Here is a 72089-nt window from a genome sequence, read left to right as displayed (position 1 = left end):
ATTTCTGGAATACATTCGCCTATACTTCGTACGTCGAGAGAAGAGCTCTGACTGCTGGCAGCACAGTTGCCAGCATTCGACACGGACGGGCTGCGAGCCAGCAGCTGTCGCCCAGCACTGCGGCAACACTGGGGCGTTGCCACGGTAACGTAAACAAAAGCTCACGATCTGATCGGCCGTCGTGGATGAGCGAAGCACGTGCACCAGTGCCGCAGTCAGAGCTCTTCCCTCGCCGTACGCACTGTAGGTACGATAGTGAACTGATAAACATTACAAGATCACAGGTAAGAGGCAGATAATCCATTGCATATGTGAAACCGCCAGAATGTTGAACGCAAGTTTACAAACGTGCGTGCTGGATGTCAGTTTATGGGATGGAATTCCATGTCTGTTGCCTTTGATCGATCAATACAGGTAATTAATGCTGTATCTGGATGACGCTGCAGTTGTTGTCCGATGATGTCCCACATGTGCTCGATTGAAGGCAGAGCTGGTAATCAAGCATGCTACGTGTCAACACTCCACTGAGCATGATGGGTTACAACAGCGATATGTGGGCGACCAGTATCTTCTATGAAAAAACCCCGTGGAATGCTATTCGTGAATGGCGGGTACAACTGCTTGAAGCACAAGATTCACATACTAATTTTTAGACAGCTTGCATGGGATACGAAATCGCACTCCAGTCCAGGTGTAGGGCCAGTGTGTCTAGCATGCATACAGGTTGGTTGCAGGCCCTCAACTGTCCTCCTTGTAACCAATACAAGGCCACAATGACACCGAAGTAGAATCAATTTTCATAAGAAAATGCAACAGACCTCCACCCTGCCCTCGAATGAGCTCACGCTTGACGCCCTGTAAGTCGCAAATGGCAGTGGTTTGAGGTCAGTCGAAAGCACCGCTACAGGGCTTCTGGTTCAGAGCTGTCCTCGAATTAACCGATTTGTAACGGTTCGTCGTGTCACCGTGGTGCCAACTACTGTTCAAATTTCCACCTGCAGATGGAGTACAGTGGCCCTGAGCCGTACACCTCTCGGTAGTCCCACGGGGCCGCACAGAATTTTCATCGTGTGTCTCGCATCTTCTGTTACAACAAAATCATGCGCCCACCATATTTGGTGTTATTTGGTCTGTTAGACTGATTCTAGCTTCACATTCTCGAGATCTGGATTCCATTTCCAAAACAGGAACCAACACACCCTCTTCGTCTCTGGTAAAACAAAGCGAAGAATATTTGGTATCATCTTCTTCCAAATCAACATTAAACATGATTCTCCTTCTGTACCGATGGGAGCAGAGTCAGTTTAAGTTGTGTGATGACAGATGCAGAAGTTGTCGCAAGCAGAAACCCTCTCATCGTAGGATAACTTAAATAAAAAACTGTATTTTAGTTTGTGAAACAATCCTCATTTGAGGACACTCAGTACTTACTTTCTGTTTCCATTGTTACTGTGTACTAAATCTTTTCTGGAATGGATTTAGAATCTGTGTATTCACTTATGCGAGATATGGCCCCTTTTCGTAATTGTAGAGTTCCATAACGCCGTCGTTTCGCCAAGATTCAAAACCCCTTAAGGTCTCTATGAAACTTTCGTGTCTTGGTTTGAATATTGGCCTGAAGACAAAGGTCTTCATCATGTTATTTCAAGCTCTAACATGCACACGCCAAACTACTGGCGAAAAACGATTTTGATTTCCAGCATTTGTTCGCCTGTTGTTAGCAACAGCGCCAGGTTTCGGTTTCGACACTCAGTCAAACACAAAACTTTCAGTCATGTAATTTAAGGTTCAAACGTGGCATTCTTAGGAACTGGTGAAAAAGAAATCGGTGGTTAACTTCGCTTCGTGTGTAGTGAACAGTGAAGACATGTGCAGGAACCAGATCTCAGCCATCAAAGAACATTTCATCACGTTATTTGTAGTTCGAACAGGCGTACATCTCGCTGCTGGTGAAAGGAACCGATACGTAACGTCTGTTCCTAGTCAAAAAACAATAGTAGGAAGTGGTACGTTGTAGCCCAGGTAAGAAAAATAATTTAACTCGTTATTTCTTGTTCGAACGCATCGCTAGTAGTGACTCAATTCGGTACCTCGCAATTGATTACATGTCTGATATTACGTGACCCCTCAACTCACCCCCCCCCCCCCCCCCCACACACACAAGATTTTTGTTTTTGTTTTTGTGCCATGTTCGAAAGTTTAAAATAATACTACGAAATTTCCACAAGCTCCTTTATCAGTAATGGACGCCGTGTTCAGCAGTATTCAAATATTTATCAAAAATTAAGCAAAGAATCTGTCCCCCCCCTCCCTCCTTCCGTCACACACATACATTCACGACCTACACACATGTTTATATCAAGTACTGTAGCCTCGTCAGCTAATTTCGTTGATTTAAGCATTAGTCTATCATGCCAAACATTAAGTAGGTTAGTGGGTTTGGTATCAGTTTACCGAAGTCAGTTCAAGTGTCTCATAAAACATGACTTGTGTATTATTACTACAAAGTGTCGAATTAATGGTCATATTCCTATTAGAGACATGTAGACAGATTTTCAATTTTTTTTAATATTGGAAAATATTGGTCTCAATGCCATCCTCCTACTCTGACCAAGCTTTTTAGGAGGTTTGACCTGGGTATCAGACGAATGCATGAACTAGAAATACTTTCTCAAATTATCCCACTTGGGTATCATTCGCCCCACTGCCATGTGGGATATAGGTGAGAAGTGTAAACTAATGCTTCTGCCCTCCGAGCTCTGAAGACTGGGACATGAAGGAGGGACAATAGTCGCCAAAAGGCACAGATCCATATTCGCACTGTAGGATGGCAAGCAGTGTCACTTCAAATACAGGCTTTAACAGTCATGAGCGTTAGTTACCTTTGAGATCGGGCATTGTGAACTGATGTTAGTCAAGAGTGCCTTTAAGGGGAAAAAGACGCCATTATCCACACCTCATGAATGCTGGTAGCGGTGGTCACGAGAATATATAGTCGTAAGAAGACTGGTTTTTGGATGGCGAAGTAGCACTAGACAGAAGGAAGATCATTATGTTCGTGAATGGCTGTGGCGAATCGTACTGCATCCGCAGCATCAATGTGAGCAGAATTTGGCATCATGTTGAGAACAAACTGTTATATAGCTGTTACTTCACAGACAGCTCTGGATCAGACGATCTGCAGCGTGCATTGCACTGACACCAAAACACCGCTGTTTGCGGCATCGGTGGTCTCTCTCGAGAGCTTATTGGAGGGCAGGATGGAGTTCTATTGTCTTCTCTTATAAAACCAGGTTCTGCCTCGGCGCCAGTGTGTCGCTTACAAGGGGGCCAGCTGAGGGCTTACAGCCAACCTGTCTGCAAGCTAGACACACCAGACATAAGCATGAAGTTATGGTCTGGAATGAAATTTCTTATCCCACGCACCGTGACTGCAAATTTGTACGTCAATCTGGTGATTCGACCTGTTGTGTTGCCATTCATGAATACCATTCTAGGGGGTGTTTTCCAAAAGGATACCGCTCACCCACCTATCGCCGTTGTAACCCAATATGCTCTATAAAGTGTCGACTTATTGCCTTGGCCTACTCGATCCCCAGATCTCTCCCCACTGTAGAACATATGGGACATCATCGCACAACAGCTGCAGCGTCATCCACATAAACCGTTAACTGTCCCTGCATTGACCGACCAAGTGCAACAGGCCTGAAACTCCATCCCATAAACTGACTTCCGTCACCCGTACAACACGATGGACGCACGTTTACATTCTTGCATTCAACATTCTAGCGGTTATGCCAGTATTCCACATTTGCAATGGGTTATTACGCGCTTACATTATCCTGTGATCCTGCAACGCTAATCAATTAAACATGTTACCTAGGCAAATGTATTCCCTAAATTGCATTACACTACTTTAATTATCTTTTGGTGTTGCGATTTTTTCTATCATTGTATGAGATTAGTTGTACATTTTGCATGGAACGATCTTCCTGAAATCAGATCATAAATTTCATAACCCTGTATTATATCTTAAGTGAAAAATCTTTCAGAGTAATTAATGAAAATGAAACAAAGTTGTTAATTTGGAATGATTATTCTATACAACCTGAGGATATAAGTCGATGACGACATGCTTGCCAAGCAGATGGCATAACGTTGCCACTTCTACATCGTAACAGAGGCAGGAGGAATACATTTCCACAACCCCACACCCAACGCGTCTCTTGAGCTGGCTCATAATTTGGGAATTCCTATCTCTGACTGAATTACAGTGTCAAGGCAAACGTCAGTATTTTTGTTTCTTCGCCCTGACAATTACCTCTTGCTGCAGTTTTTCTTTGTTTCCTTTACTGCTTGCTCATTGCAGAGATTAAGTAACATAACAACATCGGCGATAGACTTCTACACTCTCTCACTTCCTTCTCAACCACTGCTTCCCTTCATATCCCTCGATTCTTATAACAGCTGGGTGTTGCACTGGCTAGGCGCCAAGCTACCTAAAGAGTAGACTAACGAGTTTTATTCCCGTTCTCTATCTGTCATTTGGGTATAAAACATTCTTACGAATAATATCCAGACAAACATAATAAATAAGGTGAAGGGAGAATTAGTTGTGTGACCTAATCCTTAAGTAATTATAAGCCGCAGCGTGGTTTGAGGCACCATGTCACGGATTGCGCGGCCCCTCCCGCCAGAAGTTCGAATCCTCCCTCAGGCATCGGTGTGTGTGTTGTTCTTAGCACAAGTTAGTTGATGTAGTGTGCAAGTCGAGGAATCGATGACCCCAGCAGTTTGGTCCCTTAGGAATTCACACACATTACAACACTTTTTAACTGTTGTATCTGTATTTATTTTCCTGTCTTAAGAGTATGTTTCTGAGCTCTATGCGACTTAACTTCTGAGGTCATCAGTCGCGTAGAACGTAGAACTAATAAAACCTAACTAACCTAAGGACAGCACACACATCCATACCCGAGGGAGGATCCGAATCTGCGACCGTAGCGGTTGCTCGGCTCCAGACTGTAGCGTCTGGAACCGCACGGCCACTCCTTCCTGCTCTTAAGAGTACTGCAGTTACTAGGTTACAGCACAATAACACAATAGCCTTCCATTTTTCAGTAAATTAATTCAGTAATTTCGAAGTAAATTTTTTGTATTTATGTACTTTATTAATTGTTCTGTATTTACATATTTAAAATATGTAATATAATTATTAAGATATTAAATTTAATTGATGAAAGGAGAAAATATAAAAATGCAACAAATTAAGCAACCGAAAGGGAACACAAACATCTAAAAAACGAGGTTGACAGGAAGTGCAAAATGGATAAGGACGAAAGCCTGGAGGAGACATGTATGGATTCAGAAGCTTATTTCACTAGGAGACAGGAAGATACTGCCTACAGGAAAATCAAAGGGGCCTCTGGAGAAAACAGAAGCGCCTGTATGAACATCAAAACCTCATACCGAAAACCAGCCCCAAGCAAAGAAGAGAAAGCTGAAAGATGCAAGGAGTACGTAGATGGCCTACACACGGGAGATGAACTTGAAGGCAATATTATAAAAATGGAAGAGGTCTTACTTGAAGATGGGAGTTATGATACTGCGAGAAGAATTTGTCAGAGTACTGGAAGACCTTTGTCCAAACAAGGCACCAGGACTAGACGACATCCTGTCACAACTATTGACAGCCTCGGGACAACCAGCCATGACACAACTCTTCTATCTTGTTTGAAAGATGTATGGGAAAGGCGAAATACCCTAAAACTTAAAAAAAACATTCAATTAGTATGATTGAGAAGGAAGCAGGTGCTGACAGGTATGGTTAATCGTTAATATGTCATGGTTGCAAAATACTAGAACGATTTCTTTGCAGAAGAATGGAAAAACTGGTAGAAGCCGACCTCGGTGAATATCAGTGTGGATTCTGGAGAAATGTAGGAACACGAGAGGGAATACCGACACTGCGACTTGTAGGACTTTCAGGAAGCTTCTGACAATGTTGACTGGGATACTCTCTTTGAAATTCTGGAATTAGTAGCGGTAAAATACATAGTGAAAGGTTGTTTACAGCTTGTTTGGAAACCAAACGGCTGTTTTAAGAGTCGAGGGGTATGAAAGTAAGCAGTGGTTGAGAAGTAAGTGGGACAGTGTTGCAGTCTGTCGCCGATATAATTTAATCTATGCAATGAGCAAGCAATAAAGGAAACAAAAGAAAAAACTGCAGTAAGAGTTGAAGGTCAGGGGGAAGAAACAAAGACATTGAGGTTTGCAATTCCGTCAGAGATAGCAAAGGACCTCTAGGAGCAGTTGAGCGGAATGGGCATTGTCTTTAAAGGAGAATATAAGATGAACATCAAAAGAAGCAAAGCAAGAATAATGGAATGTAATCGAATTGAATCAGATTACGCTACGTGAATTAGATCAGGAAGCAAGACAAAGCAGTAGATGAGATTTGCTATTTGTGCAGCAAAATGACTGATGATGACCGAAATAAAGAGGATGTAAAATATAGGCGCCATGGCAAGAAAAGCTTTTCTGAAGAAGAGAAATTTGTTAATATCGAGTATAGATAAAATTACAGGAAGTCCTTTCTCAAAGCATCTGTATGGAACGTAGCCAAGTATAGAAGTGAAACATGGACAATAAACGGTTTACACACTAGGCGAATAGAAGCTTTTGAAATGTGGTGCTACAGAATAACGCAGAATATTATGTGGGCCTCTGACGTAACTAATGAGGACGTACTGAACAGAACTGGAGAGACAAGAAATTTGTGGTACAACTTGACCAGAGGAAGGAATCGTTTCATTGCACACATTGACACATTGCGAGACGTCAAGAGATCACCAATTTAGTACTGGAGGGAAGTGTGAGGGGGTAAAAATTGTAGGGGGAGACCAAGAGATGAATACAATAAGCAGAATCAGAAGGATTTAAATTGCACTACTTATAAGAAGTTTGTACAGGGCAGAGCGGCACAGAGAGCTGCATCAAACCAGTCTTCAGCCTAAAGGCCACAAAAACAACAACAATAAAATGATGAAAAATTATTGAAAATTATATGTGAGAAGCCTTTTAGTAGGAATGCTGGCCCAGTTTGGAAGTTGGTAATATATAGAACTCAAAGAAAGTAAAGTGCAAATGCTTTTTCGAATAAAGCTTCTTTTATAATTTTGTGTTTGTGTTTGCGACTACAACATACGTTCAAAAAAATTCCAGAACATTCGTAATTTCATACCAGTGGCGTATTGGAGCGAAGAGCAGTTGGCATCGCTGCACACGGAAGTTTCACTATTGTTCGTCTGTTGGGTCGCACAGTTTGCGAATTTCGAGATGTCAGACTTAGAAGAGCAACGAGCCTGCGTTAAATTTTGCGTGAAACTCTAGGAATGACACACCAAATGATACAGGAAGCCTACGGCGACTAGTGTTGAAATCGTACTCGGTGTAACGAAGGGTTCACACGGCTTCAAAATGACCGGACGGAAATGAAAGATGCTCTCCCCCTTCTGTACCTTTTGTACACGGCGGACATGCCGCCGCCGTCACCCCCCGTCCACCTTCTCGAGTTTGCCTTCCTTGCCCTTGCCCCCACCCTGCAGCGCTCCCAACACCTTCTCCAATCCCATCTTGACCGGTTCACTGCTTGGTGCAACCAGTTGTTGCTCAAGGTCAATCCCTCCAAAACCCAGGAGATCATTGCAGGCAAAACCACCCCTTCCTTCCGCCTCCTTGATTTCTATCTCACCATCTATGGCCGTCCTATCGCCCTCACTCCCACCCTTAAGTACCTTGGCGTCACCCTCGACCGTCGCCTCTCCTGGACTCCCCATCTCCGGACAATCCAAGCCAAGGGACGCTCCCGACTCCGTCTCCTCAAGCTCCTTTCCGGCCGTATCGTATGTGGGGTCTGGACCCCTCCACCATCTTCCACACCTATAAATCCCTCATCCGCCCTATCCTTTGTTATGCCCATCCGGCCTGGATCTCCGCCCCCCCCCTACCTTTTATAAATCCCTACAAATCCTTGAACACCATGCTCTTCGCCTCGCCTATCGCATCCGTCTCCCCTCCCCCACGCAGATCCTGTATGATCTCATCCACTTCCCCCATCTCCTCCTTTTCCTTGAGAGGATACGGATCCAGTACACCTCCCGCAAACTCGATCCTCCTCATCCGCTTGTCTCACCCATCCTCTCCCTCCCCCGCCCGCTGCCGCGCCTGTATTCTCACGTCCCACCCGGTCTCCATCTCTCCACCCTCCTTACCCTCTCCCAAGGTGGCTTCCGCCAGCTGCCCCTCCCTGATGATGTCCTCCTCCCCTCCATATATCCCTCCTACCAACTTTGATCCTCTCTCCCTGTGTCTGCTTCCTTGGGCACCCCCCCTCCCTCCTCCCTCCTTCCTCCCTTTCTCCCCACTCTTCCCCTGGGCCTCCCCTCCTCTGTCCCTCTACTCCTCCCCCCATCTCCTCCGCAATTGGCATCTTTGTTCTCCCCTCTCCACCCCCCCTTACCCTTCTTCCCCTCTTGGCAGGTCCTCGGACTCGCACACGCTACGTGGACTTTCGCGCGCCGGGGATCATCGCCTTCAGAGTCTCGTGTGTGTGACGTCGTTTTGTGGTTTTACTGTGCGCCGTCACGCTTCTATGTTCACTTGTGCCGTCGGATTCATCAGTGTTATGTGCGCTGTGTCAACGTGTTTTCAGTGTCGTTATCGTCGAGTGTGAACGGCTCCGTGTTTTTTGTGTATCTGTGACCACTATTTTTTGCCCGTCACTCTGTTCTTTCTATTTCTCCATTCTGTGTACTGTTATTGTTACCACTATGGCTGAAGAGCGGCGTAGCATGCCGCTGACACCCTGCCTGATTGTTCAGGTATTAAAATAACAATAAAGGGAAAAAAAAATGAAAGATGATCCTCGTTAAGGACGCTATTCGACGTCTACCGACGACGCTCATTTCTGGAACGTCTATCAAATTGTGGGTGCCAATCGAAGACTGAATGTCAGAGAGTTTGGAGAAGAATGTAACATTTCAGTTGAAATGGTTGAAATGGCTCTGAGCACTATGCGGCTTAACTTCTGAGGTCATCAGTCGCCTAGAACTTAGAACTAGTTAAACCTAACTAACCTAAGGACATCACACACATCCATGCCCGAGGCAGGATTCGAACCTGCGACCGTAGCGGTCTCTCGGTTCGAGACCGTAGCGCCTAGAACCGCACGGCCACTCCGGCTGGCTAACATTTCAGTTGCATCATGTCATGAAATCCAGACACAGCATCTTGGAATGCACCGTGTTGCCGCCAAGTTCGTCCCACAGCTCGTGAGTCAAGTCTAGAAAGACCTTCGCCTTGCAATCTGTGACGAGCTTTTGGATCGCGCGAATGAGAACAAAATATGATTAGATGTGGTTCTACGTTTATGAAGTTGAGACCAAGGTGAACTTCGCAACGGGTCATGAAGAGTTCTCCAAGCTCAAAAAAGCTCATCAGGTCTTGTCTAAAGTCAAAGTCATGCTAATAGTTGTCTTTCGCTCTGAAAAATTAGTTCATCATGAATTCGTTCCACAGGGAGTAATTGTTAATCGATGGTGCTATCGGGAATTGCTGCGACACCTGCGAGAAGATGTGAGAACGAAGCAGTGTGAAATGTGGCGAGACAATGCAAGGCTCTTGCATCACGATAAAGCACCCGCACATTCATCCCTGTTAGTGCGTGACTATCGCACAAAATACGAAATGACTGTGCTGCCTCATCCTTCGTACTCTGGAGACCTGGCCCCTGTGAACGTTTACTACCAAAGTTGAAAACCCAGCGAAAGGACAAAGATTTGCAGCGGCAGACGAGGTAAATGAAAATTCGAAGACGACGCTTCGTGCGATCGAGCAGGAAGCTTCCCAAGACCGCTCCCAGAAATGCGAACGGCGCTGGGAGTGACGTATCAACTGTGGAGGAGAGTATTTCGAACGAGACTATGCACAGTAAGTAAAAGCTAAGCGTAGGAAAATTTTGAGTACAAAGTTTCGGAATTTTTGAATAGACTTGGTATTTCACGTTCTCTTGACTTTCCCAACGTTGGCATTGTAAAGGTGTTAGTTGTTAGAGAAGTTGTTGAGGTAACATTTAATACGCAACAGTGATTAGGAGACTTTGCTTCACAAAACTTGACGACAGTATTACAGCGAGTACTGTGATTTAGCACATCTCCTGTGACACGTCGCTAGTAAGTAACGATTACCATGTTTTGTTAATTGCAAGTAATGCATTATAATTAACTCAGTGTTTCATTATATGTGGCTTTTGCATGTGAACTTGCGTGTGTGCATTTTTATTCCGTTACTGTCACCACACACACTTGCAATTCGTACGTAATCTCCGTTTCAATTCATTCTCTAACAGTTATTAGCTTTTGCTCTCTTATAAGACGGCGACAATAATCCAAATGTCATACATTTATTTATTCAAAATTTTTACTATAGTAAATAATTGTGTCTGTATTTGACCTCCCAATACATACCTTTTCTATCCTTATTGTAGTAGGGACTTCTGCCAGAGAATGTATCAGGATGACGAAATGTAGCGGGAAGACACCGAATGTAGTGGGTGATGCCAGGAGGTGCCACATTAAAACTCGACGAGAACTTTCCAAATGATTTATTGTTTCGAACTATAGTGTCTCCGTTCACCTCGGTCTGCATCGCAGGGCCCAGCAATGCTGAGGAGGCACCCCAGCGGCCTGTGCAAAGCAACGCCGTGTTGTGCCGGCCTCAGCCAGCCCGCTGAGTTCCGATGATGTCAGGGTGGTGGCACCAGCAGCGAACTCAGCGGCAACTGTCCTCGTTGTCTCTGTGCTGCTCCGCCAGGGGACTGATGACCATAGCTGTTAAGTCCCATAGTGCTCAGAGCCATTTGCTCCGCCAGGAGCTGTAGGCCAGCCCCGCTACTGCTTACTCCTCGCTGGCGTACCTGAGATCGCGGCGGCAACGACCGCCCACCCGCGATCCGGCAACCGAATCTGCGGCCCTCGCCTTGGGATGTCTCCGGCTGGCTGCGGACCCCACGTCGGCCTCAGAGGGTCGAACCAATGACCCGCCGTGGACTGGGACTCTGGCGCCCCGTCTGTTGCTGCGTGTAGCCCCGTGGTGTGATACGCCCTGCTGTCCAGGAGAGCTGCCACACTTGAATGACTCTCGTTAGAAAACGGCACCTGTTTATACTCGGCTGTGCATCCGTGTTTTGCTAACGTGCCGCCCTGAGTCACGTACTTACCCCACCTATGTTGCGCCAGTGGGCCCCTTCTGCCTGTAGCATGCGCCATGCAGACAACTGCGTTTATGCTTTTCAGCGGTTCAACGGCCCTGTGGCCTCCATTCTACTTCGCAACCGTTGGTGTGCATAACTCACTGCAATCTGGCCCGCACCTGGCTGTAACTTGTGCTGAGAATATTGCAAAAAAATAACTTTCCCTGTCTTAAACGGTGGTGCTGCCACATTATTGTACATGGGAGATAGCCGTGTGACAACTTTCGGTTATCACCGTGAGTGCATTCGTTCGGTTGGCATTAGCATTATTCTTTGGAATCGATGCATTTCCTATAAACTCAGGAACATTAGGTAACATGTCTCATTAAATTATTCACATAGCGAAGAGTGTAGGGACGTTATACGTGACGACCGTCTGTCGACAGGACATGGTGTTAGTAATGTCTCGGGGTTTATGTTGCATTAACTACAGCAAAAACATAACCACAGCTTCTGTTACTGACAAGGGAACCTCCCCTTCGCACCCCCCTCAGATTTAGTTATAACTTGGCACAGTGGATAGGCGTTGATAAACCGAACACAGATCAATTGAGAAAACAGGAAGAAGTTGTGTGGAACTGTGAAAAAATAAGCAAAACATACAAACTGAGTAGTCTATGGGTCACATATGCAACATCACGGAGTTCGTGGGTTCAGGGGCACCGTGGTCTTGTGGTAGCGTGAGCGGCTGCAGATGAAGAGGTCAGAGGTCCTTGGTTCGAGTCTTCCCTCAAGTGAAAATCTTACTTTCTTTATTTTTGCATAGTTATTATCTGTCCGTTCGTTCATTGACGTCTCTGTTCACTGTAATAAGTTTAGTGTCTGTGTTTTGCGACCGCATCGCAAAACCGTGCGATTAGTAGACGAAAGGACGTGCCTCTCCAATGGGAACGGAAAACATTTGATCGCAAGGTCATAGGTCAACCGATTCCTCCACAGGAAAACACTTCTGATATATTCTATACGACACTGGTGACGGCATGTGCGTCACATGACAGGAATATGTTGTCGACCGACCTAACTTGTACACTTGGCGAATGGGTAAAAAGACTCTACTAGCTTGCCCGATTTAGGTTTTCTTGTGGATGTGATAATTACTCCCAAAAAAGTGATGAAAACATAAGAGTTTGTCACATAAACTGCAAATAAAAAATTAAAATTTTCACTCGATCGAAGATTTGAACCAAGGACCTTTCATTTCGCAGCTGCTCACGTTACCACGAGACCACGGAGCTCCTCCTGTCCCATCGTCCTTGATGTTACATATCTTCCCATGAACTACTCAGTCTGTATATTTTGCTTATTTTTTCTCAGTTCCACACAACTTCTTCCTGTTTTCTCAATTGATCTGTGTTCAGTTTTTCAAGGCCTATCCACTGTGCCAACTTAGAACTAAATCTGAGGGGGGTGCGATGGGGAGGTTCCCTTGTGAGTAGCAGCAGTTATTTTGAGTTGTCCACCACTGGGGAGCAGTGTGTACTGTATTAAGAATTGTAAGAAGAAAGAATAGTGCCTGTCAAAAATGTGTAAATAAGATATATTTGTGATAATTATCTAATGTTTTTGTGATATTGTAACGTAAATCAGTTTGGAAACAACAATATATAACATTGTGCACAATCCATTTGTAGTACAAGAAAGAGATTTAGATAGAAATCTTGAGTATGTAAAAATGTATTAATAAGTTGTTTATATATATTTGGCAAGACAGAAGAGAACAATAAGCGTAAACTAAAGTGGATGGTTAGGAAAAACCAAACTGTGATGTTTGGGTACAGCATTCGTAGTGTATTGCTTGACACAGTCATGCCGTTTAAACATATGGGTACAACGTTGCAAAGCGATATGAAATGGAAGAAACATGTGAGGTCCGTGGGGAGAATTTAACGAATGAGAGTGGTTCATCTGTAAAGGAGACCATATTATTATAGGATGTTGGTGCGCCTTATTCTTGAATGCTGGTCCAGTGTTTGTGATCCGTACCAGGTCGGATAGAAGCAGGACATCAAAGCAGTTCAGAGGTCGGCCGCTAGACTTGTTACCGGTAGGTTCGAACAGCACGTAAGCGTTACGGAGGTGCTTGGAAACTCAAATGGGAATCTCTGGAGGGAAGGCGACGTTCTTTTCGAGGAACACTGTTGAGAATATTTAGAGAACCGGCATCTGAAGCTGACTGCCAAAGGATTCTAGTGCCGCTAACATAATTGCGCGTAAGGAGAATGAAGGTAAGACTCAGCAAATTAGGGCTCATTCGGCGGCATATAGACAGTCGTTTTTATCCTGCTCTCTTTGGGAGTGGAACAGGGAAGGAACTGCCTACTAGTGGTACAGGATACTCTTTGCCAAGCTCTGTACCGAGTATCTATTTAGATGTAAAGATATAGCTTCGTGACTGGTTTTTGCCTATGTTTCTAATTCCTTAGAAGGTTTCAGGACACGGCTAACTAGGCAACGTGTGGTGAGCTTATGTCTGGACTGCATGCGAGGTGTGATTGGAAATGGTTAAAAATGGGTTTGTAGTTGTACAATTATGGTACTTACATGCTACTGTGATGTAGCTCCTTCAAAATAGTCCTCTTATGACTGAACACGCCGAATCCAATGGTGTTTCCACTTTTGGAAACATCCCTGAAAATTTTTCTCCAGAGGTGTGTTGAGGACACACTCCGTATTTACTAGAATGTCTTCAGTCGAGTCAAATCTCTTCCCTTTCAGTGTAAATTTCAGTTTAGGAAACAGTAGAAATCCGCAGGGCCAAATCAGAGCAATATGGCGGATGTAAACACAGGAATTTGGAATTTGGTCAAAAATTCAACGAGGGGGAATTCATGATGAGCCACAGCATTGTCATGGTGTAGCACCCAACTCCTGTCTCTCCACAGTGCAGGCCTTCTCTTCCGCACCTTTTTGCGCAAATGCTCAAGGACAAAAAAAAAAAAATGGCTCTGAGCACTAAGGGACTCAACTGCTGAGGTCATTAGTCCCCTAGAACTTAGAACTAGTTACACCTAACTAACCTAAGGACATCACAAACATCCATGCCCGAGGCAGGATTCGAACCTGCGACCGTAGCGGTCTTGCGGTTCCAGACTGCAGCGCCTTTAATCACACGGCCACTTCGGCCGGCTGCTCAAGGACCCATTTGTACTATTCCTCGTTAACTGTCTGTCCTCCAGGGGTAAATTCATGTTGCTCAAAACCGGCTAAATCGAAAAAAATCACTAACATTGTCTTAACCTTCGACCAACTTTGCTGTGTTTTTTCGGTCGTGGTGAACCTGGAGTCTTCCACTGCAAAGACTGCACTTTAGTTTCAGGATCATATCCATATACCCACAATTCATCACCTGTAATTACCCTAATTAACAAATCTGGGTCATTTTTAGTCCGATTAATTTGTTCACAACATCTTCATTCGTTTCTGAAGTGGAAAGACATCAGGATCGTGATTCATCTTCAAATGACTTACAGCCATTTTTATATCTGTTGAACCAGACAAAAACATTTGACTGGCTCATACAGTTGTCTCCAAAAGCTGTTTTAAATAGTTCGTAAGTCTCAGATGCTAATTTCCTGGTTTTAAAACAAAATTTCACACAAACTCATTGCTCTGTTCTTACGTACATTTTCATACAGACAAAATCCGGCAACAAGCCGCACTCAACAAGCTACTTCAACGAACTGAATGAAGGAAACGCAGTTTCCTGTCAGAAGGAGTTCGAGGACAAGCCAATGATTCACTTCCTACCCTCTGTCTGCCAAACCAGTAACCAGTAGCTGATCTATTCTTAAAACTTACTAATCACACCTAGTATTATGAAATAATGTGCAGTAAGACATTATTGGTCAACTTGAATGCAATTATGGCGATGAGTAATTACCATCAAAAGACGACGTTTTGATAGGGCTGTTTGAAAGCGTGTGTGTGGAGCGCAGCGCATTTACAATGTACAGTTTTAGACATAAAAACTGACCGCCGCCCGGCCGTCGCAGGCTAAGGTCCGAGTCGTTCACTTAAGGTGGTCAACAAAAACCGATCGCCCCTGACAACGCTAACTCCGGCCATCTGCTGAATCTGGCAACACTGTAAGATGCGAAAGTGTCTGGAGGAAGTGGTTTCCACTTCCGAGATGTTCTTGGGTTGTGTGAGCCCATGGTCTAGTGGTAATCGTCGTGTGTTCGCGTCGAACCGTATTTTTTTACCACATTTAGCAAATCTCACTATTGCTCAAGGTAATAGATATTTCGCTTCTATTTGTGGCCATAAAAGAAAAGGATTTGATGATGGGCTCGAATCCCGAAGAGGCGAAATATTTTCATCTGGTCATTTCATGCTCAAAGATCTCGCTACTAGTAAATATTTTCGAATCTAGCGAGTAGTTGTTTTTCATTAACAATCGAATTAGGTGGTGGCTTCTAATGTCCATCAAATTCCAAACTTTACCTCACACCATTTCAGGTTTCAACACGAGCACACATGCTTACATGTGAATGAAACCATGTTCAGCATTTTAATTGTATATTGAAGAGGGGTAATAGTTGTTGAATTGGAGTCTTGGTCCAATAAAAAAAATTTCCTTGTGTAGTTTCACGTTCAACGTTGCAAACTGATACTGATCAAAATTAGCTATTTCACGTTTCTTCTCGCCCAGTCAGCAATACGGATGGTGCTGTGTTTGATTCTCGTTGAGACACAAAAGTTTTGGCTAGTGAGTGTTGGTTATAGGTTCCGGTATTGAATACAAATTGCTGAGAACAAAACCGTTAATAATGTAATTTGAAGTTCAAGCATGTGGACCACTAGCTGTTAATGAATATCTTAGATATTTAATGCCGTTTTGTGCTACGTAAGAAGGATTTCAGGTGACTCTCAGTCTACACATAGCTTCATAGGCCATCGTGAGTGCAGCAAAATTTCTAATTCAAATTCAAATGGCTCTGAGCACTATGGAACTTAACATCTGAGGTCATCAGTCCCCTAGAATTTAGAACTACTTAAACCTAACTAACCTAAAGACATCACACACATCCATGCCCGAGGCAGGATTCGAACCTGCGACCGTAGCGGTAGCGCGGTTCCAGACTGTAGCGCCTAGAACCGCTCGGCCACCCCGGCCGCAAAATTTCTAGTGACACGGTGTTACTGCTGAGCTTTCCACATAGAGCTTTATTCCGTTAATTTCAATCTTTTCTAACTCATTATTTCATTAACCAGTTTATACAAAACCATTCTCTAGGCGAACTATATTTGGTTAGAATATCTCTTAGACAGCGAGAATATTTCGAATGATAATGGATAAAATCATATAACATCTGTTGTACGCAAAATAAATAATTTTCACTTATTAATGCTGAATAAGACACTGGATTAGTTGTCTGAGATACTAATGACAATGATAACATTTCGGAAATATCACTGACTGCAGTACATCTGTGTTATCTCTAATAGCGTGTCTCCTGATATTCTATATATCGTCGTGTCGGTACAAGCCGGGTAAGCTGTCGGTCGACAATGTAATCCTGCGTATATCTCAAGACGGCGAAACTGGGCAACGTGACGAAGAAGCATAAGATCTTCTAAGAATACAGTCCGCATCTTAACGTTAATCGGCCACGAATAGTACATTCAAGTTAGGCCGTAACTATGCGCTAATAACGAGGCTTAGAAGACATAAAAACATATAAAGCATAAAGTAAAGAATAAACAAAAGCAAAACATATGTATCGAATATAGCGTCTCTGGTGTTTGGCGCGAAATGTTTGACAGCGCAGTGTTTGTAAACGCATGCACCAGACGCGTGTGACACAACACTCCCGCAACGGCATATAAAATAAATAAAATAAATTAAAATATTAATAGTTAATTATGTATGATAGTGATTGGATGTAATTAATATTTGCTTATCTGGAACGTGGATGTTTAATTATTCGGTATCAGACGCTTGACAATGGCTTTTTCGTAAATGTAATGTTTTTCGTAGTTGACCTTGAAATAAGACTCAAGTAATCGGACTTCGTATTTAAATCGTATCCAAAGACTGCTGCGGTAGGTGCGGACTCAAATCTAAATCTCAATATTAGAATAATTTGCCAGCCATGTCAATACGTCGTACAGAGGTGACTGTCTACTAAACATAAAAAGTTTACACAGTTAGTTAAATCAGATATATTCAACGAATAAGCCTACAGTTAAATAATTCTGCTTACTTTCATAAATATAAATTCTTTACAGAATCGAGTGCCTAGAAAGATTGCAACTCGCAGTGTTCTTATATAACATCAAATATGGCGGTGTGCCAGTCAATGAAATATACGTGCTTCCCGCACCACTTGTCCAAGACCTCTCCTTCTTAAAGAAACATAAGAGTATCGTAATTGTGTTTTTGTTTTATCAGCGACACAGCGCTGCAGTTCTGTGCCATAGGCTTTATTTATTTGTCACAGACTAATTATTTAATTAAGATTTCGCGTTTCCGAGGAAACTCACGCACGGCATGCAACTGTGCCTTTATTTTGCCCCCTGAATTGCGAGGCGAAAGGACACACCTGCAGGCGAGCAATTCACCTAAAGGCACAAGAAAATCTAAGTTATCTACAACTATTTACATGACTTACATTATACTGTATATTATATACAAAATTTGAATAACGCGCGTGCGCCGTAAAAGTTCTTATGTTGGCAAAATAGAGTGCGCGCATGCGCGGAAGCGTCTGTGTGACTCCGGCACTGCCGTTATATCGTAAATTTAGTTCACGCGGCACAGTATTGCAGTTCATATTGTTCGTGTGCGCGCGCATTTCTTAGTCGTTCCACAAAGAAAAAATTACACCAAGATTACATATGAAGACAACATTCTATGACAGGTAACTTAGCTTTAAAATTACAATATTTTTTATAATACAATACAACTTTAGATTGTTGAATGTTCTTAGTTACATAGTATTGCATTGAAATGCTTCAAAGAAAAATGTCTTTTTGTTTCAGGTGCGTTGACCTATACACATCGTGTCGTTATTACAGTTTATATTCATCTGCTGCACAATAATTTTTCACAGGTTAGTGTCGTCGTGGTAAAGTTTTTTTTTTATCACAGGAACATCGCTGTATAACAACGTGATTGATACATAACCATGTCCATTTCCTATTTCCATTATAGTCGTTGTGATGCAGTTCGTTGTGACAAAAAGCAATGTTTATTACAGATCAGACGTGACCCGTCGAGTAATTGGTCCATATGCAGTTCGTTTTCGATATTCCGTGGAAGCTTGGTTGCAGAACCTCGGACGGCACATAGCTGGCGTCGATCCTTGGACAGTCCAGGTAAGTGTGTCCGTCACATTTCGAGAACATTCCATTCCCTGAAGTTCCAACCAAAATTCTTCCACTCGTCGTGTTGTTTTCTGGACAGGCACGTTGTGACCATTTAATCCAGTTAACATCTTGAAGCTAGATACTGTAGTAATGTCACTAGACGATGCACCAATTACGCACTTCACATTTTCAGTTTTTTTTGCTAAATATAGCTCACCTAAATGTTCGTAGTTACTTATCAAAGAAATCGTTCATCGCGTTTACAAAAGTTTGATGCATGATGAATGTCATTAACAGTTTCTTTCACATAGGTTTCTGCGTAGTTGCAGACTTAGTAATGTACGTTAATGTCCGTGAACAGTCGTTCAGTATGCAATTTTTTTTTTTAAGTTTTTCACGTTTTGGCACTCGTTATGGTTCAAATTTTCACATAGTAACAGTTACATTATACATCCTTTTTTTTTTTAAAAAAAACATAAGTAATCATCCATATACACGTCACATATTTTTTTAGCATAAACATAATACAGTTACACATAAACATGTTTACATCATCATTACATAGCTATAAACTATTACATTATGTCACATTTGATTACATGAATTGCAGATATTTACATTCTCTTTAACGGTTTTGCTGGGATTTTATCGATGTTTTTTGTGATGTCATCTGAAATTAAGATAGGTTAGACACAACATTCATTACATCAGTAGGCAAGACCAGGCGTTTTCACTACTCAATAAATATTCAAAATAATAAGAGACGGAAAACTGTTCGATTCCACGCGTTTTGTGCGTGTGTGTATAGTGTCCGCGTGGCCTTGGCTACTGGTAGATGGTTTTCTTGCTGAGAGATGTGCGTCTAATCTATTTCTCGAAGTAAAAGATCGCTTCACAGATGACGTCTGTCGGTTCGTCAGGTGTCATACCAAGTCAGTGGTACCTACAGTCACAAATGTTCCGTGAAAAATTAATATATCATTCACTGCTACGTAATCATAAATTTTTCTTTAATATTCAGTCTTCTCGGTGGTGCCGCGGCGTTGAAAGAAAAGTTCTTCTGTCTTCAACTGCGTCACTGGAACCGCTGAAATGAAAGTTTCTATACTACTTATTATCTGTGTTGTAGCAAACAGAGTTTTGCGAGTTGCTTAGCAATGTTTTCATGGGTATGACTTTGACATTATTTAGCATGAAATGCTCTAAGATCTCGGTGTGCGTATAGCCCAATAATTTTGTTAGTTCTAGGATGTTGTAACAGATACGCACCAGGATGCGGTATGTTAACAATTATATAAGGTCCTTCATATAGCAGACGCCACTTAGCATTGCGTCGTTTGAGTGCTACAGATTTATGATGAGTACGAAGTAGTACAAGCATTCCTACCTTGAATTTTTGTTTTCTTTTTATTATGTTTATGTGATGTTTGTTTCGTATCTGTGCGTGATGTGTCAGTGTAGTCAATACTTCTTTTATTTTCTGTTCAGGTGTGATTTCCTTGTCTGACAACTTAGGTAATGGTTCTATCCATTGATCGTTCTGTTTGCAATTGAACATGATCTCGTTAGGTGTGTAATTTGTATTGTAAATATTTAAGTTATTGTGTACGTCTTCGAAAAGACTTAGGTAGGACACCCAATTAGTATGTTTTTATGAAATATAGGTCCTCATGAATCGGTTTAGTCTTTGGAAAAGTCTCTCAGTCGCGTTACATTGTGGACTAAACCTTGAAATAAATATACTTTTAATGTTATTGTCCTTCAAGAAATTTCTCCATTTGTACCCAGAGTAGTATGCTGCATTATCTGACAGAATTGCTTTAGGTTTTCCCACGTGCGTCAGGTAATCACTTGAGAATCTTCGTATTATAGCATTTGCAGTGGCGGATTTTAAAGCATAAAGTTTTACATGTTTAGAAACTATATCTTAAAAAGCTAAGATATATTTGACGCCTCCAGAGCTTGCTGGATGCGGTCCACTGATGTCAGTACACAGAATTTCCAGGGGTTTACTCGGTAAAATAGAATGTAAATCTGTTTTTGTGGATAAATTCTGAGGTTTTGATTTTTGACATATGACACATGTTTTCAGTTCCCTGTAAATTTTTCTTCTCATATTGCTAAAATAACAGTATGTTCTGAGCTTTGCCAAACACTTTTTCGTCCCATAATGACCCCAAACTAAGTGTGTGTGCCAAATCAAATTACGTTCAGACTCTTTGGGAATGCATACACACCAGTTAGTAGCATTTGGATGTCGGCGATAAAATAACACATCATTGTGTAACTTGTAATACCTAGTCAAAGGATGATTGTGTTTTTCTACCAGTAATGTTATTATCTTATAACAGTGAGGATCAGATTTTTGTAATTTAGCCATGTTTCTGCACATATCAATATAACATTGGTGATACTGCTTGTCTTGCATTAAGAGAATCCTGTAGTCATTTATATTTTCTAAGTCACTGTTGGTGGTCATTCATACCTTGTGGAAGTCTAGACAAAGCGTCGGCGCTGGTGTTGTCCTTACCTTTTATGTATTTAATTTCAAAAGAGTAGTTCTGAAGAGTAACTGCCCATCGTGATAGTCTAGGATGTACAAGTTTACAAGTTAACAAAAATGTCAGGGCCTGGTGATCGGTATAAATTACTGTATGTTTTCCAAATAAATAATAATTGAATTTCTTGAATGCCCAGACTATGGAAAGTGTTTCTAACTCAGTAGTGGAGTATGTACGCTCACATTCAATTAGAGTACGACTTGCAAACCCAATAATTCTTATCTGTTCCTTTTCTTTATTCTTTACAACTTGAAATAAGCAACAACCGAAGCCAGTACGTGAAGCGTCACAAGTCATACAAAAATCTAAATTGAAATCTGGATGGCTCAATATATTTGCATTCACTAAAGCATGTTTAATTGTATTAAAGTCATTGTGGCACTGTTCCGACCAGATCCAAACTTGATTCTTTCTGAGTAGATTTAGCAGATGTTTTCTGTTCAAAAGTGGTTGTGGTAAAAAACGTCTGAAAAATGAACATAGCCCAAGGAATGATTTTAACTGCTTTTTAGTTCGAGGGCTAGGAAAGTTTCTGATAGCATCTAATTTACTGGGATCAGGACGTATGCCCTGTGAATTAATGATATGTCCTAAATATTTTATCTCACTGCAACCAAATTTTGATTTTCTAAGATAGGCTGTGACTCCAGCTTGTGCAAATTTTTCTAAAATTCTTTGAAGTGTGTCAACGTGTTCATTCCAAGACTGTGTAGCTATCAGTATATCATCTACATAGTGTGTGACTGTCTCAACTAAATCATCGCCAAGCACGGTTTCCAGGGCTGTAATGAATACCCCAGAACTGACATTCAATCCGAAGGGTAGAACACAAAACTGATAGGTTCGCCCCCCGAACATAAATGCAGTATATTTCCGAGAATCAGGAGTGATACCTACTTGCCAAAATGAATTAGCGAGATCTATTGTGGAAAAATATTTTGCATCTAGAAATTTCTGTAATAGCTCTTCTAAATTTTCGGGTTTTGTGTGAACCGGTAAAGTTATTTCATTAATTGCTCGTGCGTCTAACACTAGCCTAATGCTACCATTTGATTTTTTGACAACAAGTAGAGGACTACAGTAAGGTGAAGTGGATGGTTCAATGACCTTCCAGTCTAACATTTGTTTTAATTCTTGCCACACAGCAGGTCGTTGAAATAACGGTACGTTATATGTCTTGTGGTAGAAGATCTTGTGAGGCTTAACTTCAATCTTGTACACATACGTGTTGATAACACCTAATCGTTTGGTAAAAACTTGTAAATATTTGGATAACACTTCCTGTAGTTTTATACGTTCATGTACACTGAGAGCTGTAGCTTCATTTATCTTAAGATCAAGCAATGTTTTCAAGTCCATTAGCTCTGTGTCAGATGAGTGTGTGTGCATGTCTTGAATGTCACTGTCAAGTACTAACTGAACCTTGTACCCTGTACAGTGTTTGTCATGCTTTAGAGTTCTCCTGTCCAAATCAATAATAATTACACTGCCTTTATCATTTAAAATACATTTGCCTTTGGAGAAGTCTATAATGCAGTCCTTCTCGCTCATAATATCTATTCCTAATATGCAATTTGTCACAAGGTTTTGTACAACCAGGAATGGCCATTGTACGGTTCCATTACCTATTTTAATGTTTACGAAAACTTGCTTCGTAACCCTACATGACTTATTACCTAGAGCAGTAGTTATTTTACAGTTTTGGGCGGGAAACTCAGGCACAGGCTCCAATTCACACATCTTTTTATAGAAATTAAAAGACAAAACGCTCACAGCTGCACCTGTATCTAAGATAATAGTAGTTGGAATCCCACCTACACCAGTAGTAGATGCTAAAACAATTTCATTTGTGTTTGAACGACATTGTGTACTGTCTTGCAAAAGTTCATCTGATATATTGTCATTGTGGTTGTATCTTATAAATAAAACAGGTAGTTTTTGTTTAGAATTATTAGGCATATCAATATTTTGTTGTTCAATTGTGGTGTCAAATAACTGACTAACATTGAAGTCGCCCCCCAAGAATTCTTCAGCCACGACCCGGGGCATAGAAGTGACTGTTTCTAGTTTGTTGGGTTAGCATTTGTAGTAGGTACTGACACAGATTGAGGTTGTGTATCAGGTGTCATTTCTATTATATTCACATTCGGATATTGCTTGTTGTGATCTCCAAACTTTTGCGGTTGTTGTTGCTGTTGCGCATTATAACTTACCTGTCGGTCGTAAGGTATGCTCCAATTTTGTCCTGGTGGCTGCTGTGGTAAAGCAATGTTTGAATGAAAGTATTGATCGCTACGAGTCCAGCCTTGATGCTGTCTTGGCTCGTAGTTATTATTATTTCTATTTCTGTTTGTGTTTTTGTTGTTACATTTGTATCCGTTGTTACCGTTGTTGTTATTACCGCGGTGCCTTTTGTATGGATTGCCGCATGGAGTGTTATTACTGTTGTAACTGTTGTTTGTATTGGAATACGCGTGTTGATTTTGATTTCCGTATTGAGACGGCATGTGAGTTTGCTGTTTTTGCTGTACCGCGTATCCAACTGTGGGCGCGCCAGAATTGAGTTGGCAAGCCTGCATGTTTTGCATACCACTAGTATAAACATTGTGGCTGCTGTTTTGCCGCGCGAAGCGCTGATCTTCTAGTAACATGTCAACCGAATCTAAAGCTGTTAAAAAATAATCTGGATCGTCATCCGGAATATGTAAGAGTTTTTCTTTAATGTTGAAACGCAATTTGGCCTTCAACGCACGGAGTATATCACGTGTTGCGACTGGTTCGTCCAAAAAATGTCCCATGTTCAAGTATTTTTCAAAATATCTGCGTAAGTTACCATTTTTACTGTTGAAAGTTTCAGGTTCTAAAATTTGCCTTCTGAGTCGCTCCTGGACGGATTGCGACCAGAATTTGTTCAGAAAGGCACGCTCAAACTCACTGTACGTGGTACATACATCAGCTTGATTGTATGTCCAGACAGCTGCATCGCGTTGGATGTAACCGACAATATATGAAATCTTTTTCCGGTCACTCCAAGTGCGTGGAAATGCGTTACTAAAAGATTTAAGAAAAATCACCGGATGAGTGGTTCGTTTTTCTGGGATAAAAGCCTGAAATTGCCTGTGTTTTATTAAGCTTTCTTCTTCCTTTGCATTATGATATGGATTTGTTCCACTGTAATTACTGCAATGTTCAGCTGGCGAGTAATTACGGTAATGTTGCTGTGGTTTACCATGATAATAGCTTGTGTTTGTGGTTGCACGTCGTGGTATGTGTTGTAGTCGTGGTGTGTTTTGTTCTTGTGTGTTTGTCGTGTGCGGTATGTGTGCGTCATACTCGAATGTATATTGGTATCTGAACTGTACATTTTGACTGATATTTTCATTACATTCAGACTGTGGTTGATCGGTGAATTGTCTCATGGGTGCAGTGACGGATTGTACTGCGTCACTAATCAGCTGTTTGTTATTAGTGATGTATTCCGCTACGGAGTCGTGATCATGAAATTCTTTATTAATATCTTGAAAATGAGCTGTGGCATCAGATTGTAAGATGTCAGTCAGGTGTTGTTCAACATCGTCAAATTTATTCTGCGCGTCTGTAATTCGTTTTTCAAGGTTGTCGTGTACTGAAGGATATGTTTGAATTTGTTCAGTAAGAGCTTCACACGTGACATTAAGGTTATTTAATTGTGTCTGTAAAAGTGCTACGTCATTTGTAGTCTTTTCTTGTATCGTATTAAGCTTGGAAAATTTCGTACTGAGTTCAGTCATCTGTTTGGTCAGTGTGGCGTCTATAAGTTCCACACGTTTACACAAAGTGTCACTACCTGTCTTGATTGCTATGAGATCAGATTTAATTTCGTCATTTTGTGTCTTTAACTGTTCATTTTGTGTCTTTCAGGTTGCCATGTTTTCCGCGTTCTGCATCCTTAAGGTTGCCATGTTTTCCGCGTTCTGCATCCTTAAGGTTGCCATATTTTCTGCGTTTTGTTTCATTAGCATTTGTAACATGTTGGCAATGTTTACTGTTTGCAAGGTCTCTGCCCCCGCCGCGTCATTAGACGTGACGTCATGTATTAACATGGGCTCTGACTGAGACTTTGAAATTTTTGTGGTGGACGGCCTATTGTCAAAATTTCCGTTAACACTTGCGTCAATATTTGATGAATCGCCACTACCGGTTGCTGTCGTAAAGTCATTTTCTAACATTTGTCTCTCGTCCGAGTCGGATTGCGTCTGACTAGTATGTCTTTGCTGTTCCATCTTTGCGTATTGTTTTCTAGTTATGACCATGCCACACGTGATATATGTTTCAAGAAAATAATGTTTGACACTGGTTTTAAAATAAAATGCAGTTGAGCTTGAATCGCTCGTAGCAACAATGGCTGTTTGTTAATTTAAAAATGTAAACTGAATATGGGATTATTGTTAATGGCTGCTGCCCATGTTACAACGTATCGTACAGAAGTCGGCCATATTGTACACTCGTGTATTGGTATTTTTGCAGAAGTTATTGTTTAAGGAAAAGTACTGAGAATGAAATTTATCACTGAAAACTGCTACACGCGAAAGAAATACTACAGAATCTACTGAAGAGCTAATACACTGAATTATGCGTCTGGTCAAGCCTGCCAATGCACAAATGTGTCGTCTTACCTTATTTTGCTGGAAGCTTCATTGCGTCTTCCCGCAAAATTTTAGAATTGGAAAATATCTTCAGATTTTTGTTATTTCTCATATATTCAAGTCCAGGTACAGAAAGTTGATTTTTCACATGAAACAAAGAGAACAGTGTAACAAATGACAAAATAACAAGTCCGACACGCAGTCGCCAATATAAAATAAATAAATTAAAATAAAATATTAATTGATAATTATGTATCATAGTGATTGGATGTAATTAATATTTGCTTATCTGGAACGTGGATGTTTAATTATTCGGTATCAGACGCTTGACAATGGCTTTTTCGTAAATGTAATGTTTTTCGTAGTTGACCGTGAAATAAGACTCAAATAATCGGACTTCGTATTTAAATCGTATCCAAAGACTGCTGCGGTAGGTGCGGACATCGTATCCAAAGACTGCTGCGGTAGGTGCGGACTCAAATCTAAATCTCAATATTAGAATAATTTGCCAGCCATGTCAATACGTCGTACAGAGGTGACTGTCTACTAAACATAAAAAGTTTACACAGTTAGTTAAATCAGATATATTCAACGAATAAGCCTACAGTTAAATAATTCTACTTACTTTCATAAATATAAATTCTTTACAGATCCGCGTGCCTAGAAAGATTGCAACTCGCAGTGTTCTTATATAACATCAAATATGGCGGTGTGCCAGTCAATGAAATATACGTGCTTCCCGCACCACATGTCCAAGACCTCTCCTTCCTAAAGAAACATAAGAGTATCGTAATTGTGTTTTTGTTTTATCAGCGACACAGCGCTGCAGTTCTGTGCCATAGGCTTTATTTATTTGTCACAGATTAATTATTTAATTAAGATTTCGCGTTTCCGAGGAAACTCACGCACGGCATGCAAATGTGCCTTTATAGGTAGACGATCGCTACGTCATTCTTCTCAGTGGAAGCAGAGCACTATCCCAAAAGACTGGTCAGAAAATAAACGAGTCGGCCGAATCTCGTGGTGCGTTCAGCTGGCGGGTTCTCTGGTGCTGGAGTCAGCGCTGGCGATGGTGGTTTTGGTAATGGGGCGACTGTTAGACGAGACTGGAGTCTTGGAACTTCTTAAGGGAGTGCTTCTTGAAACACGCATGCCAATCGACCCTGCTCATGGAAAGCGCGGTCGATTTCACGTTACTGAAAAGTCGAATGTTTTGCCTTCCGTTGCGAGTACGCCATGTGGACCTACGTACGGAGGCTGCAGACACCGTTTGATGCCCACTGTGCATAGCGTGACATGGGTGTAGGTACTGAGGTCCTGATGGAAAATGGTAGAGTCTGTTCTGTGTTCGCAACACTGGTGGAACCTGATCCGGGTTACGTGTTCTTTGAGTCGACGGGCAAAGTGGGACTGATATTGATCCACTGGCTGCTGAGTGCACGAGTCAACAAAAAAATGGCTCAAATGGCTCTCAGCACTATGGGACTTAACATCTGATGTCATCAGCCCCTTAGACTTAGAACAATTAAACCTAACTAACCTAAGGACATCGCACACATCCTTTCCCGAGGCAGGATTCGAACCTGCGACCGCAGCAGCACCGCGGTTCCGGACTGAAGCGCCTAGAGCCGCTCGGCCCTAGCGGCCGGTTGCTCGAGTCAACAAATTCAGCTGATAAACGCAACATTTCGCTGTACACTAGCTCAGCTTATGAAGCATGTAAGTCAGTTTATAAATGTTTCTGAGGGCCAATAGCACTATGGGAAATGCCTTAGTCCAAGCGGTGCCATGGCACACCAGTGCTGCTTTTGCTGTACAGTGCCATCTCTCAGTCATCCTGTTGCTGAACGGGCGGTAGCTCGTCGTCTTGTGGTGGATCGTGCCACAAAACTTAACTTGTGCAAACACATAGGATTCAAACTGCTACCGACAGTCCTTCGTGATGTTCAGTGGACAGAAGAATTGCAGAACCCAGAGCAACAGGAAAGCGAAAGCTAACGTTTCCACTGAAATATTGTCCACAACCGCCACTTCTGGCCAGTGGGAGAAACGGTCTATCTTTGTGAGTAGATAGCGTCGGCCACTGCCTGGTGGTAATTGCCTGACGACAACTGTGTGGACCTGAGCGAAGCGAGAGGTCGTGTTCGCAAAAGCTCCCTGCAGATGCGTGCACATATTGGTGAATGTATCTGCGCCGACATTTAACGCAACTTCCCTCCCATTCACGGCAGCGTTTTTGCATCCCTGGTCAAACATAACGATTTGTCATCAGAACGGTCGTCAATCATACACCGTGGTGACTCAGTTCGTGCAGAGTCGGGACTGCGTCTCTTGTGAAGGCGGCGGTTTGAAAGGCAGAAGTTTTGAGGAGGAAATTCGCAATACAGTTTAACGTTGGTTCCGGGAATCTCAGACAGCTCAAGGTCTATTGCTGATGATGCTACTGTTAGTGATTTTCTGGTCTGTTTGCCGTGGAAGCTTAGTGTAATCGTTCGCGTTGGAGATGCTGCCAACCTGAGAGAGATAATCGGCCACCACATTGTGAATACCAGAGATGTGTTGAACGTCAGTGCTAGGGTGGGAGATGAACATGAGTGGTTGTCGTGCTTTGCCGAAGGGTTCATGATGTTCTGATGAAAGGTGTGTGTAACTGGTACGTGATCAAAATATATGATAAAGTCTCTGGCTTCCAGCTGGGACTTGAAGTATTTAAGAGCCTCGTGAACAGCTAGAAGTTCCTGGTCGTACATACTCCATTCCCATTGTGAGGTTGACAGCTTGCGTGGTTGCCACGTGTCATTGCACCATTGCTGCCCATCGCCGACTGACAAGCGTCAACTAGCAGTGCCAAGCGCACACTAGGCTCGGCGGTGCACCTGCTGTGCAGTCTCCGTTACGCTCTTTTCGGCTGCTTCAAATGCCAAGGTCATACTGTCAACCCACAATATGGGTGACTTGTCCTTACTCTTTAGCCAAAGAGCGCTGTAGTTAATGCCCTTTCTACCTCAGCCACATGGACAGTTGGCAGCGGAAGATATTTAATGTGCCTAAAATTGGCGTAATTCCTTGGCGGTGCTCCGGTTGTGCGATCTGCAAAGTTTCCGCCTTCTTCGATAACGGTGGTGATGCCTCTGGTGACATTCTGTGACCCAGGAAATCCACTTTTGTAGGACTGAAGATACATTTAGCTGCGTTGAGGTCCACACCACGTCATTCCAGCCTTTTGAACACTTCTACTAAATGTTCAGAATGCTGCCCTGGCAAGTCCAAAAGCTTAGAATGTCAAGATAGGCGAAGCAAAAACACAAAACCTTTGCCAGGTCTGTGTGGTTTATAGAGACCAAACGTCCTAAAAATGGTTCAAATGACTCTGAGCACCATGGGACTTAACATCTCAGATCATCAGTCCCCTAGAACTTAGAACTACTTAAACCGAGGCAGGATTCGAACCTGCGACCGTATCCTAAAAATGCTCCGACAATCCAAAAGGGGTATCATACCTGTCTTCAGGCTATTCCGTTCCACAACGGGTATTTGTGTGCATGCTTTAGCACACTGTAATACACTGAACATATTGGCTCCACTCAATGCATAAACGCAATCGTGCAACAATAGCACGGGGTATCTGTTTGATATTGCTCTGGTACTAAGACCTCTGTAGTGGCCATACGGACGTCAAGTACCACATTTCTTTGGAACTAGCTGTACCGGCGAGGACTGGGGACTGTTGGTTCGGCGTATGGCTCCCTTACAGATCATACCCTCAAATTCTGACTTAGCGATCACCAGCCAGTGTGGAGTCAAAGTTCGAGGTCTGCAAGATGTGTGTGTGTGTGTGCGTGTGTGTGTGGGAAGGGGTGGGGGGAGAGGTGCATGTGTTATCTTCATACAATGATCAGTGTCGTGGATTACCTCCCGAAGCGCGTCAGATCGTTATGTCAGGGCTGTATATCTGCGCAACCAGTCGAAACCCACACGCTGTCAGGTCAATTGTATTATCTGACAGGCGCATATTCTTCATTTACAGCAGTAGGATATAATAGCCGAGAAAGTCTACTCTAATAATGGGTTCGGCAATATCCTTGGTGGTAGCTTGACGTAAGCCCACGTCTAACTGTAGCCACAGGGTGCCATACATCATTATGGCAGAGTTGTTCACAGCGGTTGGATATAAGTGCTCGTCTTCTATGAAAAATTTTCTGTGAATAAATTCCCAAATTTGATCTGGTGTCTGTTGAATATTTCCAGCTGGACCACTGATAACTAACACATTAGTGTGGATAGACTGACCAGCAATCAGAGGAGGCACCTACTTCCGTCTGCCGCTGAAATTTGGGTAATTGCAGGGGTTTGTGCATCTGCATGCTTGCTCGCCGAACGTTTAGTGATACCAAAAGATACGCTGCTCAGGCGCTATTGTGAACGAGGCCCTTCATTATCTTCTATGTGAACGTCAGCGCTATCGATTGCATCCTCTCTCGTTGCTTGAGTCACGACGAGATAGCAGCTCGCCGACCTTCTGCGTCAATATATTTACCATAGCCGCCAAGGCGTTGTAACGTGCGTGAAGCAGTATTTTGTGGTAAGTTCATATGGGACCAACCTGCTGAGGTCATCGGTCCCTAGAATTACACACTATTAATCTAACTTAAATTAACTTACGCTGAGGACAACACACGCACCAATGACCGAGGGAGGACTCGATCTTGCGACGGAGGGAGCCGCGCGAACCGTGGCAAGGCGCTTTCAGACCGCGCGGCGCGAAGCCATATTGCGCATTGGTTGGTGAAAGTGCTGACAGGAGCCGGTGTCATCGCGTCCTGGATTTTATCTGACAAATCTGCTACCTCATCCTTTGATGTGTCAGTCTGTGATGCTATGATTGCTTTCACGGTCGGTCATGAACTACTACTCCTTATCGTGCACAGTAAGTTGTCCGGTACGGTTTCCACGTGCTCCAAGTACTTGAAGGCTTTTCGACTCCAGTGTCTTCCTGGGTAAGAACCTGTCGGATTCCCTCTTCCTGCGATGCTGACACTCGATGGATCAATTCAGCTATAAGCCGGTCATAGGAGTCTGAGATAATTACATCATGTATCTCCGCGGCGTACTGTTGATCTATTTGACCTACCATCGCAAACTTAGTAGCGTCCGCCGAAATTCCGGAACAGAAAAAATTTGCCTCCACCTGTGCAGAGCACAAAGCCCGATAGTACGGGCAGTCGCGATACGGCGAAATTACTTATAGCCTGTGCGTCAGTCGTTTGTCAGTCTCCCTCGTGGCACTCATTAATTCCGTGATATTAAGCAGGTTATCGCTTCGGGGTCATAATTTTGTTGAAACACGTTTAGTAGGCAATCATTCGATGGTATAACGTGTTTATATCTCAATACAGCGACAGGAAACTCGTGAAACCTGTTATAAACTTTACAGAATGCGCTCAAAGGGTGACGGCGAAGAAATATAACAGCTTCTGAGGCTGCAACATGCAACGTAACGTTAATCCGCCAGGAACCGTATATTCAAGTTATCCTGTAGTAAATCAAAGAATAAACAAAGCCATAACACATATATAAAACACAGCGGCTCCGCTGTCTGGCACAAAATGTTTGGCACTGGCGCTAGTAAAGCTGTGAGGAGGGGTCGTGAGTCGTGCTTGGGTACCTCTGTTTGTATAGAACTTGCCCGCGAAACGCAAAGATGTCGAGTCCGAATCTCGGTGCGGCACACAGTTTTAATCTGCCAGGAACTTTCATATCAGCGCACACTCCGCTGCAGAGTGAAAATTTCATTCTGGAAACATCCCCCAGGCTGTGGAAAAGCCAGGTCTCCGCAATATCCTTTCTTTCAGCAGTCCTAGTTTTGCAAGTTTCGCAGAAAAGCTTCTGTGAAGTTTAGAAGGTAGGAGACAAGGTACTGGCAGAAGTAAAGCTGTGAGGATGGGTCGTGAGTTGTGCTTGGTTAGCTCCGTTGGTAGAGCACTTGCCCTCGAAAGGCAAGGGTTCCAAGTTCGGGTCTCGGTTTAGCACACAGTTTTAAAGTGCCAGAAAGTTTTAGAAGTTTACATTCTTTACCATTTACAAAGCCCATCAAATAACAATCCGGTTCTGCTTTGGTGCCTACCGTACTCTGACTTGCCGGGAATGTTTCCTGACGGGACTAAACTCCTATTTGTAGTTAACGTTTTCTGTTCATTATTTCCTTCACTTAGCTAGTTGTTCCAACACTCGTTTGCCTTATGAACAAAACGCCCACTTCCTTAACAATTTGTTTGACTGCACTGCGTCTTCAAATGCCCCTTCATCCCTCAATGCTAACAATTCCTTTCAGGAGCAAAAAGTCTCATATCAGCGCCTACCCCTGTGGCATTGTCAATCTTCGCCAGATTCGTGGCAGTATGCAGTGCTGCAGCCAAATCCTCTGGATTTTCCATTCGAACTCTTCGTGAAAAGTCCGGAGCAATTCCTCGATAAAACACACCGAGTGATCTGTTCTCTAACTCCCGGAATATGATGCGATCCGCCTACTTCATGTCAGCTCTCATGAGTGCGCATTTGTTTTACGGACTCCGTCTGAAAAAGTCTCTAAAGTCTCATTTGGCCTCTGCGTTAACCCACTCAATTTTTCCCTAAAAAGCGTGGCACTATTTTTCTTATGGCATCTCTGACGCAAACCTTCCATTAACTGCTGAACTGAACTTGACTTGTTCAGGCTATCATGATACATAACGTATGTCTTGGCTTTACCCGTAAGGCGTAAATTGGCGATTCGCCGAGTAATTTCGTGTGACCAATTACACATTCTGGCTGTAGCCATTACATCATTAGTGAATACCGACACGTCCTATGTTGTTTTGCCGGAGAAGGGGGTGTGATGACGTTAGGTATTGAAGAGTCTCCTGAAAAGTGGGGCATTGCTACAGAGAACACAAATTCACTTGAACCCCGCTGTTAATTTCACGCGACTCGCAAAGTCTGTGATCGAATTACTGATGGCATAACTTCTGCTGATCATTTCCCTCTAACAATTCTGACGCATCATCCGTGTAAGTGGCTATACTATCACTTGTAGTAAGTGACCTTGTTCCTAGTATATTTGCGCAGTTTACACAGTCTTAAATGTATACCAAAAATATCTGCATCAACATACAACGGACAGGAAAAATGCAACTTCCACTGTACGAAACGAGACTCAGTTACTGCTTTTGGCTGATCATCGTCCAGCAAAACTTACTACAATCCTGTGCATCACTACCATAATGTCTACGAGTAGAAAAAGTTACCGGTACAAACTTTGTACGTGGCTCACTATGACCCGTTAAATTAAAAAAATAGCACGTCCTACGGGTAACAAATTCGTTTCTTTATAATTGCCTCTGAAGTCCGATAAATCAACAGGCTCCGTTGGTTCGACAAAATACACTTTTGACGTAGCACGTCCATCAAGACGCCTAAATTCTGCCATACCACAAAGAAAGAAAAATGGCTTTTTGTTCTCACCGCGTTGCGATTACTGCTGCGAAGTATGAGTGCTGTAGAGGCAGACCCCTATGTCCGAATTCCAAGCGCTGGCGCCGAACACCCCCGATGCCAAATCCCGTGACGGCGCCGGAGTGCATATGTCTGACAGCAGTTCACAGGAAGGCCGAGCGGAGATTCCTCCGCGTGAAGTCAGAGTAGCAGTTGGGGTACCTGTGAAGCGTCTCTGACGCCGGTAAAACATTGTCAAAGTTCAGTTATTTATTGAACACGTTTACAGTCGTCCTATTCCAAACCAGCCTTGTAGCTGATGCCTCTTTTAGTTGCGTGTGGGATTCCCGCTGACGGCTGTCGAGTCATTTCTCGCAGACCTAGGCGTAGCATAGATGAGAGCAAATCGGTCAACTGCACGTTACAACGAGTGATCAAGAAGATTATCATATTGCGACAGAGGGAAACTTCACAGTTCTGTTTACGGAAGTGCAGAGGAAAGAAGAATGCAATCAGGAAGGATTGGATGGTGACAGATGATGTAGATGGACTGGAGACGTGCGAAGCCACAAGTCTAAGGAGAGACAACAAATTTCTCATATCAAGATGTTTAAGTAGTAAAGGGATTTGTAAGAAGACAGTACACAAAGTCTTTCGCCCGCTGGACGCAAGTGTGTATTTGCGAAGGAGAGACAGTCTGATCCACATAATGACGAGCTGTAAGATTGAATTTAGCACCTCCGTGCATGGGATAACTCTAACCGTCCTCCACTTGAGGAGACTGTGCAGGAGATGCCAAACGAAGAACCAGCGGAAAAATAACACACTGGATGAAACTACAAAAAAATGCAAATGGCTCTGAGCACTATGGGACTCAACTGCTGTGGTCATAAGTCCCCTAGAACTTAGAACTACTTAAACCTAATTAACCTAAGGACATGACACACATCCATACCCGAGGCAGGATTCGAATCTGCGACCGTGGCGGTCGTGCGGTTCCAGACTGTAGCGCCTTTAACCGCTCGGCCACTCCGGCCGGCGATGAAACTACACATAATTATTATGAGCATGATGCTCAAATTTTATTGATGATGATGTTTATTAGGCTAGTCGCTAAGTAGCGCTGAACACGATGTTTTGGAGAGCGGGCCTCTAATTTTTGTGATTATGCTGAGTCAGTTGTGAGGTTGCACTGAGCAAGTGGCGATTTTTATTATGAGCCAGTTATAGAGTCTAGGGTATTAGGTAGAGTACTAGTACGATACACAAATTTTTTCGTGAGGCTACATAACTCTTGTGAGAGTAGGATACACTAAGTTTTGTGTATTTTACTTCGCTGCTAACAGGCTGGATGTATTACCTACCGGAGGAAACTCATACCAAAAACTGAGGTCATCAGTCGCCTAGAACTTAGAACTAATTAAACCTAACTAACCTAAGGACATCACACACAACCATGCGCGAGGCAGGACTCGAACCTGCGACCGGAGCGGTCGCTCGGCTCCAGACTGTAGCGCCCAGAACCACACGGCCACTCCGGCCGGAAAAAAAATATTAAAATAAAAAAATTAAACTAACTTACGCTAAGACAAACACACACACCCATACCCGAGGGAGGACTCGAACCTCCAGCGGGAGAGCGGGAGAGGCTGCCCAGTCCGTGACATGGCTCCCCAAACCGCGCTGCCATTCCGCGCGGCTGTTACGAAAGATGATATTCTTATTTACAATTGGAAGAGAGAACTACGGTAATTAAAAAAAAATTAATACATGAACCATTAGAGAGATTAAACTCCACGATATGGAAGTAGTTGTTAGGTCAAAGCAAAGTAAGGAGGTAAGAATGATGCAATATAAAAAAAAAATCTGTAAGATAAAGGAAGTAGGTTGTGAGATATTTTTACTGTTCAACGTAAACAATATGCGTGGGATGTTGCAGAAAAAATCTGTTGTTCTAAAGTGACAGAGCAGCGGTAAAAGTTAAATGGAATTATAGGAAGAGGAGTAGCACCTTGATAGCAAACAAATATTGAAATTGAGCAATGAAGCGATAGTGAACAAGAAGATCGACAGGTTGGTGCCGGCATTGTGAGTGGAGTAGCCACACCAGATGCACTGGCGCAGTAGGCGGCATCGACCTAGCAAGTGAAAGCGAGGTGTTTGTACCAGCACCAAGGGACATATAAACCGTATTACTGTAGTGCAAGAGTGATAAAGCGTATGTAAACTAACACATTAGTCATCTAAACTCGACAAATATAATCAGCACGTCACAGTAATAAGAAATGATACGAGTTTAATGAATGAGGAATCAGTATTAAATAAGAGATTTGCACCAACTTCTTTGTGGCTGCTTTGCATTTAAATAAAGTAAAATGTATCTGTAGGAAAATATATATACTGCGATGTACTTTATTACCTGTTTCCAACGTGTTTCTGTAACACTGTTCAAGATTGAACTAGAGTTGAGAAGAGTCACGAGAATGAGAGACAGCTAGGACGAGGTAATCATTAAGGGGACTGAGGCAGACCAGAGATAGTGACTGCGGACGTAGCTGGAGTGAATTTGGCGTAATGCCAAAGTCACGTGTCGCACAACACCTTTTTAAACTCAAATGACCAAATATGACAGGCCGGGGACAAACATAATGTGAGCACTGTCTACATGGCCACACGACCATTTGTCGGTAGCAGAAAGCCGACTCTGCAGGGAGCCGTCTTGGAATCTTGCCATCGTTATAACACGTGCAGTTATTTAGCAGCTCCCCAACACTGACAACAACCGTGCTAGACCTGTTTCGGCAGATCTGATGTACGGGATGACGACATTTACCTGGGGCCTGCCCGTGTAACTCGATGAACTCATTTTCGCCTGTACCATCCTCTGAGTTACGACAACTGTAATCAACGAACCAAAGCACAATGGAGAAGAGCCCAATTTACACACGGCAAAGGAATACTTGAACTAGGGGTGAACACTATCTTATGTCGAAATAACGCTGTTTCCTAACTGGGAATGGACAACCTGTTGCATCTCACGATCATGCAATAAATAATATTGGAAGTCTTGAGCAAGTGGAAGGACAATATAAACTGCTTACGTTTTCATGAACATTGTGACATCACTGAAGGACTGAACAATCATTAGATAGCATAAACTTGTACATACCTACAACAAGCATGAACAGTAGTGACAATATAACTCATATGAACCATACTAAAGACAGATAGGTTTCAGCCATAAACAATGTGAATACCTTGCTAAGAGAAGTACACTGACGTGTGACGAAAATAAGTAAGAGAAACTTTGTGCAGAGATGAATTTCCCAAGTTCGTCCGGTAATTACGTGCAATTCTGAATGGCCAGTGAACATTCCCAGTGAAAGTTAAATTCTATACTTAACTTCGTAGCGCACTAGTGGAAACTATCTCACGTACTGAACAGATAAAAAAAAGCTCGAATCTGTGGTAATTTCGTGAGTGAGTTTTTCGTACTGGAACTGACCAGTACATGATAAGATGCGTGTTTTATAATTTTGTTTAACAAGGACTCGTCTGTTGGCCTTAACAGTGAACAGTTTACTGCCAGACCGATTACACATTAGCAGTAAACAGAGGAGTGAATACTTAATCACTGAATAGCAGTCGTAAAGTTTTTTATTGCTCGCTAACATTATGTAATTTTAAACTCCGTGTGAAGGATGTAAATCTTATTTGGTATTTTGTAATTTATTATTACATAGGTTTTATGTGCCGTCATTTACGTAAATGTTCGAGATTATTGCTACGCTCGATGAAAATGATTTTTGATTATGTGTACGTATATCGATTTATATTACTTGTGCTTTGATATACATGATGAATTTTTTATCTTGAGGCAACAAAATACCACAAAAAATACAGTCGGATTAGAAAACAGATAATTACGTGTTCAGATTTTTTAAAATGCTATCTGGTGATAACAATGTTGGGCGCCCCTCCTCCACCATAAAATAACATAACTGATGTGCAGAACGGTATTTTCTTTAGAAAAATGTATGGGATTAAAGAAAGGAAAGGAAACCAGACTGTTCGGTAATTGTGAAAAAAGATAATTTCAGATGTGTTCTCTCATCTCTCATCAACATGGTGCTCTTTTGAGGTGTGATTTCTTACCACTCACCAACGGAGTGCTTTTTTGTAAGAACTATTATTACACAATAAGTGCTCAAGTATGCCGCCGCTAGCTGGAACGCATTTATTTTTCCCCGCATGAAATGATTTGACACAACTCAGAAGTGTTCCCGATGTAATCTGCTGATATGCACTGATAATATCGTAAATCGTGTTATCGTGCATTGTTGAAACTTCATTATAAACATCGCTCATGAAGTATCTTTACAAACAAAAGTCCGGTGATCTTGTAGGGCCAGCCGGTGTGGCCGAGCGGTTCTAGGCGCTTCAGTCTGGAACCGCGTGACAGCCACGGTCGCAGGTTCGAATCCTGCCTCATGTGTGATGTCCTTAGGTTTAGGTTTAAGTAGTTCTAAGTCTAGGGGACTGATGATCTCAGGTGTTAAGTCCCATAGTGCTCAGAGCCATTTGAACCATTTTGATCTTGCAGGGCTAGGCACTGCCCTACCTCCCGATCAATGCATAAACGCGATCTAATACTTTCCATACTACTATGGAATGATGTGCTGGTCACTTTGTTTGTAGCTAGAACAACGGAGAGTGTGTAAGCAGTACTGCACGATCGTCCTCCAAGAATGTTCGATATTTACCACTATTTAAGCATCCATCGATAAAGAATGGAGTAATAAGTTTGTCACCAATTATTCCACACCAAATATTCACGTACGACGACCGCTGATGTTCAACATGGAGTAACTTACGTAAGTTTTCCACATTCCAACAATGTGTGTTGGGTTCGAGTAATCATACTAAGGTAAATGAAGGTCAGCACCTCAGAGTACAGTACTCTAGCAAAGAGTTTGCGTCCTTTCTGCGTTTGCTGAAGTGACCAGTGGCAAAACGTTATTCGGTTCTGGAAATCATTCTCATGAAGTTCCCGAAGGAAGGAAATATGAAAAAGATGTTACTGTCAACGTTTCAAAAATGGGCAAACGGTATTGTGACTAAGTTCCGATGCACTACTTAATTGCCGAGTACTAGCTGATATCGCAGTTTCATTATTCTCTCCAGCAACTATTCTTCGACTTTTCCTTTTTCCTGGTTATACAACGTAGAAGTGTGGAATAACTCATCAAAGAGAAGCGCTTGATCGAACTTCGTTCCAAAAACGTTTAGCATAAAGGATTATGGCATTATCCACATTCCTGCCACACTCTCCATAAGTCTAGACCATTTAAATTCTTTCTATCGCAATACCCTGCATTTTACCTAACAACACAGTCATGGTCCAAATGGCTCTGAGCGCTATGGGACTTAACATCTATAGTCATCAGTCCCCTAGAACTTAGAACTACTTAAACCTAAGTAACCTAGGGACATCACACAGATCCACGCCCGAGGCAGGATTCGAACCTGCGACCGTAGCGGTCCCGCGGTTCAAGACTGAAGCCGCTAGAACCGCACGGCCACACCGGCCGGCCAACGCAGTAATGTTATGAATAAAACGTAACTGAGAAATGAGAGACGATGTGCACGCAATGTGATGAAACCAAATCATGAAGGAAGCTTCAAATTAGCCACATGGAGAAAACAGCAAAACGCAGAGTCGTTTGTCACACACCGTCTCTTTTTATGTTGTTGGTTCAACGCTTTTTTATCGAGATAGTGCCGTTTGTAACTCAATGGTGCTACCTGTCGATTACATTGCCACCTATTACGCAACGGCAAAACTGTTAGACACAAAAGCTACGTATTTTTTCCCGCGCAATCCGATTCTACAAAAAAAAATGGATGTCCTTGCTTGTGAATTCAAAGTTTCCCGCTCGCTATACATCCGCGGAGTGGGCGCAAGGGATGTCAACACTGGTATCGGCGGAACGCATTTTTAAAAATACTGAACACGTATTTTTCCGTTGTTTAACGTGATACGCAGTTATTCAAATGTTTCGCTGTCTCAAATAAAAGAACTCTGTCTATATTAGTTGTATTTGGGCATGTATCAACATTATCGAAGAGTATGAATGATGGTAGTCAACGGCTTAAAGTGAAGGTGAATGTGACTCAATAACTATTGTTCAGTAGGCAGTGAGCAGTGTCGGCATGTATCCATTTCTCTTCCGAGAGACTTCCTTCGCTTGGTTTCGCCTCTGGTGGTTTGGTGTCGCGGCCACCGCACAGTGGCCGGAGGGCCGAATTTTCGAGGCGTGCGAGTCTCGTTTGGACAGCACTGGGTGAAAATTGGGGTTCTGAGGAAAAGCGGTCGGGACGACGGTTGGTCGACTGCGCGGGAAGCGACCGAAGGCTTTAATCCGCGAGAGGCTGGTGGCTTTTGGGTTTCCATCGAAATGGTGTTGCCGACGCTGCATATTGTGTTGTCATCCGTCGAAACAACCTCTTGGTTTATTTGTTTATCTTTCGAGTCCAGGACCTAAAATAATTACAAAAACTAATAAGTATTGTTTCGCATAACAAATTCGCAAAATTAAATATGTACAGTAGCACTTATGACTCAGATCCAATAATATATACAAACAAGCAGCAGATAAACAAGCAGCAAGATGATTATATTTTTTGACGGGCCCAGTATTCGACGGCTATCACAGCAGTTTCGCGGGCTGCAGCAAGACCACAGATAGTGCATGCAGCCGGTGGGTTCCTGCAGACTAGCAGACGTTGCTCGTCCTGTACGTCACCACACTGACAAGTCTCCTCCTCATTACTGAAGCCCCACTCCCTGAGGTTGGCTTTGCGCCTTGACACCACAACTCGCAGTCTGTTCAAAGCCTTCCAGGTCACGTGTGACAGGTGCGAACCTTCGGCTATTTCCTCCTTTACCGTTATGTGATTGTCTTCAGCTAGGGGGTCTCGCCAAAGCTCCATTCTGTGAGTTTTCTGTAGGAAGCTTCTTGTTGACCTCAGTCTTGGCTATTGAGGGTCATGTCCGAACAAAGGATGTCTACGGTCGATTTCTTGTTTTTTCGTCTCCACTTCTGTTGCAGCTTGCCTTCGAACCTAATGGTAACATGCTGTCAGTTGGCGATTCACTTGCTACCGTTTCCCCTTGCCTGTGATTTCATCGGGATCGACCGTTGGTTGGTCAGTCGGTCGGTCGTCTCAGCTGATGTGTATTAGATATATTTCTTGGGGTTAAGTTATTTGAATATTGGCCAATTTTTTTAAGAAAAGCAGAAAAAAATTTGCAGAAGATTCAAGTGGTAAATTATTCTTGTGTTTCATGTGGTTACTGTTTAAGTCGATCTATCACTAATATCAGGTCGTCAGTTTTGCAGGCTGGGCTGCTTAGCCACATTGCACGCTGATCCAGCTCCTGGTTGTCCGACCGGCCAAAAAAAATATTGTTGCGGTGTGCCTCACCAGCCGGCAGACTTGACGACGGGAGAGGAAGCGGACGTGGTTCTGTGTAGAGGCCGGTACTGGCGCCTCAGTGAGACCACCAGACCGCGCCGAGTTGCGGCTGCGGGTCGTCTGACAAGTTCTTATGCTTACTGCGACGCGCTGACCTGGCGATCTTCTTAATATTCTGTTCCTCGTTAAATTTGCCTTTGCCTGTCTTCCCATCCCGGAATAAAGCCTAAAAATTGCGCAAATAGGATGGTTTCAAGCCTTCAGATAGTTCCTAAACTTCACAAAGTTAAAATCTATCGCAAGTTTAATTCATCACGCACATTTGCAATTATTGCCAGTTTACCAAACGCTTAAGCCACTACAGTCCTGCTTGCTGTTACTGTTTTTACATTTATAATAAAATTATAAACATCCGACCAGTTGCAATGGATAAAGAAATTCTTTTTTTATGTTTTAGTAGAAGCATCTTTAATTTTAAAATTGGAAAACAGCAAGGAATTGGCCAACAATATTCAAACTGTAAGATGTGCACCTGACACTAGACTGGTTCCTTTGACATCGGCAGTCTTTATACAAATGTCCCTGTCGATGTAACCACAGCCCTTGTAAAAAGGAATCTACTAATACATAAAAAACTAAGTGAAATTCAGATTAGTTTGCTTAAAGTCGTTTTGAAATACAATTACTGCACGTTCAATGGGAAAATGTATATACAACCAGATGGTTTAGCAATGGGTAGTTCCCTCGCTGGTATTTTGGCAGATGTTTTCATCAACGCTCAGGAAATAACGTTCTTCAATTCAAGTTCAGAATTACGCCACAAAATCCGTTATTGTGGACATTATGTTGACGACATTATCATTGCTTTTGACGGTACTGATCATGAGTTAGAGCTTCTCTTCAATACTTCCAATGGTTTACATGAAAAAATTTCCTTCACAAAAGACCTTCAGAATGAAAAAAGTGAACTTAACATTCTTGATTTAACAATTTCTATACAGAATAGTTCCTTCAATTTCAACATTTTCCCTAAGGAAACGTATTCAGATATTGTCATCCCTGCTGTCTCAACTCAGCCAAAAGCTCATAAACTGGCGTTTTTTCATTCTGCCATTCACCGTATGGTAACTACTCCTTCATCACCTGCCGATCAACAAAAAGAACTGAATGTCATCAAAGCGATAGCGGTTAATAATGGGTACAATGAGAATATGATTGATTACATGTTCAGTAAGAAAACTTCCCAAAACGGTTCGACTTTGAGCAACAACCTCCCCACTGATAGCAAAGAAGCTAAACAATTAATTTTTTTCCTTTCTTGGGCAATATATCATATAGGATAAAACGTCTTCTAATGAAAAAATATAACTGTAACGTCTCCTTCTCTACAGATAACAGTTTAAATAGAAATCTTGTAAATTCAGTAGAGATCGCCGGCGATTGGTTTTCCAATTCAGGGGTTTACAAACTAACCTGTAACAACTGCCCTTCATATTACATTGGCCAAACAGGCAGAGCTGTGAAAACAAGATACAAAGAAACCTATTAGGTAAAAAAGGAGCGAATATTCACAATTCTACTTTTGCTGAACACCTCCTGATAGCCAGTCATACGCCAAAACATTTAGAAGACATTGTTATCCTACACAGAGAAGACAAAGGGCGTAGATTAGATCTGTGGGAAGAGTTACAAATTTTCAATCATCTTGAGCTCAAGGACGGTAATATACTGAACGACCAGTTGAACCTTGCTTGTAGACAATTTTTCGAAGGCTGTTTACATATAACTAACATTAATGCTGGTAACCTTAGTGGTTTATTTCCTCAGGAAGCCGGGTTCCCGGGTTCGATTCCCGGCGGGGTCAGGGATTTTCTCTGCCTCGTGATGGCTGGGTGTTGTGTGCTGTCCTTAGGTTAGTTAGGTTTAAGTAGTTCTAAGTTCTAGGGGACTTATGACCACAGCAGTTGAGTCCCATAGTGCTCAGAGCCATTTGAACCATCCTCAGGAAGCTATGATGCACCTTCAGTGTTTTAAGCTCACTACCCCTTATGTAATGGTGGTTTTGTCACGATGTATGTTTGCTACTACATCGGCCCTTAGGTGATTTTGCTGTGGGCTTCGCTAATGTAGTAATGTAATTTTTTATGTATTGGCTGTATATGCCACTGGCGTAAGTTTCTCGGCGTAAGCGCCACCTGCCTTTTTAGATGTATAACTACATTATTTGTACCTATGCTCCCATACCGTTATAACGGGAGTGTCAATTTCCTTCCCTTTTTATTGTTACTCTACCTAAGGACGTTATTAGTACTGATAATTTACACGTTGCCTTTGTGCGCCAATTGGCACATGTTTCTCGGCACGAGCGCCCCCTGCCCTGTTTTCAGAGCCACTACGCTCGCCGATTACACTCAGTCGGTTGTGAGCTCTGCAAGATCCATGGGCTATTTTATATTAACGTGACAAACCCTAATTCTAGGGCTATATTTTATTTTTGACACATGGATCTATGCCGACAATTGTAAAAACGGCGATGGTACGTTAGTCCTTACGAATGTAAAATTTTAAGTACCAGTCGTCGTTATCATACTTCTGTAATGCAAGAGTTCTCTAATTTGTCTTAAAAAAATTATTCTTGGCTTGTAAGTTTCATACTTTTCTAATGTAAGCTATGATTTTCATTGTCCTTAGGTTACCTTCTGACGAAGACAAATTTATATTTGTCGAAACCTAGGTAAAGAATTTCTTTATCCATTGCAACTGGTCGGCTGTTTATAGTTTTATTACGTGAAACCGTTGGTGTTGTGCAGCTATGATTAAAATATTGTTTTTACATTTGTTGTATTCCGTGGCCTAGTTGTTTCGAAGCGGGGCGGTTTCTCTATTAAATTGTTTTGGAAGAATTGTAAAATATCTTGATCTATTTCTGTTTTTTAAATTTTTAAAGGGAATATTTCTAAGCCTTTTAGGGCTTTCTATTGATCTTGAACTTTTTGCAAGACTTAAAAATAGCTGTCTTTTGAAGTTTGAAAGGATTTTAAAGTCTCTAATATTCTGGGGAAGATTGTTCCAAACTAGAGAGTGGGTATTCCTGCTCTGTTACTCAGATAGTGTAGTAAGGGTTGTAGATGAATGGGAAGGACTGCTATGACAGATTTTGACAATACAGTAAATGTGGGACATGGTAATCGACAGACTTGTCGGCAAGCAGCCATGATAATTAATCATGAGCATGAATAATATAATCAAAACAGCACAGATCACAGATGTGTTGCACTCAAGAATTCCTCAGCAGTTAAAAAAAATGGTTCAAATGGCTCTGAGCACTATGGGACTTAACATCTATGGTCATCAGTCCCCTAGAACTTAGAACTACTTAAACCTAACTAACCTAAGGACATCACACAACACCCAGTCATCACGAGGCAGAGAAAATCCCTGATCCTGCCGGGAATCGAACCCGGGAACCCGGGCGCGGGAAGCGAGAACGCTACCGCACGACCATGAGCTGCGGACTCCCTCAGCAGTTCCGGTCGACGTGAGTTCTCATATGAAAGTCGTTGGAGAATTAGATCAGCATAGGCAAGGGTGGGATCCGTTCGTTACTCTACGAGTTTCTTTTTAAACTCGAGAGCAAATTCTTTTTTCATAGTTCTGTGCTGAATGAGGTGATGCTGGCTCCTTGTTTAGGATTAAGAAATTCTCTGAACTGAAGAGTAACAAGTCTTTTGTTAACTACTAAGATTGTTTTCGTTTTAGACCGGTTAATTTTCAAAGCTATTTTCTGCACCAAATCTGACAAACCATTTAAGTGTTTACGTTCTGTATGGCTGTGCAAAGGTTTATTGATGTGAGGCATAGGCCCAACTGACGGGTCGTCAGCAGATAGATGATATCAGCAGTGTGAAACAATAGTCGACATACCATTAATACATACAGCAATGAGAAAAGTAATGGGACTAATACCGATCATTGGGAGACAAGTGATTCTACATTCTTCGGTTGTTATCTCTTTATTCTGATCATTACACACTTCCGGTTGTATGTAAGATATGAGGGGAACCATCGTAGCCGGCCGCTGGTGGCCGAGCGTTTCTGGCGCTACAGTCTGGAACCGCGCGACCGCTACGGTCGCAGGTTCGAATCCTGCCTCGGGCATGGATATGTGTGTTGTCGTTAGGTTAGTTAGGTTTAAGTAGTTCTAAGTTCTAGGGGACTTCTGACCACAGCAGTTGAGTCCCATAGTGCTCAGAGCCATTTGAACCATTTTTGAACCATCGTACAGCACTTGAACAGTCTGTTCTATTCACCCAAATTGCTGGCAACAGTCAAGACGCTTGTGATAAACGAACGGGTTACAGGCGGCCGACTCGTGACATTCCATTCCCAGGTCCATGTTAGAGATGAACTTCCGGAATGTTCGGCCCGTTTTTTGAAGAAGTGCCAAAGCGTGTTTCTGACGCGAGGACTCGGTGGGTTATTGAACTGCCTCACGTCGTACATAATGGGAGACGCAATGATTGTTCGATATCTGAAATAGCAGACAGAGCGAAAGTTGGGGCGCCATCTTCCCAAGCGTGAGTTTGCTTGCATTGGTGTGAGCTGCATGTGACGAGAGTGAAAGCGAACATCTTGTTTAAAGTTGCAAAATTCAGAGATTGGCTAGCGAATAAATCAAGTTTTCAGAGGAAAGATGGCAAGGTTTCCTACACATTGTGAGCTCGTCTAACGATCTTGCGCACTGAAGAATAGGCTGCTCCTGGCGCCTTCTCCACATAGATCTCTGAGCAACGTCATTCTTGGTTATACCCTCGTTGTGATCGCTTTTCTGGAGAATCTTCGCGAGAGTTCCGGGGGCACTTCCACTGAGAGACCGTGACTGCTTCTACGACTTCAATTTTGTCCTATGCCACTACTGAGGTTGCAACTTAGCTCCTTGTGCCCCATCATCATTGTAGGTTAGTGCCGTCAGTGTGATTATCCTGTGCAAGCTTCTTCATCTCCCAGTACCTACTGCAACTTACATCCTTCTGAATCTGTTTAGTGTATTCCTCTCTTGGTCTCCCTCTTCGATTTTACCCTCCGCGCTGCCCTCCAATACAAAATTGGCGATCCCTTGATGCCTGAAAATACGTTACTTATGTGATCTACTCATCTAATCTTCAGCATTCTTCGGTAGCACCAGATGTCGAAAGCTTCTATTCTCTTTTTGTCTAAACTATTTGTCGTCCACGTTTCACTTCCATACATGGCTACACTTAATACAAATATATTCAGAAAAGACTACCTGACACTTAAATCTGTACTCGATGTTAACAAATTTCTCTTCTTCAGAAACGCTTTCCTTGCCATTGCCATTCTACATTTTATATCCTCTCTACTTCGACCATCATCAGTTATTTTGCTCCCCAAATAGCAAAACCCATTTACCCCTTTAAGCCTCTCATTTCCTAATCTAATACCCTCAGCAGCACCCGATTTAATTCGACTACATTCCATTATCCTCGTTTTGCTTTAGTTGATGTTCATCTTATATCCTCCTTTCAAGACACTGTCCATTCCGTTCACTGTCCATGTCATCGGCGAACCTCAAAGTTTTAATTTCTTCTCCATGGATTTTAATTCCTACTCCTACTTTTCCTTGCTCAATGTACAGATTGAATAACATCGGGGATAGGCTACAACCCTGTCTCACTCCCTTCCCAACCACTGCTTCCCTTTCATGCCCCTCGACTCTTACAACTGCCATCTGGTCTCTGTACAAATTGTAAATAGCCTTTCGCTCCCTGTATTTTACCCCTGCCACCTTCAGAATTTGAAAGAGAGTACTCCAGTCAACATTGTCAAAAGCTTTCTCTGAGTCTACAAATGCTAAAAACCTAGGTTTGCCTTTCCTTAATCTATTTTCTAAGATAAATCGTAAGGTCAGTATTGCCTCAGGTGTTCCAACATTTCTACGGAATCCAAACGATCTTCCTCGAGGTTGGCTTCTACCAGTTTTTCCATTCGTCTGTAAAGAATTCGTGTCAGTATTTTGCAGCAATGGGTTATTAAACTGATAGTTCGGTAATTTTCACATCTGTCAACCCCTGCTTTCTTTGGGATTGGATTTATTATATTCTTCTTGAAGCGTGAGGGTATTTCGCCTGTCTCATACATCTTGCTCACAAGATGGTACAGTTTTGTCAGGGCTGGCTCTCCCAAGGTTATCAGTAGTTCTAATGGAATGTTGTCTAATTCCGGGGCCTTGCTTCGACTTAGGTCATTCAGTGGTCTACCAAACTCTTCGCGCAGTATCATATCTCCCATTTGACCTTCATCTACACCCTCTCCCGTTTCCATAATATTGTCTTCAAGACATCGTCCTTGTATAGACCCTCTATATACTCCTTCCACCTTTCTACTTTTCCTTGTTTGCTGAGAACTGGGTTTCCATCTGAGCTCTTGATATTCATACAAGTGGTTCACTTTTGTCCAAAGGTCTCTTTAATTTTCCTGTAGGCAGTATCTAACTTACCCCTAGTGATATACGCCTCTACATCCTTACATTTGTCCTCTAGCCATCCCTGCTTAGCCATTTTGCACTTCCTGTCGATCTCATTTTTGAGACGTTTGTATTCCTTTTTGCCTGCTTCAGTTACTTCATTTTTGTATTTTCTCCTTTCATCAATTAAATTCAGTATCTCTTCTGTTGCCCAAGGATTTCTAGTAGCCCTTGTCTTTTTACCTACTTGATCCTCTGCTGCCTTCACTATTTCATCCCTCAAAGCTACCCATTCTTCTTCTACTGTATTTCTTTCCGACATTCCTGTCAGTTGTTCCCTGATGCTCTCCCTGAAACTCTGTGCAGCCTCTGTTTCTTTCAGTTTATCCAGGTCCCAACTCCTTAAATTCCCACCTTTCTGCAGTTTCTTCAGCTTTAATCTACAGTTCATAACCAATAGATTGTGGTCAGAGTCCTCATCTGCCCCTGGAAATGTCTTACAATTTAAAACCTGGTGCTTAAATCTCTGTCTTACCATTACATAATCTATCTGACACCTTCTAGTATCTCCAGGCTTCTTCCATGTATACAACCTTCTTTTATGATTCTTGAACCACGTGTTAGCTATGATTAAGTTATGCTCAGTGTAAAATTCTACCAGGCGGCTTCCTCTTTCATTTCTTACCCCCCCCATCCATATTCACCTACTATGTTTTCTTCTCTCCCTTTTCCTACTACCGAATTCCAGTCACCCATGACTATTAAATTTTCGTCCCCCTTCACTACCTGAATAATTTCTTTTATCTCATGATGCATTTCATCAATTTCTTCATCATCTGCAGAGGTAGTTGGCATATAAACTTGTACTACTGTAGTAGGCTTGGGCATCGCATCTATCTTGGCCACAATAATGCGTTCACTATCCTGTTTGTAGTAGCTTACTCGCATTCCAATTTTTTTATTCATTATTAAACCTACTCCTGCATTACCCCTATTTGATTTTGAATTATAACCCTGCATTCACGTGACCAGAAGTCTTGTTCCTCCTGCCACTGAACTTCACTAAATCCCACTACATCTAACTTTAACCTACCCATTTTCCTTTTTTAATTTTCTGACCTACCTGCCCGATTAAGGGATCTGACATTCCATGCTCCTCCTGAGTAGTCCCCGCCCGGAGATCCGACTGGGGGACTGTTTTATCTCCGGAATATTTTACCCAAGAGGACGCTGTCATCATTTAACCATACAGTAAAGCTGCATGCCCTCGGGAAAAATTACGGCTGTAGTTTCCCCTTTCTTTCAGCCGTTCGCAGTACCAGCACAGCAAGGCCGTTTTGGTTACCGTTACAAGGCCAGATCAGTCAATCATCCAGGCTGTTGCCACAGCAACTACTGAAAAGGCTGATGCCCCACTTCAGGAACCACATGTTTGTCTCGCCTCTCAACAGGTACCCCTCCGTTGTGGTTGCACCTACGGTACTGCTATCTGTATCGTTGAGGCACGCAAGCCTCTCCACCAACGGCAAGGTCCATGGTTCATGGGGGCGACTTATTGCCTAATGACTTCTTTTTCTCAGCCTCCACGTGGGCCCCAGCTACCTCCCACATCCCCCTCCCCCAACCTACCTTATTGGCAGGAATTTCAAATTTTGGTGTGAATTTCGAATGTTGGTAGGTTTTCATTGTCCCAGGGCTGGGCTGACGTCCCAGACCACCTCTCCCCCCCCCCCCCCCCCACGCCACCCACCCAGGAATTGTCGGGAAATACATCACAACAGAATTGCATGGTTCACTGTCCATTATTATTATCGAATTCGGAGGAATATTTTGCAGCATAATATTATTTTCATAGCCAATGAATATGTTCTTGAACATCCACTTTTATCGGGAATCTTGTGTTTTCAGACGTACTGCCCTGTTATTATTAATACAGCGCCAACACGAAACACTCGTTCAGAATACATGACGACAATGTCAGAAAATTTCACTTTACAACGAGAGCGAATGAACGTAGATGCCTCTGATGCGCTACACCACGACGTACTGTTTACCCATGGTATGGCAACAGGGGGCGCTTTACCTAGCGAATTGCTGGCGGCGTGGTAGGGAAAGCTGGTTCGCCATTGGCGTTACCTGGGCAACGGCGTCATGTCCCCGCCACAGAGCCGAACGTTAAAAGTCGCAACTAGTTTTAAACGCACTATAGTTGCGAGAGCCCAGAATTATGAAAACTATTTCTTTTCTTGTCGGCCAACCAATTTGAACTCATCAACGTCCAGTTCTCGACAATTACATTAGCTTTTGTTATTTATTTTTTGCGTCCTCATAATATGGTACACGAATCCAAAAACTAAGCACAGATTACTACAATACAAATTATATTGTCTGGCCCCATATTGGGCGCCAGAATGATGCGTTACTATCTGTTATATAGATTTTTAAACTGAAATTTCTGAGATTTGACACAATTGCAATTGGCGCAGGAGTCACCAGAAGATGAATGCGCACGTATTGTTGTCCGCAGTATGTACGACTTCGCACTTCGTTACGACTTCATCGAGGAGCGGGACGTATACGGTATTAAAACCACCATCAAACTCAATTAATCGCTGGAGCATGTGTCCACCTGGTGTAGACTGTACGACAATATCACTGTTAAGAGGGCGAATGACCGAATGATGCATTGTATGGCTTGCAAGAAAAAAAAAAAAAAGGAAACCAATATATAAGAACTGACAGGTAAAGGTACCGCAGAGACGTACTGTGTAATACGGAATGAAAAGTAACGAGCGAACACGATGAGTGTTCGGTCATTAACGTCAACTGATAATGTGCCGTCGACACATCTGTCCCAGCCGCGCCTCTTTGAGAACACATGTTATGCATTAAAAAAAATTGAGAAATAAAGTCTTTTAAATATAATTGAAAGTCAGAACGATGTTCACATTGCGCTGTATTAAGAAAACTTACATAAGATTTTCATAGGAATCTTTACAGGAGAGTAGCAGGAGGAGAGCGATATTTTACCAAGATAACACTGAAAGAAGATTGTCACATGATTATTCGAAACATCAGAAGAAGCAAAATAGCAGACGAACGAAATTGGTTCAACGTTTACATTTATCTTGTAGGCATGAGGTTTTAACGATCGATACAGCAAAATAAGTGAGTAAAATCAGAGTACATGCACAGGTGCATCGTTTACATGGCTATTTTATGAACAATTCGTACGTGCAAATTGCGGTAGGCAAAATGTAGTAGTACGGGCCACACATCCCGAGCTCTCAAGCTTGCTGTCTGTTACCCCCGGCGTGGCATTCAGTCAAAGCCTACGTTTACTGTTGCCACCAAGATCGATAGTAGTCTGCATAGCTCAGCCACAACGGTCCTTCCCAAGATTCACTCCGTAGTTTGGCTGAGATTACAGTAGATGCGACATGACGTGAGCGATGTGATGAGGGAAAGACACGAGATTTTACAGTGGGTACCAGTTACGCGAGAAATAGCGCCAGTTTAACAGCGGCATAATCTGACTGGCTGCTAACACAGGAACAGTGCACCAATTTTCTTAGATTCGTTTACTAAGATGTAATAAGATATAAATCAGATTGGATTGTCTATCATGCTGAATACACTTTCAGTAGCAAGCTTAATTTACTTATTGCAGATTTCATTTTTATAACAGTTCCCATTAATATTAGAATAACACTGTTCAGATAAAGCGCTTCGTGCGTCTTCAGTTTCCGCCCAAAATGCGCTTAGGAACGACGCGATTCGGTATGTCTGGTCAGTCCGGAGTGAGGGGCTGAACAGTATGGTACACGTTACCGAAAGCGCAGCTAAGATTTCGGGTGCGCATCTCATAATAGCATTCGAATGTAACGACTCTCCGTGCAAAGCAAAGAAATCAGAGAAGCACTGTATATAATTTTTGTGAACATGTTTTTTACAAGACTTAATGTAGGCTGCTGAAAGTCATCAGAAAGAGAAAACGGAGCATGAGTGGACATTGTTTGAGGAGGGACTGTTTATTGAAGGAAGGAATAGAAGGAATGGTGGAGGGAAAAAGGGGGAGAGGAAAAACAAGATATCAAATGCTGGGCAATATCAAAGAAGGGAAATATTCAGAAATGATCAGACTGGCTATGGACAGAAAAAAGTGGAAGAGGCTTAACCAATGGCAAGACCTGCCGTAAGGTAGAATAGTATACTACTACTAATGTAGGAGGATTGTGATCGTCTCTAACACGAATTGTGAAATGTGTGATTTTGTAATCTAACATATGCAAAACATTTTACTAGCAGTTTACGGCTTAATTTTCTTCGTGTGTCGTAAATAAAAAGAAAAACTATTGACATTCCTTATTTGGAACTTACCATATCATTTAGTAGAATTGAGAGCCTCAGCTACCTCACCATTTATGTTACAGGCCCATTTCAGGAACAATGAACCACTGATCCGAGTGCTGCGATTGCTCTGGGACTGCATCTTTTATAGAAGATATCAAGTTTCTGAAGTGTAACGGAATATCCTGTATCCTACCTGGAAGCGGCAGAACATGACTTGGCGATCCGGAAGAACCAGTGTGGGAAATGAGTGTGTATTTGGAAACAGACTAATACTCTCACATTCGATATTAAAGTCAGTTGTCATTTTATCCCCTTCCTTCCTTCACACCAATAAAACTATTGCAGGACAGATTACCAAAAAAGAGATGAAGAGGAGAATAGTGGATGGTCAGAAGGACCGAGGCATACGACGGAAACAGGGAGTAATATCAGGAAGTAATGGGTCATATTAAGAGATATTTCGATCTGTTTTAGTAGAATAGTTTCAATTGCGTAGTTTTCTTTCCTTTCAGCATGTGCCTTAAAAACGCAGGAGATTTAGCATAGACAGGAGAGGAGTGAAGCAGATACATAACTAATGTTTTTCTTATTAGACTAGGAATTGTAATAAAAATTCAAGTGTATAGCTGAAATTATGGAAGTTGATGAGAGGTGTGTCCTGAAACTTGGGAACTCTGTGTGATGAAACCTCTTATTAGGGTATATTTCTTATTACCGTTTATAGCCGTTACTGTTGTCTTGTACACTTTAGCACTACCGTGAACTTTGGTTTTTATTTTTGTGTATTGCAATCAACGTGAAAATAAGTGTTCTATTTTCAGATTACAGTGTCACCTACGTACGAAAACATCTAAAAGTCATTCTGGAGCCTCAATCACCCCAGGTAGAATTTCAGATAAAATTCATTCTCTATTTAGCTCAGCCGCTTTCAAAACACCTCACTCGCCACACAGTCTCTCTCTCTCTCTCTCAAGAAACGAACTCACTCTTCCTCTCAACAAAACTAACTCTCTCTCACTCTTTCTCTCTCTCTCAACAAACTCTCTCTCTCTCTCTCTCTCGCTATCTCTTTCTCTCTCAACAAACTCTCTCTCTCTCTCTTTCTCTCTGTCGTCCTATACTTCTAACACAGCCGTTGGTACCCAAAAAATAACAGATCACTCATGTGTTCAGGCATGCAAGACGCTCATAATAGCAAAAGCTCCAAAAAAGTTTCAAGCAAAATTGCCCTTTATCATGACGTATAAAGCTTTCATACTGTTCTTCCAATAATAAATATTCCAGCACGTCCTTAATCTTCAAGGTCTTATGACCATAGGTGTTGCAAAGTTTTATTTTCAAATTTTATGTATTATATAAATTGTTAAAGGTGATCGACCCAGATTTATTATTAATTATAGAAATCTTTCTTTAACTAATGTCTAATTCTAAACGGCATCAGCCCATACTGTTCTCATAAACATAAATGATTTATATCAAGTAAGAGCTATAATTACATGTACCCAGTTTCTGTTAAAATGTATATGTATACAGCAAATAAAGTATTGAGCCGTTATGAATTATGTGCGGGGACTCACAAGTGATGAGCAATGCACCTATGACAGTCAGCAGAAAGGAGAATCTCGTGGAGATTTCCTGGTATGGTTCAGTGGACTGGTACAGACCTACGCCAGCAGCGATCGGCTCACAGTCTCACTCAAGGGGGTTGGGTCTGCGGTGATCTGAATGGAGCTGGGCTGAGCAGAATCACACCACGTAACTGTAGGCTTGCCACTGCAGAAAGCGCTGAAGAACACTTCCCATTGATCACTGTCACCAGCTGCTGTGGACCACAGGGGGCAGCTGCCCAGAAGTCTTACACTTTCCAAGAGTTCAGGCGATGTCTGCGTCACGCCACTTTTGATGTGAGTAAAGGAACGGGCTGCTACTGATAAGTCCTAGCCAAGCGTGTGTCAGCCTACCGTGGGTTCTGACAGCAGACTCCACAGCTCAGCACGACATCCTGGTCAGCGGAAACATACGAGGTGCTATCCAAAATTTTCGGGATTGTAGCTGCCATCTGTTAAAAACCTTACCTTTGGACTAATGATCACCATCACCCTCGAAGTAGTTCTCATCTGCATGTACACACCGGTCCCAGCACTTCTGCCACTGGTCAAACGTTTTCTGGAAGTCCTGGACTTTGAGGGTGTTTATCACCACCAACGATGCTTCTTGAATCCTCTCTAGAGTGTCGAACCGACGACCTTTCAACTTGAGTTTCAGTTTTGGGAATAGCGCGAAGTCGCAAGGTGCCAAATCTGGTGAGTACGGTGCGTGGGGTACAACAGCTATGTTGGTTTTTGCCAAAAAGGTCCCGGTGAGCAAGGGCGTGTCACAGGGCGCGTTGTCGTGATGCAGCAGCCAGTTCCCTTGACGCCAAAATTCGTACCGTCGTCGCCGCTCGTTTTTATAGAGCCGTCGCAAAACGTCACAGTATCAGGCGGAATTCACTGTTTGGTTGGGTGGGACGAATTCTTTATGAACAATCCCCTTGTTATCAAAGAAAACGATGATCATGCTCTTCACTTTGCTCTTCACCTGTCTCGCTTTTGTGAGTCTTGGAAAGCCTGGGCTCTTCCACTGGGACGTTAGTTGCTTTGTCTCTGAGTCCCCCAAACACTTGTTGAATCATTGCAAGGGTCTCCGTAGCACTTTTCCCGAGATTCGCACAGAATGTGATACAAAGGCGCTGTTCTGTTCGCGGCACCATCATAAAATCGCCACACACCAAACACAGAGTATTATGGAAATCACTGTGGACACGCAACACGTCCTCCCAGCTGAATACCACTCCGCACACTGACTCATCAAATATGCAGCTCTCACATCCTAGCGGCTCTACTTTCCAGATTGCAGTACCAGTCCCGAAAATTTTGGATTCCACCTCGCATTATCACGAACTGCTACTGTGAGCGAAGGATGATCAACGGTGCAATAGCGTGCCCCAGTTTGATGGACACTCCTTTGCCAACAACAGAGACTACTTTTATATGGCAAGTTTGGTCTGAAACCTTCTTCTTCTGTCTCATTCTACCAGACATAAGGTGAACAACTACTGCATGTGAATCAGACACCATTTTATTTCATATTATCGCCTATGTCCAGCTTACTTCACATTACAGCGGCGGCTACCCCCATCGGAGGTTCGGGTCCTCCCTCGGGCATGGGTGTGTGTGGTGTGTGTTGTCCTTAGCATACGTTAGTTTAAGTTAGATTAAGTAGTGCGTAACCCTAAGGACCGATGACCTCAGCAGTTTGGTCCCTTAGTCCTAACCAGGAAAAAAAAACATTACAGCGGCCATATTGTCACTATTATCCTGTTTATGTTGAAGTATCTGCTTGTGCCCATTGCCGTGTGCAGTACAGAAGCCTTACTCATCTCTTTACACATAGAGATATTTCTGTCTGATCACTGTTAGTACAGTGACAGCATCTGTGCTCCTTTCTGACTGATGAACAATTATTAGCCTGAACTTTTGTTTCTAGTGCAATGACACCAAAGAAGAGACAAGGATAATTCTAGTCCCCATGAACTGAGCTTCACAATTCCGGTAATAGTGTGAGTGTACCTGTGAACTGTGGAATTCGCTCACACAGAATTTCGAGACACACATTTCTCGACTGCACAACAAAATGACTGTTAATTGTGGTTGTAACTGATTTCGCTTAGAAGGACATGAGAGACGTTTAACGGAAACGATATTTACTGTAGTTGTGCATCCGGAAAGTGTTCGTCTTTTTCTTAATTTTTTTGTCGGGTGTATTTTCTAACAAAAATTTTTGTGTTTGTTGTGTATTATATGAAGTATTTTCACTGGTGTTCAAAACTTGATAATGAAAGTAACTTTCACATGACGTGTCACTGTCAAGTAACATAGCTCGCTGAAACGTGGGCAGCACATAGAAGAACCTGCTAAGCGTAGTACAGAACGTAACTGAAAGAAATATGCAAGGACAAGAACTGAAATGACACTTGTATTCAAAGGTAATAATTACACTGAAGTTACTGCAATTTCTGATGTTGCCCCGGACGTTATACAAGGCAGGAAAAGTTTCTCAATACGGTATGTGATCATCACGGAGGGCAGTCCATTCTTTGCAATGTGTTCCCCCCCGGTCACAAGGTTGGTAATGACTTCTTGAGGTAGGGAGTGCGCTTTCTCCGCCCAGCGCGGTTGACGACTGATGCATTGTCATTGGTGGACGTGGACGTGCTGCAGTATAGACCCCCACCGCATTCCACATACGTCCTATGGCTCTATGGGATTTCAGTTTGGGGAATGCGCAGACCAGACCATTGGTCACATATCCTCTCGTTGCAAGAGCTCTTCCACCTGTGCAGTACGATAGGGTCGAAAAATTAAGTAAGGGTCAAATGGTAAGGGTCGAATGCACCTCTCTAAAAATGAACTTGGGGAAGAAGTACAGTGTCACAATAACCTTGATCGTTAAGAGTAGCGTGTTCATAGGTTTGGAGGTTAGTACGCCCATGCAACATTATGCCTCCCCACACCATAACACCTTGACGACGAAAACGATGATGTTCGACGATGTCTCTGGGTGCATTACACACCCTTATATGAAGAGAGGTAGGAATGTGAGGGAACACTTGAAAGTATCGATATTTTTCGTTTGTGGTCAGTGCTCTGGGTAGGTGTGAATGCACAACGTCATAGCCAAGTGAATCCGAGCCCGAGTGAATTGTTGGAGCTCTCGTGGTGGGTGCTTCTGTAACCAAGGTAGCCGAAGTGTTTGGGGTTTCAAGAGGCACCAAATGGAAGATTTATACCGAATACAGGGATAGCGGAAAAGCGTCATTCACTGAGTCATAACGCAGACGGAAGTGCGTGTTGAGTGATGGTGACAGACGGCCATTGAAAGGGTTTTCACGAAAAATGAGGGGACGAGAGGTGCTGAGCTGAATGTCGAACTCCCGAACCCTGTCAGCACCAAAACAGCACGACGGGAGCTCCAGAACCGGAAAATTACAGGCGAGTGGGAATTCCAAATCCACTCGTCAGTGTTGGAAACGCCCGTTACAGGCCAACGAACTTCCGAAGCCATAAAACCAGGACTACGGAGTGGATTTATGCGGATGAGTCTTGTTTCACACTTTTTCCTACCTCTGGCCTAGTTTACGTCCAATGAAACATGGCGGGTGGGCCGGCGATGATTTTTGCAGCCCTATCATGGGATTCCATGGGGCTGTGCAAGGTCACATTACTGCAATGGCATTATGACTGATGACATTTAACCAACAGTACAACGTTTGTTCCTCAGTGGTGGTGCTGTGTCTCTAGAGAACAGAGCCCTCGTTCACACAGCTCGCTTCGTCGAGGACTGGTTTTGTGAGCACGAGGATGACGTGACACATCCCCAGTAACCAGATCTCAATATTATTGACCCTATCCATCATTTTGATTTGCAGCGCCTTGTATTGGCCGTGTTTACAGTTAAAATTGATGGATGTGAGGTCCGCCAGTTATGCAAAACACCGTTTTTCTCAGTACCCAAACATGTTTCGGCACCACTGTGCCGTCATCAGTGGGTTTTCGATTATATTTATTCTGTAATGTGAACATTTTTGTTAAATAGTTATAAAATTATGTGCATTTTTAGTTCAAAGAACAGATCGTTCCTTTTTGTAAATACCTTTACATTTGGTGTGCATGAATTTTCTGGATCACTTGTGTGTTAATTACTACAGGTAGCTCGTCATCTGCAACCAAACAATGCTGATGAGAAAGATTTTTGCTGGGAGTTAACCTGCCTTCTAAAATGTAATTCAGTTTTTCGCGATGGCCGGCCTGGTGGTCTAGCGGTTCTAGGCGCTTAGTCCGGAACCGGGCGACTGCTGCGGTCGCAGGTTCGAATCCTGCCTCGGGCATGGATGTGTGTGATGTCCTTAGGTTAGTTAGGTTTAAGTAGTTCTAAGTTCTAGGGGACTGATGACCACAGCTGTTAAGTCCCATAGTGCTCAGAGCCATTTGAGCCATTTTTTCGCGATGTTTTCACGCCTATATTCGTTTTTACTTACGTTTTCGTGTGGCAAGCACTTCCATTCTCCGCATCATGCTGAGATGTTGTGATGCACACGTAACTGTAACATTCTAGAAGACAGGTTAACTCCCAAGCAGAAAACTTTCTCATCAACATCGTTACCTATAGTAATTAACCGAGCGAAGTGGCGCAGTGGTTAGACACTGGACTCGCATTCGGGAGGACGACGGTTCAATCCCGCGTCCGGCCATCCTGATTTAGGTTTTCCGTGATTTTCCTAAATCACTCCAGGCAAATGCCGGGATGGTTCCTCTGAAAGGGCACGGCCGACTTCCTTCCCTAAACTGATGAGACCGATGACCACGCTGTCTGGTCTCCTTCCCCAAACAACCAACCAACCATAGTAATTAACACACAAGTGATCCAGAAAATTCATGCACACTAAATGTAAAGGTATTTACAAAAAGAAACGATCTGTTGTTTGAACTAAAAATGTACATAATTTTATAATCATTTAACAAAAATGTTCACATTGCAGAATAAATAAAACGAAAACACGCTGATGATGGCACAGTGGTGCCAAAACATGTTTGGGTACTGAGAAAACGGTGTTTTGCCTAACTGGCGGACCTCACATCCAACAATTATTGACCCTATGTGGTACACTTTATTGTGAAGGGTGCGTGATAGCAGTTCCCCTCCATCATCGTTAGCTATGGTTGCCAATAGTTTGCAGGAAGATATCTGTTGAAAATGATACAGGACCTGCATTTGTTCATTCCAAGACGACTGTAAGCTGATATGAATTCCAACGGTTTTCCCACGCTGTTTTAGGCACGTTAATGTGTAATTGTTTGAGTGTTTCCAAGTTATTGTTCGCCCCACTGTATCGCAGATATGTTTGGATTTTTGATGACCAATGAAAAAGATTTACCCTCGATCGTCCTACCTCTCCTCTAACAACGTATGTAGCAGATTTTGTCAGATATTGTCTAAGGTCGTATTTACATTTCGCTAATCATATTTTATCGGCATTATCTTCCTAATAAGCACGTAGGCAAAATTCTGGAAGTACTTTCGTATGTCACTGTAGGTATCAGAAACTGTTTGATATAGAGCAGCTACTGATATGCTAAACCACCACTAACGCAAATGTCTGCAGTTGCTAATATTCTGAATGTAAATGCTACCCTTTCTTTAGATTATGTTGGTCGTCGGTAATAAATCTTTTGCTTTTAAATTTACTCCTAAATACCGAACTTTTGAATCGCAAGCTTTAACAATATAGTATTGTATCTCTGGTGCCGATTGTTAGCGCCAAAATACACTCCTGGAAATGGAAAAAAGAACACATTGACACCGGTGTGTCAGACCCACCATACTTGCTCCGGACACTGCGAGAGGGCTGTACAAGCAATGATCACACGCACGGCACAGCGGACACACCAGGAACCGCGGTGTTGGCCGTCGAATGGCGCTAGCTGCGCAGCATTTGTGCACCGCCGCCGTCAGTGTCAGCCAGTTTGCCGTGGCATACGGAGCTCCATCGCAGTCTTTAACACTGGTAGCATGCCGCGACAGCGTGGACGTGAACCGTATGTGCAGTTGACGGACTTTGAGCGAGGGCGTATAGTGGGCATGCGGGAGGCCGGGTGGACGTACCGCCGAATTGCTCAACACGTGGGGCGTGAGGTCTCCACAGTACATCGATGTTGTCGCCAGTGGTCGGCGGAAGGTGCACGTGCCGTCGACCTGGGACCGGACCGCAGCGACGCACGGATGCACGCCAAGTCCGTAGGATCCTACGCAGTGCCGTAGGGGACCGCACCGCCACTTCCCAGCAAATTAGGGACACTGTTGCTCCTGGGGTATCGGCGAGGACCATTCGCAACCGTCTCCATGAAGCTGGGCTACGGTCCCGCACACCGTTAGGCCGTCTTCCGCTCACGCCCCAACATCGTGCAGCCCGCCTCCAGTGGTGTCGCGACAGGCGTGAATGGAGGGACGAATGGAGACGTGTCGTCTTCAGCGATGAGAGTCGCTTCTGCCTTGGTGCCAATGATGGTCGTATGCGTGTTTGGCGCCGTGCAGGTGAGCGCCACAATCAGGACTGCATACGACCGAGGCACACAGGGCCAACACCCGGCATCATGGTGTGGGGAGCGATCCCCTACACTGGCCGTACACCACTGGTGATCGTCGAGGGGACACTGAATAGTGCACGGTACATCCAAACCGTCATCGAACCCATCGTTCTATCATTCCTAGACCGGCAAGGGAACTTGCTGTTCCAACAGGACAATGCACGTCCGCATGTATCCCGTGCCACCCAACGTGCTCTAGAAGGTGTAAGTCAACTACCCTGGCCAGCAAGATCTCCGGATCTGTCCCCCATTGAGCATGTTTGGGACTGGATGAAGCGTCGTCTCATGCGGTCTGCACGTCCAGCACGAACGATGGTCCAACTGAGGCGCCAGGTGGAAATGGCATGGCAAGCCGTTCCACAGGACTACATCCAGCATCTCTACGATCGTCTCCATGGGAGAATAGCAGCCTGCATTGCTGCGAAAGGTGGATATACACTGTACTAGTGCCGACATTGTGCATGCTCTGTTGCCTCTGTCTATGTGCCTGTGGTTCTGTCAGTGTGATCGTGTGATGTATCTGACCCCAGGAATGTGTCAATAAAGTTTCCCCTTCCTGGGACAATGAATTCACGGTGTTCTTATTTCAATTTCCAGGAGTGTACAATAACGCATCGTTCATAGGCTATGTTTGTCTTCTCGTCTTCCGTCCCGTCTAGTGTAAACCCTTGTCTACAGATACAAAAGAACGGGAGTGAACACCGACTATTTGCCTGAGAAAGCGCTTTAGCATGTATTCGCTTTCATTCGATCCGGTGAAAAGGGGGTACAAATCTTAGCTGCGCTGTCCTGCCCTGCCCACCTCTGTCATACGCGCCAAGCAAGGATTAGTTGACTGCTGCAGCACTAAAGTATTGTAACAGCTGAACAACAAAACGACAAATGCACTGTATATGCGATTCGGAAAAACGACCAACAGCAGGCAAACAGCTTAACGTCGAATTGAAATTCGTACAATTTGTAACAACAGCGAATAGTATACCGCATTTATTTATTACAGGAGCTTGAATTCTAAAGAAATAACGCATAAACCTTCGACCGCACGGCACTTTTTCCAAACATATGACATTTTACTAACACAAGGTTCTCGTTTTCTCGGCTTAACAAGAGCGGACAGTTTATCTGCGTCTCCTGTTTCTTCTTTCCTTTTCCACACGTAATGCACCCGACCCAGAATATCCGACGTTATTTCTGCAGTTTGTGGTTTTCGTGCCTATGTTTCTCTCGGCTGCCGCAGACTTCCGATACAAGAAGTCAACCCGTTCTGCCAAAGGAGATGGAGGATCGGACAGAGGCTCAGAGCTTGGAGTGGGAGACTGGCCCAAAAAGGCGAAAGAAGCCACAATGATCAACTGCATGATTACGCGGGACCACTGCATCAAATTCACATAAGTGTATTCACAGGACACGTGGCCTGTAATTGACAAAACATTCCGGATTAGTGCCCCATTCGCATATCCGGGGCACGACTGCCAAAAGCGAGGTGACCAAGGGAACAAGACTGAACTGAAGAACCAACGAAAGGGTAACGTTCTGCGAGTCGGGGTGTGGAATGTCAGAAAATTGAACGTGGTAGGGAAGCTAGAAAATCTGAAAAGGAAAATGCTAAAGCTAAATCTACATATAGTGGGGCCCAGTGAGGTGAAATGGAAAGAACACAAGCGTAACTAGTCTGACGAATATTGGGTAATAATATCAACAGCAGCAGAAGATGGAATGACGGAAGTGGGGTTCGTTATGAATAGGAAGGTGAGGCAGAGAGTTAGGTACTGTGAATAGTTCAGTAATTGGGTTGTTCTTATCAGAATGGGCAACAAACCATCATCAGCAATAATTAAGGTATACACGCAGACGCCCCAAGCAGAAGATAAAGAGATAGAGAAATAACTGTATATAAGGATTCTGAAAATGTAATTCTGTACGTAAAGGGAAAGCAAAAGCTTATAGTCATGGGAGATAGGAACGGGGTTGTAGGCGAAGTAATAAAAGAGAGAATATGAGCCTTGATAGTAGAAATGAGAGAGAAGATTGACTAATTGAGTTCTACAATAAATTTCTCCTACTAGTACTGAATACTCTGTTCAAGAATCACAAGAGGCGGAGGTATATTTGGAAAAGACCGAGAGTCCATTTAGATTACATCACGGTTAGCCAGAGATACCGAAATCAGGCACTGGATTGAAAGGCATACCCAGGAGCAGATACAGACTCAGATCACAATTTAGTAATGATGAAGAGACTTTGCTTAAAGTCCTCGGCGGCAATAGATACTGCGCTCATTGACAGCTCGGTAGGCAGTTCAGATGAAGAAGAACATGTCTAAATAGGGCAAACACATAAATTGGAAAGAAATCCGTAGGTACAACGAAGGTAAATGCAAAGAAACTATATGTAGCAGAAGAAATACTTCAGTTGATCGACGAAAGAAGGAAGATGAAAAACCTTCAGGAAAATTCAGGAATACAGAAATATAAGCCACTTAAGAATGACATATATACGCGAAAGTGCAGGGCTGAACGAAAAATGTGAAGAAACTGAAAAAGAAATGAACGTCGAAAATACTGACTCAGCATATAGAAAACCTTCCGTGAACTTAAAAGTAAGAGTAGTGACATTGAGAAGTGATCGTATGGCATTGTTGACCGGGAGGCCCCATTCGGTGGAGTTCGGCCACCGTATTGCAAGTCCTTTTTAGGTGACGCCACGTCGGTGACTTGCAATTCAATGATAATGAAGGACACACAACACCCAGTCCCCAGCAGGGAAACGAACCCGGGCCTCCTGCGTGGTAGGCGGTAGCGCTACCGCTATGCTACGGAGGCGGACGTGATATTGAGAGAGCATTAGGAATTCCACAAATAGGTGGAAAGTGTACCTTGAAGACATCTACGAGGAGGAAGACTTGACGTAATAAAATGAAAAAGAGGAGTCGATATAGAAGAAATGGGGATCTAGTACTAGAATAAGAATTTAAAAGGCCATTGGAGAACATAAAATGAAATAATGCAGAAGGAATGGATAACATACCATCTGAATTTCTAAAATCATTGAGGGACGTGGCAACCAAACAACTGTTCACGTTGGTTTGTAGAGTGTCTGAGACGGGCGATATACCATCAAACTTTCGGAAACAACATGAAACAATTCCGGACACAGGAACAGCCGGTAAGTGCGAGAATTATCGCACAATCAGCAACACATTTCATTCATCCACCTTGCTGAAAAGAATAATACACAGAAGAGTGGAAATGAAATTGAAGAACTCTTAGATCAGGATCAGTTTGGCTTTAGGAGAGGTATACGAGTAGGCACCAGAGAGGCAGTTCTCACGTTGCGGTGGATAATGGAAGTAAAATTGAAAAAAAATAAAGATGTGATGTCACCGCCAGATACCACACTTGTTAGGTGGTAGCCTTTAAATCGGCCGCGGTCCGTTAGTATACGTCGGACCCGCGTATCGCCACTATCAGTGATTGCAGACCGAGCGCCGCCACATGGCATGTCTAGTCTAGAGAGACTCCCTAGTGTTGTGGACTGGCAAGACAGCCAATCCACAATGACGGGTAGCCGAAAGGCACGCGTTTAAGCTCACGCAGGATGGTGTGAAGTCTGGAACAGGTCAGGGATATGAAACTAGCAAAAATAGTACGTATCTGTGGAATACTTAACTTTAATCCATAACTGGTGAACATCGGTCTGATGGTACATGCATCACAAGATAAATAGCAAATGATAATGGCGCCTTGCTAGGTCGTAGCAAATGACGTAGCTGAAGGCTATGCTAACTATCGTCTCGGCAAATGAGAGCGTAACTTGTCAGTGAACCATCGCTAGCAAAGTCGACTGTACAACTGGGCGAGTGCTAGGAAGTCTCTCTAGACCTGCCGTGTGGCGGCGCTCGGTCTGCAATCACTGACAGTGGCGACACGCGGGTCCGGCGTATACTAACGGACCGCGGCCGATTTAAAGGCTACCACCTAACAAGTGTGGTGTCTGGCGGTGACACCACACCTAGCACTCGCCCCAGTTGTACAGCCGACTTTGCTAGCGATGGTTCACTGATTACATACGCTCTCATTTGCAGAGACGACCGTTTAGCATATACTTCAGCTATGTAATTTGCTACGACCTAGCAAAGCGCCATATTCAGTTACTATAATCTGAACAGATAATATTGTGAATCATGTACCGTCAAGAGCGACGTTCATCATAAATTCATTCATCCACCTTGCAGCTAAGAATAATACACAGAAGAGTGGAAATGAAATTGAAGAACTCTTAGATCAGGATCAGTTTGGCTTTAGGAGTGGTATACGAGTAGGCACCAGAGAGGCAGTTCTCACGTTGCGGTGGATAATGGAAGTAAAATTGAAGAAAAATAAAGATGTGGTATCAACTAGCTACGTCCGCTTTCTGAATTCTAATTCCTTGTCATGTTCCAGACTTCACGTCAGTATAGTCCTTCCCTCCTCACGCCAGCCTGCGTGAGCTGAAACGCGTGCATTTCGGCCTCCTCAAGTAATACGGTGTTGGCTCTTCAGCCAACACAACAGAAAACACTTTCAAAGGATATGTGAAACTGGAAAAAGCGTTCGATAGTGTAAAATGGTACAAGTCGCTCGAAATTCTGAGGAAAATAGGGGTACGCTACAGGGATAGACGGCTGAAATGCAATACGTTCAAGAATCAAAATGGACTAATAAGGCTGGATAACGAAGTGCTCGGATTAAGAAGAGTATGAGACAAGAATATAGCCTTTCGATCCTACAGTCCAATCTATAGATCAAACTAGCAATGACGGAAATAAATGAAAGATTCAAAAATCGGATTAAAAATCACGGTGCAAGAATATCAATAACAAGATTCGCTGATGACATTGCTGTCCTCGGTGAAAGGGAAGAACTTCAGGCTGTGCTGAATCGAGTGAACGGTCTAATGAGTACTGAATGTGGACGGAGAGTAAGTCGAAGAAATATGAAAGAATGAGACGTAACAGAAACGAGAACAGCAACAAACCTAACATCAGTATTTGGGATCACGAAGAGGACGGGATTGAGGAATTCTCCTACCTAGGCAGCAAAATAACCCATGATGGACGGACCAAAGAGAACATGAAAAGCAGACTAGCATTGGCAAAAAAGGGCATTTCTGGTCCAGGGACGCCTACTAGTATCACACATAAGCCTTAATTTGAGGAAGAAATTCCTGAGACTGTACGTTTGGAGCACAGTATTGTAGTGAAACATGGACTGCCGAGTAACCGGAAGAGGACAGAATCGAAGTACACTACTGGCCATTAAAATTGCTACACCAAGAAGAAATACAGATGATAAACGGGTATTCAGTGGACAAATATATTATACTAGAACTGACATGTGATTACATTTTCTCGCAATTTGGGTGCATAGATCCTGAGAAATCAGTACCCAGAACAACCACCTCTGGCCGTAATAACGACCTTGACACGCCTGGGCATTGAGTCAAACAGAGCTTGGATGGTGTGTACAGGTACAGCTGCCCTTGCAGCTTCAACACGATACCACAGTTCATCAAGAGTAGTGACTGGCGTATTGTGACGAGCCAGTTGCACGGCGACCATTGACCAGATTTTTTCAGTTGGTGAGAGATCTTGAGAATGTGCTGTCCAGGGCAGCAGTCGAACATTTTCTGTGTCCAGATAGGCCCGTACAGGACCTGCAACATGCGGTCGTGCATTATCCTGCTGAAATGTAGGGTTTCGCAGGGATCGAATGATGGGTAGAGCCACGGGTCGTAACACATCTGAAATGTAACGTCCACTGTTCAAAGTGCCGTCAATGCGAACAAGAGGTGACCGAGACATGTGGCACCCCATACCATCACGCCGGGTGATACGCCAGTATGGGGATGATGAATACACGCTTCCAATTTGCGTTCACCGCGATGTCGCCAAATACGGATGTGACCATCATGATGCTGTAAAGAAAAGCTGGATTCATCCGAGAAAATGTTTTGCCATTCGTGCACCCAGGTTCGTCGTTGAGTACATCATCGCAGGCGCTCCTCTCGGTGATGCAGCGTCAAGGGTAACCGCAGTGATGGTCTCCGAGCTGATAGTCCATGCTGCTGCAAACGTCGTCGAACTGTTCGTGCAGATAGTTGTTGTCTTGCAGACGTCCCCATCTGTTGACTCAGGGATCTAGACGTGGCTGCACGATCCGTTACAGCCATGCGGAAAAGATGCCTTTCATCTAGACAGCTAGTGATACGAGGCCGTTGGGATCCAGCACGGCGTTCCGTATTACTCTCTTGAACACACCAATTCCATTTTCTGCCAACACTCATTGGATCTCGACCAACGCGAGAAGGAATGTCGCGATAGGCTACAATCCGACCTTTATCAAAGTAGGAAACGTGATGGTACGTATTTCTCCTCCTTACACGAGGCATCACAACAACATTTCACGAGGCAACGCCGGTCAAGTACTGTTTGTGTACGAGAAATCGGTTGGAAACTTTCCTCACGTCAGCACGTTGTAGGTGTCGCCACCGGCGCCAACCTTGTGTGAATGCTCTGAAAAGCTAATCATTTGCATATCACAACATCTTCTTCCTGTCGGTTAAATTTCGCGTCTGTAGCACGTCATCTTCGTGGTGTAGCAATTTTGATGGCCAGTAGTGTATTTGAGATGTGGTGTTACGGAAGAATATTGAAAATTAAGTGGACTGATAAGATAATGAATGAGGAGTATTTCTGGAGGATTGTAGAGTAAAAGAATATATCGAAAACCATGAGTGGGAGAAGGGACGGGATGATAGGACATCCGTTAAGACATCAGAGGATAACTTCGATGGTTCTAGAGGGAGCTGTAGAGGGTAAAAACTGTAAAGGAAGACAGAGATTGGAGTATAACCAGCAAATCATTCAGGACGTGGACTGCAAGCCCTACTCTGAGTTGAAGAGGTTGGCACAGGAGAGGAGGTCGCTGCCGGTCCGAGTCAAACCTCATCAAACCAATCAGAAGCAGAAGAATGATGACTCAAAAAAAAGAAAGTTTCTCTACAGAATACGTATCACTTCAGACACGTTCGTCATTCTACTGGCGCGAATACTCGAGCACGGCTGACGGGGCAGTTAAAGTTATTGTCCGATGAGATTTGAAACAGAAACTAAAAGAGTTAAAGATTTAACTTGGTGATTGGAAAAAATAATGAAGCCTTTCACTGGCTTAGCGCACCTCAATACTTCATTCAAGCTCGAATACTGACGAAGTCACTTACGCTGAGGTAGCGCGTCACAGCGTGTGGTGTAGCCAGAGCAGTTGCTTGCGCTCGCTGACCAGTCGCTGTTTTTTAGCGTTAACTTTAAGCGGCGCCTAGGAGGTCAGTTTTTCAGAATCTGTCGTAATATTGACCGTGTGTGGGTTAGGTTGAGAAGCTTCACAGTGATACAGAGCAGATCAAAAACTTTTCAGCAGCTCTACTCGTGAAGTATCGCGCCGCCTGTGAGTAGTATTGACAATGTCCTGGTCAGGCGCTCGCGTCTCTGTCTTCTTTGTGTACGCAATTGTGTTCATGTACCAAACAAAATGAGTCGAAACAAGGAGAAACATCATATCACAACTGAATAATTAAGAATGACTTTTTGAGTTGCTGTTCACTAAAGACATACAGCGGCATATTGCAGCTAACAGAGAATATCTTTTACCAAAAATTTATATCATTAAGAACAAGATCCACCAAATTTTGGCGCTCATTATTTCATCCACGTTCTTTTTTTCTCCTCCTTCTTACGAAAAGTACAGCAATTCTCACGGCAGTAGCGTCTTAATCGTCCAAAATTTCGAACCAGACTAAATATTGCACAATATCATTTCATATTATTATTGATCGTTATGGGGAGGATATCATAGACGTTGCCCAATATCGCTGAATAGCTATATTGTCTGCAGCCGATTTGCGATGGACAAAGTATAATATGAGTGTTCTCCCCACACCTCGTGCCTCCACCTAAACTGTGTCCCAGTACTCATTCTGTATAAGTTCTTGTTACAAACCGTGTTGGAAATGTATCTGATTCTCTTACGCTTACAATTCCTGAGGTAAAGTACCGGCTTCCGTTGTATATTTCCGATTGGTGATATGCTTTGGGATCAGAGAATCACTAGATCAATTTAGTTAAAGTACACTCCCTATTACCCCACGCTGCAAATATTTATTAAAGTAGAGAGAAGCTGTAATTGCGCAATCAGGCCGTGGCTCACACAGAAGTAGCACATTTGATCTAAGTTTACTGTTTTCTAAACACCATTTTGGTATTAGTGGTGAACTTTAAATTATTTCTTTGACACATTGACACTGCTGAAGTACCGGGTGATCAAAAATTCAGTATAAATTTGAAAACTTAATAAAGCACGGAATAATTTAGAGAGATAAATATTGACATACATGCTTGGAATGACATGGGGTTTTATTAGAACCTAAATGCAGGATGGCGCTCCACCCCCATATTTCTAGACGCGTGAAAGATCTCTTGCTCGCGTCGTTTGGTGATGATCGTGTGCTCAGCCGCGACTTTCGTCATACTTGGCCTCCCAGTTCCCCAGACCTCAGTCCGTGCGGTTATTGGCTTTGTGGTTACCTGAAGTCGCAAGCGTATCGCGATCGACCGACATCTAGGGATGCTGAAAGACAACATCCGACGCCAACGCCTCACCATAACTCCGGACATGCTTTACAGTGCTGTTCACAACATTAATCCTCGACTGCAGCTATTGTTGAGGAATGATGGTGGACATATTGAGCATTTCCTGTAAAGAACATCATCTTTGCTTTGTCTTACTGTGTTAGGCTAATTGTTGCTATTCTGATCAGATGACTCGCCATCTGTCGGACATTCTTTGAACGTTTGTATTTTTTTGGTTCTAAGAAAACCCCATGTCATTACAAGCATGTGTGTCAATTTGTACCTCTATCTACATTATTCCGTGGTTTATTCAGTTTTCGAATTTATACTGACTTTCTGATCACCCGGTATAATTGTTGCGACCATATCCCATACAATAACCTTTGCTGTCATATACTACAAAAATACGGAAATGTGTACCACAATAATTACACCTTAAGGTTTACACGTACCAGAATGGTGGAGTAGAGATGGCACTAACCAACCGTGGAATATGGAGCACAGAATTCTTATTGATCTATTGAGTAGATAACTGCTAGTTCTCTGGGAAATAATTAAGTTTTCAGTGCCACCTATAAAATTTAATTCTTATCGGATAACATTTCTCTACACGGACCAATATATTTATGTAAAAAATGACAGTTTTAGAGTATTGTACACGCTCTTATACTTGCACCTACAGTGTTAAGTTTGATATTAATTCTACTCGCGTTTCTTACAAGAAGTTTACAGTATAATAGAATGTCGTTCCTCCTTGTTGTAATTGATTTCATTTCAAACAAGTCACTGTTGCGTAAAATGTTTGATGACTGAAAAACTGATGATTGCGGCTTATACATAGAGTGGATGAAATGTCTTGCATTTACAGTACTGCCACCGACGAAAACAAAACATGATTGTACAGGCTACTGAAGTTGTTGTTGTGCTCGTCAGTCTGAAAAGTGATTTGACGCAGCCCTCCATGCTGGTTTATCTTCTGCTAGCTTCTTCGCCTCTGTATACTATGATGTTTTCTTACTTTAAACTACGTACGATGAGAATTTAACATTAATTATTTTCATTGTGTAGGTAAGAACATTATAAGATGAATACTTTGTAGGAGGCCACATAAATATTTGATTTATTTTAGATGAACGCCAGGCACCCTGCAAGTTTACAATTTCGCTAAATAAAGTCCAGGCCATAATTCACATATCTGCCCCAAATGGTATCGCTGAAAATATCTGACCTCTCGCAAATTTGAAGTAGTGAAATACTCAAACTCAAATAAGGATTTGAAATGATTTCATAGCCTCTGCTATGAATGAAAACTGCAAAATCAGATAATATTTAAATCTGCCGCGTAATGGCGGCCAATTGTTGCCAGTCAGCGATGACGGCTTTTGGGCGTCGTAGCAGCTGAAAAATACTAATTAATCTCTCTTCAAGTGAAACATTAAGACGAAGTGTTTGCATTATCTTGAAATAATAACATGAGCTATTTTTATACATGTATTTTAAGCAATAATTTTCATACACACCTTAACATCGTCTAGAAGAAAAAACAATAATAACATCTGCAAGCGTTAAGCGCTAAACGCAATCCCCATATAACAAAGGAAGCTGAATAAGAACGATTTGTTCTGTCCATCTTATATATAGTTACACAAAGATATAAATATTTTATTTCAATATACTTTTTACTGCGATATTAATTATCAGCGATATGGTCTTTTCTCATTACAGTATTTACGTTACAGTTTTTTGTAAATAATAATTGTATAGTTCTTAATAAATGCCTCTTAAGTCTTATTTGTTTTATTTTATTCACGTTTTTTTGTATGCACTGCACACTCACAGTGCGTAAAAATCGCTAAGGGCCACTACAATACCTGTAACAACGTAGATCTGTTTGAACTTGTCTACTGTATTCAAGCCTTGTTCTCCCACTACACTTACCACTCCCCCACACCTCCTCCCATTCCCAAACGGAAAGGCCGTCATCACTCATTTTGCTTCACAAACAGCAAAACTACGTTGTAACTTATTTTTTACCCTACCCTAATCATTCAACATCCCTTAATTTAATTCGGCTCAAATGAATCACCCATGTTTCAAATTTTTTGATGGTCCTCTTATAAACTCTTTTATAGGTGCTACCCTTTCCTTGAAACTGTTTTCCAAAGCTTTTTACCGTCTCTGAGAGAATTATTATGTCATCGATAACCTTCATACTTTCTTTCGTTTTATTTTAACTTTATCGTTCTTTCCTAACTTCTCTTTGATTTCCTTCATAGTCTGCGCTATGCAGACATTGAATAACATCGTGGACAGGGTACTCAACGAAGGAAAAAAATTATCAAACGAGTTCAGAAGTGCCGGTGTTGCAGCGCCGGATGGCGAGGCGACGAAGCTGCCGTTAGTAAGTCGCGGCGTGCGCTGTTTTTACGCAGATAGCGCATTAGCCGGCGACGCACGCACGAACACAACTGAACACGTACCGTTCCCAGCTGCCGAGACTTACACAGTAACGAGCAGCCACTGACACGAGAGCGACATGTCGCAATGCATGGGAAGGGAAGGGACCACCGACTGCGACTCCAGATAGCAGCCCTCACAGCACGAGTTGCAGTTGTTTTGAGCCAGGCGCATACCGAACAGCCACTGCACGCCATATCGGGACGTCTCGCTACGAATTCCTTCATAGCAAGTTGCTCGGTGGAAATGCTTGCCGAGTAATTGGACGTGTGTAGGCTTTTGGTTGACCGACCGAGCAATTCTTTTTGCTGGACGGTTGGCTGGGTATGACCGATAAATTGGTGCCCATGTAGGGCCCTTCATTTGTGCGTCCAGCTCTCATCTCAGTAACATACTATTAAACCGCTTCACGGGTTCGGATAAATCTTTTTCGGCATAAATTCAGAGTTTACAAAAGAAAAATTAGCAAACAACCGTATGTTTTCAGAATTCATTTTATTTAGACGATCACTTTCGGCATCTCATTAATACACTACTGGCCATTAAAATTGCTACACCACGAAGATGACGTGCTACAGACGTGAAATTGAACCGACAGGAAGAAGATGCTGTGATATGCAAATGATTAGCTTTTCAGAGCATTCACACAAGGATGGCGCACGTGGCAACACCAACAACGTGCTGACATGAGGAAAGTTTCCAGCCGTTTTCCCATACACAAACAATAGTTGACCGGCGTTGCGTGATGAAACATTGTTGCGATGCCTCGTGTAAGGAGGAGAAATCCGTACCATCACGTTTCCGACTTTGATAAAGGTCGGATTGCAGCCTATCGCGATTGCGGTTTATCGTATCGCGACGTTGCTGCTCGCGTTGGACGAGATCCTATGACTATTAGCCGAGTATGGAATCGGTGGGTTCAGGAGGGTAATACGGAACGCCGTGCTGGATCCCAACGGCCTCGTATCACTAGCAGTCGAGGTGACAGGCATCTTATCCGCATGGGTGTAACGGATCGTGCAGCCATGTCTCGATCCCTGAGTCAACAGATTGGGACGTTTGCAAGACAACAACCACGGCTGATGTTACCCTTGACGCTGCATCACAGACGGGAGCGTCTGCGATGGTGTACTCAACGACGAACCTGGGTGCACGAATGGCATATCGTCATTTTTTCGGATGAATCC

Source organism: Schistocerca americana, chromosome 7 (genome assembly GCF_021461395.2).
Source record: "Schistocerca americana isolate TAMUIC-IGC-003095 chromosome 7, iqSchAmer2.1, whole genome shotgun sequence".
Taxonomy (NCBI): domain Eukaryota; kingdom Metazoa; phylum Arthropoda; class Insecta; order Orthoptera; family Acrididae; genus Schistocerca; species Schistocerca americana.
This window is presented reverse-complemented; position numbering follows the sequence as displayed.